Source organism: Papaver somniferum, unplaced genomic scaffold (assembly GCF_003573695.1).
Source record: "Papaver somniferum cultivar HN1 unplaced genomic scaffold, ASM357369v1 unplaced-scaffold_21, whole genome shotgun sequence".
NCBI classification, from domain to species: Eukaryota; Viridiplantae; Streptophyta; class Magnoliopsida; order Ranunculales; family Papaveraceae; genus Papaver; species Papaver somniferum.
The window spans coordinates 14,830,646-14,902,734 of record NW_020631041.1 but is presented as its reverse complement, the minus strand read 5'-3'; the positions used below and the strand labels follow the sequence as shown (position 1 = coordinate 14,902,734).

Below are 72,089 nucleotides of genomic sequence, written 5' to 3'. Positions count from 1 at the left end.
CACTTTTCAGATAGAGGCATTTTTTTTTACCCGTACTAATTAAAACCATCTATTCAGTCATTTTGTTATCCGACCCGTGTCAATTTCACCGTTCATAATGTATGGGAAAATCAATGAATCTGAAAACTGAAACCTAGAGCCTACCGGGAGTACCCTCGTAACTGGTTCGCCTTGTTCGTTGCCACGGGGAAGATAACAAAGAGAGTGCAAGGAGATTTTTGCACTTATCACATGGAATCCAATGCATCTTTCTGAGAATGAAAGCGAGTTCTTTGTTTAGAAATGTTGTTTTTAGTATGATTGCGAATGACCAAGAAAACGGATGCGCGCGCTAACGCGCAACGACTTTATAGGTAGGAGTCGTTGCTTGTTAACTCCTGATTCAGATCACTCTAACACGCTTGGATTAAACGCTAAAGAAACTGGTAAACGAGGACCATTCTGAGATGGATATCATTTGTATTAGGTTATTAGTAGGCGGCTTCACTTCAGTATTAGTAGTATGACGTGTTCTCGTAGACCGGATGTAAAAGAGATGCGAGGTAAAAAAGTACATCTTAGCCCCGACGATAAAAGCATCTTTATTGATAATGTTTTGATAGTGCCAAGGTAGAACTCAGATTTTAACGGATAGAGCTAGCAAACACTCGCTTTGAAGCTTGCATAGAGATAGAAGACGAAAACTTGGCTCTCAGTACTCCCATTACCTAGCTGCTGCTAGCTTCGCTAATCTAGAGGCCAGGGGGTTCGGTTGGCTAATCCTTTTCAGGGGCCAGAGGTGGTTGGTCCAAGACATTCCCCCAGCTATGTAAAATTCGTTGATCCTGATCGACGAGTTCGAAAGCATTGCGTATTTGGCAAGAAGTATACGTAGAATCAATAAGAACTTGACCCAATAGCTGCAGAGCTTAGAGTACTTCAAAGGTTAAATCCCAGCAATTAAAGGTCAATGGAAAGGTCTGATTTACATTATCCATATTTGTGAAAGCCGCTCCGATGGTTACAAAACGACCAACACTCGGCAGGCAGTCGACGACATAGAAAACTAAATTGAAGGCAATTTCTTTCCTAGCTATGCTGAGGTGACTCTTGGTTTCCCTAAGACAAGGGTTAATGCTCCAACAGCCTCGTCTGCTTTAAACTTTCTAGTTTCAATGTAAGGAGCCGGAGGACCTTGCCTCGATGCTTTCGAAATAGGGATTCGATGAATGGCATGAAAAAGACCAACAGCAAGCGAAGGAGGCAAAAGGGAGAGCCAGACCCAGCGTGAGAGTAGGCTCGGTCAGCACATGCCATTTATTTGATCATAAGTTCGTCTTACCTGAAAGGATCATGAATATGGGCACATAAGCTTCGGAGTCGCCTTTCGAGCAGCTAGTCGCGAAAGCTTTCCTATCACTGGGAGTGAGGTCGGTCTCTAACCCACTTCATCTCTCTATCCACTCCTTGATTATCTTCCCGAAAGCATTTTATCTACACGAAATAGGAAAGGAAGTGACAATTGTAGCAGTCCAAGAATGGCTCTAGCCCCGAGGTCACTCTCAAGAGTACTGGATGGAGGCAGATCTTCTTACTTTACGAGTTTGTGTCGCGTGCCCCATTAGTTCTTCCTATGGGCAAGCAGAAGTAAAGAAGAAACTACATAGTATGAGCACCGTCGCTAACGCGCATCCGTTTTCTTGGTTGGTAAGGCTTTCACGAAACTGGTTTAAGAACTAAAGGGGCACAATAACTTGATGCGGGACACTCAAAGGACAATCCTTCATCCTGGTTCACTAGACTTTTGATCATGCTTTCAGGAAGTGAGAAAAGCAAGGGCTTTTTAACTATGATGTCTTCACAAAGCAAGTCTCAAATCACTGCATGGATAATAGGGGTCTAGTACCGTACTCTATGAAGAAGTCTGCAACTAATATAAAAAAGGACTACATCGACATCGGATCTGACACGAGACACTTCAGGAAGAGACAGACTCAAGAAAGATAGATAGGCTTAAGACCATTCTCTTTTCCCATCGTCTGATCTGTCGAAAAGACGTGCTCAACTACGGTAACTGGTGAATAGAGTGACTCATATTCATAGATTGGAGACCGGGAGAGAGACTTCATAAACAAAAATAAAAAGAAGGCGATATATCCAAGTCCCTCGTGCACCGAGATCCGTTTTCTTGGGCTGGTTCAAATGGCAAAGAGGATCTTAGTCAATTGACACCGACGGATCCATTTGCTCTAGCCAGCAAGGAAATGGGAAGTGTAAACTTGACGACCTCCCGCAACATCTTTCTTTGATCAAAATCAAAGAAGTACGCTTTTAACGAAAGTTAAATTAAACTATATGGGATCGCCCACCTAAGACTCCTTCTGAACCTTTAGGATTGGAGCATCGTTGGTACTTCTTTCATTTCCGATTTTGCTTGCGGGATGTCCTCGCATTAGTGTGAGTTCGTTGCCTACGTAAGGGCGATCCTTCTTGATGAATAATTCCACGATAACGAGAAATAGAAATCAATCGTTCGATGTCTGCTCGTTCTTCTCTCTTCAATTCCCAACAAACAACATGATCTTGGCCTATCATTTCTTCAATTTTCCCTATCTGAGACTTAGTTAACTCCTTTATCTTGATATTCCCACTGATACCTAGTCGAGAACGAATCTGAATGGCTTTTTGAGATCCTATTCCATCCATTTTGGTTGAAGCAATCCTTACTTGTTCTTCGGGAACCGATCTAGCTCCTGGTAACATTCTTGATTCATATTCAAAGATTCCCCTACATCTGTAGGTGTTGCGAAGAACCAAAGGACCTTTTGTTGGTTGTTGACCAACAAAAAGCATGGGAAAAGTCTTCAGAAGAAGGAAAAAACGTTAGTGACTCTCTAAAAGAGTTATCTTTCCTAGTTCTATCTGGAAACATAGTTGATCAAATCCAAGAACTGAAAAAGTTCTTGGCATAACCAACTATTGGATTCATGTAACATCAGGTCATAATAAGAATCCGTGAGAAAGCTTTGCATTTTAATCACCTCGTCACCAATTACTGCCCGAACAAGGTCCGGCATGCTCCATTCTGGAGGTAATTTTCTATCGGCTCTTACCACCCACTCCGCATATGAATCACAGAGTTGATCAAATATCTGATCACAACCAGGTGGAGCGCTTTGCACGTCCGACTTAGTTGAAGAGGTACTTGAAGAAAAAGATATATCAGAATCTTTGCTTATAAAATCCAAATCAGTAGGAGCTGGATTCCCAAAGATTATGAGCTGATTATTCATTGAATACCACTTTTTTACCGCTCTGCTGCCCTCTAAAAAAGAAAGACTTGTCGGAAATCGCCGGTTGGGTTTGTCCAACCAAGAAAGACATGGGAAAAGTCTTCAGAAGAAGGAAGAAATGGCAACTGAACTGAGTCTTTGATTTTGTAACTCCTCTCTCGTTGAATGCTATTAATGAATTCCACGAGACTTATTCTACGATATTAGTTGTGTGTGATATTATTATAATTGGAGTCATTAGGTCCCGCTCTCGACCAACCAATCATTTTGCTCTCTGAACCATGTCTTGACCCTGCGTCGGATGTCATCACTGGCTTCGGCTTCGCTTAGAGATTTAGGATGGTGATGGCCCACTCCCCTCTAACAATAAGAGTCGAACTTATTGGCTTCGATGAGAGATAGAAAGAATCTACGCCACGCCCGGGAGATCAATTGCTTGCCCACGATAGGCTTGACCTAGAATGCATGCCTGGATTCCGTTAATCTTTCGCAGTTGAAGAATATGCCGATAAGGACTAGCCAGGGAAGCTATGTTAGATTGATCGCTCCGGAAGCCTTGGGTTGGGTATGGGAAGACCCGGTAAGATGCAACTTTACTATTTGATGAGCACCAAGAAGACTAGAGCGCTAAGCGCGTTGTATACAGTAGGCCGCTCCCCCAACAAGCAACGGATCCTACCTATAAAGCCGTTGCGCGTTAGCACGCGCATCCGTTTTCTTGGACCACAGAAGTTGCTTGCTTACTTTTACTTATCACCGCAGGTCTAGCATAATCAGAAGACCAAAGAATCCAAAGATTACTCTTCATCTGACCTCTAGCCCTAGCATTATTAAGAAACTCTGTACTCATCCCCTCTCTCTACACATAAAATAGACACTAATAGGGAATCACTCCCGAAGGGTAATAAACTTGGGTTTCCGCCTTCAGAAGCGTATAGAAAATCTTGATGCTTAAGAGTCATCCGCCGACTTTATTCTGATGCATTAGGTTCGAGACTTACTGGAGGACTCAGCTAGGCTAGTTTGTTTGACTGATGCATGAATTGTGGGAACCTATTCTAGAGTCTGGAAAGTACCTTGACCCCTTTATTAGCTGAATGTGACTGATTGATTAGTCTTTTTCTCGTCAGAAACCGGGATGTTCTTGATTGAAACAGGAAACCATCTGTGAAATCCTACTGCCCCTTTCTGAAACCTGGGATCATGTGACCTAACTGTGAAGATTTTAATGACTGAAGCGGGCGAGGGTGCTCAGCCTGACAGGGAGTTTAGGGAAGGTCAATAAGCAATAAGTGACTAGTGAATATTACTAGGTTTCTTAAGTAAATTGCTCCATACACATGATAGAGGAGGAATAGATTACAGTTGTTGGTCCGTGGCCGATATCAAGAAAGGTTCTTCAATGTTTTAAACAAATCGAGACCAAAATGGGAAAAAGAGAGACGAAGAGAAAGGAATAACCAATCGATGAAGGAACATGAAACCATTCTGTTTCAATAGAGGTACGGGAAACGGTTAGGGGTAATGAAGTAGGTGAAGTCGTTAAATTTTGCGAGCTGTTCCAACCACTGCTAGATGTAATTCCAAGAGTCGAACGAGAATGAATACCACACAGAAGAGTCAAGACCGGGCTCCCTAATAGAATGTTTAGCCGATCCATTCCGGATCGATCGAATTGGTACAGAAGTTGCAACATAGGAAAACCACAGAAAACATGACTTATTTGAATAACCCGGCGACCTACCAATTGTAGAAGTAGGATTTTTGGAAAACAATAAGCACTTAAGTAATACAATTCCAGTGTACCATCCTCTTTCTCATTTCGAGGAAAAGGTTCGGTAGGAGAAGGAAACAACAGAGGGATCTGAATCGAACCTAAATGGGAATGACATGAAAAGTCTTTTTCAAAACCTATCATTAAGGGCGTGATGACGATATACGAGAGGAATAGAGAAAAACTCGTGATTGGCGTAGAGGGGAAGATCTGTTTATGGAATAGTTCAAGAAAGAGTCGTCTCAATTTCTTACTTATTCCTTCTAAATCATTCACTTCTCGACTGAACGTCGCGTAACATCGACTCCTTTTACGCAATTATGAACTAACCTTTCTCGATTCCAATGCAACTTCTCCTTTTTGAGGAGAATTCTCAAACTACGCGAGCCTCCCGACGAAGCCAACAGAAATCCTATCCGAATACAAAATATAAAAGGCAGTTTCATTAGGGTCGTATACCAGCTGCCTGTTCTGGAACTTCATGTTCCAATCGAAGCATATAGATCCGTAAATAGATTTGTATGTATAGCCACTTCAGTCGTGCTCGTCGTTTCTCGAATAGAAAAGAAGTATCTTTTTTCTGGGAACATGGTCAACCAGAAATTCTTCTGTTCGCTATTTTTCATCCACCGATGCAGAAATTGCTCCAGTTTTCCATTCTCATATGAGGCTATTGGCAAGCTTGTCAGGGCGGCAGGAAGTGATGAATCATGCTCAAAGATGAGCCGATCCTTCGTTAGGGACGGTTTATAGATCATCAAATTCCCACAAATTCCACTAAAAGTGGGTCCATGTAAATGATCGAGACCTTGCAAAGAACAACGCTCCTTGCCCATATTGAGTTCGGAACCCAAAGGCAATCGTTGAGTGAACTGTATATTCTTTGTGTTAGACAGAAGAACACCCAACATAAAGATGCACACTCCTCCATGTGAAAGATGAATCTTCATTCTCCGCGCTCGCTCACGCTTCGACCTATCGCGTGGTAAAGAGAAGAGAGTACGAAAGAATAGTAAACAGAGCACACCGCAGAAAGATTCTAAATATGACAAGTCACCCTTGGATTCGAGAAGAAGGAAATGAAGAAGAGGAACGAAAGGAAATGAAGTGTTTCTAGATCTATTTTTGGATGAGCTTCTCCCAATGATGTATGGTAATAGAATAGGACGGCTTGCTCTGACCAAGACTCCACTTTTGGCTCCGTCGATGGAGCGTATGAATTTCCTGGAATGTAGAGAGACCAAAAGAGGGAATACAGAGATAGAAATAGGAATTATAGTATCATTGAAAGAAGGGGCACCTGTGGAAACATCTCTACTGACAAACCATTTCAATAAGACGGGTGCTGCCGTGCCACAAAGGACGACCATGGAAGTAATGAAAAAGAAAAAGTTCTGCAGTTGGACCATCTGCTCTATATGAGAACAAAGCTTCTCTAGAGAAGACGCTCAAAGTAAACGCGAATAGTTCACTGAACTTTTTTACCCATCTTGCGGTGATAGGGAATGCATGTAGTCTCGAGCCAAATAACAGAAAAAAGGGATCAAGAAAGCGAAGGATAACATATTGATGCCACTAGACCTGAAGATCTCAGGATGATTATCTACCGCCTCGTTCTCGCGCCACAACCATCTCTTTTTGATTGGTTCTATGGAACGATGCCTGCTGCTTCATATGGGAGAAAAGAATAATAGATATGCCGGTCATTAGAAGGAAGAAGCGCCAGAGAAAGAGTCCTCGTGTATCATCTGTCGCAAAACTATGAACGGAAGCTAGCAACCCGGACCGTATTGAAGAGGTTCCTAAGACACAGGATAGAAGAGTGACAATATTCAGAAGCAAGGCCCAAGAATTCAGAAGTGGTAGAATGACTGAATGAATACAAGCTGTGGCTAATACCCGAGGCATAAAAGAAGCATTTTCTACGGGATCCCGAAACCACCAGCCACCCCAACCTAATTCATGATGAGCCCACCAACTTCCTAGCAAGATGCCTACGGTTAAAAAGCACCGACATGTCAAGATCCAAATTCGAATAGGTTCATGTTCCTGGTCAGAAACCACTGTGCTCGCGCCGGCGGTCCAACAAAGAGACGAAGTAGTGGTGCTTACATATTTGAATTTCAGGAGTCGGGATCCGACGCATCCAGCAGAGCGAAGAAAGGTTCCATTCTTTTCGGCGGCATCATTCCGCATTGGCGGCGAGTGACGTGCCACAATCCCATTCAACATTTTAGATCTACATAGTCCAAAGCCCATAGCACTGGCGATGTCTCTGGTATATATGCAAGGAGGATGTATAGCTAATATAGGATCTTGTAATACAAGGTTTGATTATGCAAGCGGTTCGGTACGAACGAAGAAATTGAGAACAAAAGGATCGGAACTCGCTAATAGGAAAGGAGAGAAAAACAAAGCAATACCAACAACAGCTACGTCATTCCGCTGTTCATCGATAGACGAAACTCTCTCTTTGTCATCCCGTGCCAGATGCAAGAAAGAACTTATCCTTTTTTCCTTGGCCAGTTGTGAGTTCCTCACGAAGTTCGAGACAAAGGAAAAGAAAAGAGTTTCCCTAGGGCCTCCTCGCTTTGAGACATTATGGCTCTTGGGGCGACCCCGGTAACAAAGAAGGAATCCATACAAACTTGAGATCCAACACCATGATAAAATACTACCTTCATGATTAGACCATGTCCCTGAGATTTGATAAATGAAAGGTGCATTACCGGTTAATACGTTGTAATTGGATAGGTTATTAGGAATATGACAGAATGAAAGACCAAGGAAAGGAAGAAGAATACACAAAAATGCAGGTGATGCTCCAAACGCTGGTGTTTGTTTCTTGTTGTAAGTGAATGCAATGAAAAGACCCGGAAATAACGAATAATGAGAGAATTCGTTTATTGACATTGCGTGCTCATTTCCTTCTGCTTTGTTAATCATCCCGCAGGAGTCCCGGAGGTCTGAAAGAACTCATATGTCCTACATGTGAGGTATAAAGTAACTCACTTGCTTAGAGTGAGGGACTCGAGCGTATGCGAGAGGCTCTTTAGAGACTCGACTGAAAGGAGAGGGACTGACTACTGACTCGACCGAACATGAACTTTCTATGTCAATTCGAGAAAGTGTCTATCTATGTCATTTCAAGATTTGATTTTGGTTCTAGAGACTCGGATACCCATGAAGGGGAAAACTGGCTTTCTTCTTTCTTATGATATTTCTCGGTATCACTCACGGCATATCATTCCATGTCTCACTGACTCTATCTACTTACTGGCCTCTGCTTTTTCTGACGAATTCCATTGACCTGCCATGGCTAGTATAGAACCCTCATATTGGAGAGAGACGAATTTGGTAGTTAATTTTAGTTTGACTTCTCTTACGAGAAAAATTCCATAGAATTGAGATAAGAAATGATAAGAGTAGGCCTCATTATCCATCTCACAGGGTCCATTCTTCGGGACAAGATCCAGATGTGTTAATAATTTCCGCAAATATAACAAATGTGCACAAAGTTGCACTCTAGCTATGGACTACAAATTTTCATTTAATTAGATTCGATTTTCCTGGCTAGTTTGGGGCCTATCACTAGAGCACAAAAATGGGTTATTATGATGTAAAATCAAAAACTCCTTATCCAACTACTTTGTTAATGCCTAATACACCCTTTGATAAATTAGTGTTAAGCATTGATTTAACTATTATTTTAATTTAATTAATTTTTTTAATAATATAAATATATTTGGGAGAATGGTTAGGATGATAATAGAGATTTGCGCCTCGCAGATATTCTTGTTTTAAATTGGGAGTATGGTCAGGATGTTTGTATGAATGTCACAGGATTCTCACCCTTCACATGTGAGGGCGTCAGTGCTTTTGTTCCAGGCCAAGCTATTTTGAATGATGTGTTGCGCAAACGTACTAAATATTTAGACAAACGTGTCTCGCATGGTTATGGTTTGGATGTTTTGGCTTTCTCTACTTTGGGAAAGCTTAGTGAGGATACTTTATGTTTTTTTAAGAGATTGAAAAAATGTCTAGTTAGTAATGATGCTAGTAGTGGTGTTGGTAGATTTCTTTTTTACAGATTAGATGTTGTTATTCAAAAAGGTGTTGGTGCTTAGCTTGTTACTAGGCTACCAACAAAAGTTTTGTACGAGTATTTAATAGATGAATAAAGATCTATTATTCCAATATAATTTATATAAAGATAATAAAAAGTTTTAACAAAATAAAAATAAAAAAAATAAAAAAAATAATATAAATATAATTTATCTATATATAAAAATTTGAAAAAAATAAAAATAATTTATATAAAGATAAATAAAAAAACAAAAACAAAGTCGATTAACATGGGGTTAATTGGTAGCCTAGTAACAATCTGGGCACCAACCCCTTTCTGAATAGTAATACCTAATCTATGAAAAATAGACCCTCCTACTTTACAATTAGCGTTTTGACTAGCAAGGCAGTTCTTCATCCTCCTCAAAAGAACACAAGTATCTTCACTCAACTCGCCAAGAGTTGAAAAAGCTAGAACACCAAACTCATACCCATGTGCCAAGCATTTATCCAAGTACTTATTACGTTTGCAAGTGATTGCAGCAGAAATAGCTTGACCTGGTGTGAAAGAAGTTGTTCAGGCACTAGTAAACGGAGAAACACATGTAACATCGAAAAAAACATCCGTACCGCTATCCCAGTTGTAAACAAGCAAGTCCGCGGGCCTGATGGCATGAGCTATATTAGATAAAAAAAAAACTCATAGGAACTTCTTTGCGAGCCGCCACCCCATCTTTGTAACATATATTAGACAATACGTCACGCGCCATATCATGTCGAAATTTGAGGCCAACTTGGCTGGTACAGTGGATAGCTTGATCACCATATATATCCATGGCATGGTTACAACAAGGACACATGTTATCTTTCTCAAACATAGGTATACCCAAAATGTAGTTAAGAACAACTCGAAACTGACGAGGCCCAATTGCTTGATTCAAACCTTGTATAGGTATGGCCTTGAGAAAATCCATGGTGTGATCAGCTTTATTGCATTTCCAAAGTGCAGCATCCCTTGCAGATAATGGGTAATTGGTGGACAAATTCTTCTTAATCACATCAAAATAACGAGCCGCCACTGACTTCATGAGATGGGGGACAACAGTACTGATGTTAAAATCAGAATAATTAAGGCCACAAAACTGAGTGTATACCTATAAAGCGTGTTGGTAACTCTGGCCATAATCGAATGTGAATGTACCCTGTAGCATGATGTTCTGCAAATGTTGTGTTTGAGCACACGACGCTGGATATCAATACTTGGAAGTATCTGACATAGTATACACTCCCAATCCGCCATCTTTAATGGGAAGTGTAGCCATTCGTTGTTGATTTCGTCCAAACCCAGCACCATCACCAACCACTAAGTGTCTCAAGTATTGACACATCCGATCATCAAATAATGTTGTAGATGACTGCAAAGCTAGAGGATAAGTTGTACGTAATGTAAAATATAGCTTGGACACCCCAGTGCAATTTCGTAAGAGAATCAATTCACTTTACGGGTCCTGTAGCTTTTTAAAAGAGTTCATTAGCTGCACAGATTTCTCAACTCTACCTGTAACCATGTTATTGCAATATTGCAAGTCAAGACTCATTGCCCCTCCAAGCAATTTGATACTTATAATGGGTCTACTAATATGGGATGGAAAAATACCTTTGACATCCCTCCTAGGATCTACGGTAGGCCAGAAAATCTCAGTTTTACTGACATTTAAATGCAGACCCCTAGCAAGCCCTTCAGCTTGAATTATCTTGAGAGCCTTAGCTACCTCCATTGTGTCGCCTGCAATAGTGCCATCATCAAGGTACCATGTGTGAAGGTCAAGAGTACACTCAACAACAATTTTATTTACAAGTGGATGTAATATAAAATAAAAGAGTAATTGCCCCAATGGATCGCCTTGTTGCACACCCTGTACTGATGATAGAACTGCATCATTGTAGTAGAGCCTAGCTGGCTTTGAATAGCAGAATTCTATCCACCTTGATATGCTGAGACATTGGATCTAATCTCATTGATTAAGACAATCATGTTCACCAAATTGAAAGCATTAGCGAAATCTATAAGCATCATAGTCATGTTATCATGGCTACTTTCATCTCTTCAAGCTTGTTTGCTGAGTGTAAAATACCCTCACCCCCACACGATATTCCATCACCAAACTGGTGATTGCCAAGATATGTGGTCATGTCCTTGCACACAGATGTGGCAGCCAACTTGGAACATAGTCTTTTCCAAATTGTACCCACTGCAATGGGTCTCAATCCCCCGCTCGGCTTGAGCAAAGGTGTTAATGGTGCACTAGCTACATACTCACCAAGGATGCAGGACACCTACCCTCTAACCATAAATTAACAACACCTGCAATAGAATGTAGGAGGTCATCTGCAACAGCTGCTACAACATCACTAAGAGCATCCAGCAAATGTTGGGCTCTAAGACCATCTCTCCCACATGCAGTTTCTCTTGGGAAGCTCTTCAATAAATATAAATTATGTTTTTTAACCTTTTTTTTTAATTTTTAATTTCTTTTTCAAAAAAATGTTTTTTTAATTTTTAAAATTCATTTGGTTTTTTCAAAAAAAATAAATTACACAGAATCTTGGGTTTCTTTTTTAACTACAATCGGCCGATGTTCATTTCTATATTAACCGATTTCTATAATCGGTGGATGTTAATGACCACATCAACCAATTGTTCTTGACGTTCTTCGTGGTTGAAAAACATCAACCCAAAATCGGTCAATGTGGGCATTTATATAAACCGATTCTCGTAAGGTAAACATCCTTTTTTTGTAGGTTTTTTAAGATACAATTGGTATATATGATTATAAAAATATATTGATTCTAATATGAATATGATTTTTGAAGATATACAATCGGTTGATATAAAAGGTTCACATCCGTCGGTTCCAACAATCGGTCATCGTGCAAGTGTCGTACCGACAGATTGTTCTTGAACCGAGTTTTGTGGGGAAAAAAGTTATAAAAAAATTGTTTAAATTTTATTTTCATTAGTCAAAAGAAAGAAGAAAATAAAAAAAAAGCAAAAAAAAAAAACAAAAAACAAAATAGTTAAAACAAAATAATAAAAAATTATCTTTTATATGAAAACAAATAATAAAGAAAGAAATTTTGATATAGTTCTAACTAGTTCTCTAGGTTGGGTGGGGAAATTGATAAGACCCCAAACTAGCCTGGTAGATTTTTTATTTGTCTTTCATAATATTAATTAGATAAGATAATAAGCTGTGGAAGTTAAATCCACATAATAACTTTATTTAGGTGTCCAATATATTTAGACATCAAATTACAAACACACACACTGGGGACATGCATTTAGCTAAGTTACAAGTGCTTTCCCATGGGGACATGCATAATGGTCATCCTTTTGTAAAGCTAGTCATTACTCGTGATAATCTTGATCATATCTCTTTCAAAGGGTTGTCTCGAACAACTTGGCATCCAATTCTCTGAAAAATGCTTCAAAAAACTTCGCGAAGGAAGTTGGCGGAGGAACTTGTTCATTCTCTTTCTCATACTTGATTGACCAGTTCACCTTGCTTTTACTACCTCCTCCCCTCTGGATTGGAGTAACATCAAGTGTGATATCAAAACTTGGGTAATCGACTGAAAGGTGTCCTTCAAAGACTGTGTAAGTTATTGACATATTTTTATGATCCACTGCAGTTATCCTGTCCTTCGTCCTGACAGTAGACGTGTCTTTGGCCATGAATAAAGATTGATTAAGAATTAGCGAATATTCATGAACAATAAAAACTCTACTACTATAAGCAAAAAGGTTTTTCATGGTCTTCTTACTAAAAGTACCTCCATATCTAAAAATAAATAGATATTAATAATATGAAATTAAATTCGTTAAATCTTACTACCTCCTATTATTTTGAAACGGTAGGAGTATATTTTAGAACACACCAAGAAATAACACATATAGTCTCTACTAGTTATCATATCTGTATCTGAGTTATTTGAGTATTTGCATGTATATTATAACTTAGACAACACAATATATACCAGTATACCCATGCATGTTCTGCTTCCATGGGAGGAACACTTATCCGAAAAGGCTCTATAGCCTCCAAATATATGGACATCGTATAGAGTCTATAGACACCATATTGGGTCAATGATTGTAATACCCAAACGAATTAATTAAGGATTTTCACTACGTACCTATTACGTAGTCCCAAACAAAAATACTACCCAGACGAATTTCACCATCTTCCGGGAGAACTTGACACTTGTGGACTAATTGAGGAACGTATTTTGGAAGACTAGGTGCATCACGAGTCATCATGGTGTATAACTTATCAGCATGACTTTCGAGTATGAGTTCACCTTGAAGCTTATGAATTTGAGCCATTACTATCTGTTGCTTCTTGCGAAGGAAAAACCTAAAAATTATGATGATTTACTTAATATTTGTAGGTCGGTGAAGAGAAAGAAGATGTTACGGTAGTTTATATAGCCCAAGAGAATTTGCTCTTGTTTCTTTGGTTTGCTTAAAAATGGAACCTCGGGATACAAGTGCTCAACGAATTTTCCCCTTTTATAAATGGATGGACAGTAATGGTTCTTGCACTACCTGAGATTAGATGGTAAATTCGGATTCCCTTCTCCTTTTTCTTTTAAATATATTTTGATCTAGGGTAACACGAGTGTCACAAAGGTATGGGCTTTGGACTGTTGTTGTTAGTGTAGTATGTGATCGTTTTTAAGCATATGGAGATGGACTGATTCATATAAACTATGCATCAATTATTAAGTGCTTGCAGAAACAGCATGCATCCATTTTCAAAGTGTACATAGAACCATGTCAAGAAAACCATTTCTTCTTTTAATGCATACCATGCCAAGAAAACCATTGCATGCACGCATTATTCGATGAATGCATTGCAACATGCAAGTATGCAACCATGTTTCTTTAGGAAGGTTTTCATATTTTTTAAGAACGATTTTTTGGCATCATGGTTTTTTTTGGGGACCATGGTCCTATTAAGCCCCCTACCCTATAATGTTAAGGGATGTTCTAAAATCAGATGAGATTACTAATTTGACCCTTATTCTAATTAAATTAACTCTAACCTAATAAGTACATCTGACTTAATCTAAAACAAAAACCTAAATGTAATCCTAATCTAACCTAGACGCACAACAAAAACAAAAAAAAAACAGTTTTGAGGAACTGTTCTCCTCTTCTTCTTTCCTCTTCCCCCATTTCAACATCGTCTTCATCGATTAATCGTCGATTCATAAAATTTTCATCGTCGATTAATCAATCGACTATAAGAATGGTTCTTCGAAAGAAAACCAATAGACTCCCAAGAACAGGTCCCCCATTAGGACATCTAACAAATCAGCCAAGTGATTTTGAGATTCATAAAGAAGTGGAAGAGTCAAGTGAATCCATAATCCAATATAATAGACGCAATAAGAAGCCTGATTCTGCCATGGGACTGATTCGCAGGTACTTTCCAACAAACCCATACTTTTAATTTGATTTTAATTCGTCTAATTGAATAGAAATCATTAAAATGGGTTCGAATGGAAGTTACAGTGCGCTGTTCGGTTAGGACGAATTTCTAGAAAACCCTAGTTTGTTAACCGAACTTCCTGAAAGGAAGAACACGAAGAACAGTTCGGTTTTATAGGATTCAAAACCGGGTCACCAAACTGCCAGTTCGGTTAGTTCGCAAAAAAGCCTAAAACTTTTTTCTAACCGAACTTCACCAGTTTTGCAACATATTTTTTTCCACTTGTAACCGAACTGTGCAATTTTGCCTGCTATTTTGAGTTTTTATGTAACCGAACTGAGCTATCTTGTTCGGTTGGTTCGCATAATATTCAAAAACTATTTAGTAACCGAACTTTACCAAAAAAAAAAAAAAATCAATATAACCGTACTATGCTATTTTGCCCTATATGTTGAGTTTCAATTTAACCGAACTTGTCCAACTACGTTGTGTTGCATACATGTGGAGTTCGGTTTATTCGCAAAAAACCTTGACAAACCGTACTCTTCACTATTAGTTACCAATGTTGAGTTCGGTTTATTCGCAAAAAACCTTGAAAAACCGAACTCTTCAGTATTTGCACACATGTGGAGTTCGGTTTGATCACAAAAAACCTTGACAAACCGAACTCTTTACTATAAGTGACCAATGTTGAGTTCGGTTTATTCGCAAAAAACCTTGACAAACCGAACTCTTCAGTATTTGCACACATGTGGAGTTCGGTGTCTTCTCAAAAAACCTATTCAAGCCGAACCTTACACTGAGAACCCTTATGTTGCATCTGATTTAGTCAATCATTTATCGGTTAAGCTAATATATTTTGTTTTCTTGATTAGAGGAAAACAACCTTTACTGGAAGATCTGAGAACTCCCACGCCTCGAGGCAAAGTACATTGTGGTGCCGATAAGCGTGGAACCAAAAATGCTAAGTATGGAGGTGGGTCATTATCGGGTGTTGTCATCCAAGATGGTGTCAATAGAGATAATGTTGACAATGTAAGCCAACAAGTTAATGAAGAGATTGTGGAAGAGATGGGCAATCAAGAACATAATCAAGGTGGAGAAGATGAACCAGCTCAAGGAGGAGGAAATGAGGGTGGCGATGATGAGGGTGAAAACGATGAGGAAGATGGAGACAAGGATGGAGATAAGGATGATGATGGATCAGAGGAGGACTCGAATGAAGAGGAAGAAGAAGAGGAACAAGCAGACATAGTGGTAAAGAGACCTAGAAATACGCCTAAAAGGCCTTGTGTTAGATATTCATACAATCCTCATAAGGATTTGTGTTTGCCGCCAAAGAATCCAACATATGGTACTCCAAGAGATGGCGGGGAGGTATTGATGGGCTACAAAAACTCATGGGCTTCCAAGATCTTTGCAACAAAGGTATGGTTCAATCTTAACCATCAAGATTTACATTTCTCAGTCATTTTACTATATTTTGACATATATTGTTCTTTTATATATATATATATTAGTATATAAGATATGATGTTGTTTTTTTAGGATCATAAAAATGTTCGCGTTTTGAAACGTCAAAAGAACAAGGTATGGAATATGGAAAATGAGTGTGATGAGGTCCGCTTGACGGTATTTGATTGTGTCCTATGGAACGGGATACAACATGCGTACCAAAACTTTGATGTTGTCACTGTTACTGCATTTGCCGAGAGGGCTTATCCAGAAACGGATACCTTTCATTTACCTTTTGGTGAGATGGAAATAACTTCGGATGATTGTTTTAGAATCACAGCCCTACCAATTACAGGAACAAGTGTTCGAGATGGATACGATCCCTATATGAGTTATGAATTTCTTGAAAAACTAGTCGAAAGGTGTCTAGGATGGAGCGATAAAAAGGCACAATGTGAGTTTAGGAGAGCTAACAAAGAGCCTAAGGAAGGTGATGAGTATAATGAGTTTGAGGAAGACCGCACGTACAAGAAGAAGTTGAAAAAGATCAAGCTCAAAACCTTGTTTGATGAGTTTTCAGTGGCGAAAGATTTGGTTGCTCAAGGAAAGTTGGTGATGACAGAGGAGAAGACTAAGCACCATGTGACTGCTTATTTGTTATATCAACTTGGAACCATCTTCTTCCCTGACACTTCAGGCCACGTGGAAAATGTTCATTACCTCCAGCTATTGGACCACTTGGATGAGGTGAACAACTAATCTTGGGGCATTGCGGTTCTTTCATTCGTTCAAGTGGAACTCAGAAAAGCTTCGAGGCTTAGGAGTCTATATTTTGGAGGCTTATACACCCTTGTTCAGGTACCCCGTTAAATTATCGTTTGTGTGTTTGAATATATAAGTGAATGAATATTTATTGTTACTAATCATATCGCGAATGTATTATTTTTTGCCTCTTCTCATAGGTTTGGGTGTACGACCACTTCCCTAAACTGGAATTGTCTCATGCTTGCACTCCTTGGCCTTATGGGAAGCCTACAGATGGTAAATATGAATTTTTGAACTCACAGGAAAAGAATAATGAAAAAAAAGGTTTTGGAGTTGAGGGAGACATTGGATAAGTTAACAGTGGAAGATGTGGTTTTCCATCCTTACAGCATTGCATCAGATGAAGACGAGGAGGATGATGTTATTAATTTCTCACCTGTTGCGGGTTATAATGGACCGTAGTTTCATCCCGTGGGTTGTACAATGTATAATCCTCGAAGAGTACTTAGACAACTTTCTTGTGTCCAAAGTGTCCCACAAGTAGAAAACTTCAACTTCAAGGTAAAATAGGTCGGAACTAAGAACAGCGAGAAGAATTCCATACCCAAATACGATCCTGCTCTATCAGTGGACCACTGGAAGAACTTTTGGGATTATCTTGTTCCAGTCGAAGAGTTACAAAATTAGTTTGATGAGCCAAATGCCGCTGACGATGGATATATGGAATGGTATGAACATTTTTCTCATCCTCATGTAATAAACAGTGTCCAACAAGCCCGTGCTGATAAAGCAAAAGCGACGACAATGGAGAAAGAGGCTCAGAAGATTATGAAGCATACCCCTATGTGTGGTGATGAGTCCTTGATCTTGTGGAATTCGGCGGTAAGATATTTACTCTTATTTTTGTTTTTCAAAATGTTATAAAGTATTGAAACTAGCACCATTTGAGAAATAGTAAACCACGAAATTGAATGCGTCGGCGATTAAGTGCCCGCATATCGGCATGGCTATCCAATGATCACTTGTGATTGGATGGGCCCCGTGGAGACGCAATTGAAACCTAACAAATTGAATATTGAGACTAGCATCACCATCGGACAACATTATCTTGTAAAATTCCGGTTTCTCCTTTAGCTTCATCAACATTCTTTGACGGACATAAGTGATTTGATTATCATCATATAGCTTGGCACCTTGAGTGAAAGGCCCTATTTGTTGTACGAATACATGGAAACCGCAATTACCATCCGAAGGGACGTCATGGGTGGATATGAGGTAATCTCTAATGTAAGGAGGTAGCTCTTCCAAGTACCTTTTATCATCAAGAGGTGGTGTATCAATTGGAGCCTTTAGATTCACGTCTCGTTGACTTGGTTGGCTCGGTTACGATGGAGTAGGTTGAGAGTGTAACTTCGGTCCTTTTTTCTTCATATCCCGTTCACTTGACTCGCCTTTTTCAATAATTTTCCTTCCCCTTTTCTTAGAATCTTCTTGGTACTTCGCCGCGGTATACTCATGCCCTGAAGGATCTCTAGTAAAAGGAGTAATTTCACTTTTCCTTTTAGCCAACACCTTTGCATATTCTCTAACTTGTTTTTTTGTTTCTTTGGTTTTTGGCCTACCTTCGCCCTTTCCTTTATCTGGTTCTTTCACATTCTCCGAAGTATGCGGAAAAACGATTGGCCGCATGTCATCCCAAAAGATTTGCCTTTCGAGTTTGTTCATGTTCCGGTACATTTCGATAACCGCTCTTCCCATTTCGTTGTCACCAAACTCTTCACCGACATCGCCCTTTGGAGGAGGGAAAAAACTTAATTGTTGCCAATGTGGATCAATATCGCTTAAAGGTATTATGCCATGTTCATACTTAGCTATCATGTGGCGACAATGGAGTCCCATAGACTTTATCATGTTGCAAACACACACCTCGTACGTCTTGGTTCCCCATATGTCAATCAAATTCACCTCAACCATTAACCTCTTGATGCAAGCATGTGAAACATTATAGTGGAGTCCCTTAAACAACCGAAGGTCCGCCATTTTCTTGATGTTACCACCTTTGTCTACAATCTTTGTGTACTTCATGATGCGGCTTTTTTGGAACTTCTCTTTAATTCTCTCAATATCGCGTTTGAAGTAACTCCCCATTGCGTTAAACACAACCAAAAAATTATCGACACATCCAAAGAGATTTTTCTTCAACCGGTGGTGAGCCGATTCTACCAAACTTGTCGCTTGATTCCCAAAGTGTTTATAGTTGTTGGTAAAAGCATAAACGAAGCGCTCTTTGTGCGGTTCCAACCATTGCTCAACCACATACGTTATTATATCCTCCGGATATTCGGGGCTAGAACAATTTTCTCTAAATTCGGAAAGATTTAAATAATACTCTTCTTCGGTGAGAGACCAAGTCAATGTCTCCCATTCCCCGAAGAAGGCAACCCATTTAGCGTGATTTATGGCGTATTGTTTATCGAATTCCTCTTTTGCATCCGCTTGTTCATCTTCTGATAGCTTACTAATCTTTTCCAATCCTTTCCTCTTAGGTGGACAAATTAAGTTGAGGCTTGCACCTATTCATCACATTGTACCATATATGAAATGTACAAAGCATATTATGTGCTAATGGGAAGACTTTCTCTATTGCGTTCATCAATGCTACGTCAATTTCCATCACGATAACGCCGGGGATCTCATCATCTCGGTAGATCGCCTTCACTTGTTGTAGCGCCCAAGTGTAACTTGGTTCTTGCTCGTCCTTTAGAAAACAAAAAGCAACGGTAAACGGTGACTTCGTCGACGTAAGACCAACAATGTTCAACAATGGCATCTCGTATTTGTTTGTCTTGTAAGTGAAATCCATTATAAGAACTTCATGGAATGATTGAGCCAATTGAACACTCTTCAGATAGGAAATGAAGAGATGAGTTATTTCTTCTTCCGGACCTACCTTCTTTTGAACCGCGTAGCCTTTCTCTTGAGCCAAAAAAAAATAATTGTTGCATTACTTTTCTATCCTTCCATTCATTCCTTTTAATCGTCTCAATTGCATTGTAAATGGTGTACAAAGATGATACGTTACCCGGGTTATCTTTCTTTAATAAGCGAAGCATTGTGGAAGGTGGAATACACAATTTCCTATACTCGGCTATTTTTTCCATTTATCGAGGAGTGATCCTTACGGCCATTGCATGCCATTCAAGATCATCCGGGCGAGGGTGGTTATGATGACCTACCACCTTATCCATAGATAGAAACCATTTCGTCGTTAATTTGGTCTTGCTAAATACTAGCTTGAACGGACATTTGATTTTCTTTGAGCACGTTGTGTTCTTCCTCGTCGTCATTCCTTTATACTCATAACCTTTCCTCTTGTGACTAACATCGGTATCTCCACTTCTCTCACAAACCATTTCAAAACGAGTGTTGCTTTATTTTGCATTCAAAACCAATACGCAATTGACTCTCTTGGCATGTTCTCTAGACCAATTCTTCGCATCAATAGGTAAGTCAAATACCAACTCATTCGCATAGTGATGAGATGTATCTTCGAACAACATACCAATCGGAGAAGGTTGATCATGCATTGGTATAGGTTGGGATTCCATCTACAAGAAATGTAACAACATCAATGCAATCACAAATAAGTGCGGTCACATAATAATTTTATCGGGAAAACCGAACTCATTGTTCGGTTGGTTAAGCAAGTTGCAAAGCAACCGAACAAATAAAAGGAACAGAGGTTCGGTAACATGTGAATTTTATCGCAACAATCTAACTAATAAAAGGAACATAGTTCGGTTACTTTGTATTTTATGTAGATAACCGAACCAGACACTGGAACTTCAGATTTTTTTTGTTTGTTAAGTTCGATTGGTTATGCTGTTAGGTTCAAGTTTGCGAAACAACCGAACTTATTAAACATTGTTCGGTTATATATTTGGTACATGCAGTTTGCGAACCAACCGAACTGTATACACTTAGTTAAACTTTATTTTTACGTAAAGTTCGGTTAGTTGCGAACCAACCGAACATAACACTGCATCTCAGAACTTCCATTAATATGGAGTTCGGTAACCTACGTGTTTGGATAAAGTAACCGAACTACATCTTCAAATGAGTTCAGTTACTTATTCATCTCACAAGGAAACCGAACTACACCTTCAGAATAGTTCGGTTACATGTTCTTCATATAATGTAACCGAACTGTGCAAAATCCAGTTCAAAAATTTACATTTTTGGGGAAGTTTTTACCAATTCAACATACATTATCTAAGTTTGGAGCATACATGTTCACCCAAATACTCTTCCTCCGGTTGTGGTTGATAAAATCCATCATTTTCATCTTGAGTTTCATTTTGGGGAAGAATACAATCACCATCTAATAAATAAGCCAAATCCGGATCATTTTGAAGATTAACAAATATTCTAGGAGAGGATGGAGATGAAGAATCAGATGAGTTTTCATCACTTGAATACTCAAAGGGGGTGAATTGGAATTTTTTTTTATTTTCCATGTTTTTCTCCTTCATCTTTTCTAACTCTACTCTCACAATAATTCTACTCAACTAATAATAAACTCATCTTTTAATTTAATCTTACTAATTGTTTTTAACTAAATCATTTCACTAATCATAACCTAAAATTAATTAATAGGATAGATTAGGTATTAAATAAATAACTAGACATGGGGTGACCTAGAATTACTTCTAATGTCTTTACCCAAAATAAAACCATGGTCCCCAAAAAAAACCATGATCCCAAAAAATCGTTCTTTTTTAAAGAAACCTACTTTGAGGCATACTCATTTTTTTTTGAGGCATACTCATCCATTATATTATCTAGGGTGGGTTTATAAGGGGTGTCTAAAGGTATTGTAATTACCTATATATCCCTAAATAATTTCAATTTGTCATTGTTCCCTTATCCTCAAAAATCTAAAATTAAAAATCAAAATAAACTTTAAACTTAAACATGTAGGACTCAAATTCAATAAAGAAATTAATCAAACAAAGGAAACACGAATCGAAGTGAGCGATGTTGGAATGCGAAATCCAAATCTCAATTGCTCTTGGATGTATTTTAGAATGTATGCGTAACAAACCCATCTTGTTTTTGATTGATTTTATTTTGTTTGATCGGTAGAATATGATTTCAAAGATGAAATTAGGGTATTCAGAAGATCAGTTCGCCTGATCTTGCAGTATCAATTTTGAGCCGAACTTAGTGTATGATTTAGAGAAACACTATGTTCGGCTAATGCGACTTTACAATATTTTCAGCCGAACCTCAATTTTTCAAGCCGAACCTAGTGGATGATTCAGTTTCTGAGTGAAGTTCGGCTGATAACTTTTGAGCCGAACTGTTCATCTGGTCAGCAGATCTGGGTTTTAAAAATTCAATTTTTTGGCAGATTCAACTTATAAAAGGAAATTAAACCTCGATAGAAGTTTACCTCTGATTTGAATCACACATTTTGGTCACTTCTAATCACTAAAATCTCAAAAGTCAAAACCCAAGCTTTTTTTCTTCACTTCTTCTTCTTCCTCTCAAAAATCCCAACTCTCTCACATAAATTTGATTTTTCTACTAATTCACCACTAATAATTTAATGTTTAATCAATCCTTAAAATTCATAATTAATCAATTCTAATCATAATCATTTACACTAATTATATAAGGGTAGTTATACCATTATCAAAAATGGTGGATGAGGGTGATGTTGTTTTTTATTTAGTATGCCTCAAAAAAATCTAGTATGCCTCAAAATAGGTTTCTTTTTAAAATGATAGGCCTAGAATTAATTTCTCCTAGACCAAGTTGAGTTCATTATGGTAAGGCCCAATCTTGAACAGAATTTTTGAATTTTTCACAGTTGATTCAATCGGACAAGTATATATATTTAGATATTTTGCGTCATATTTATTATGAACTACATAAATTAGTGTTTAACTTGACCCACAGCGATGAAACTACATTACACCTCCAATTCATGTTGCTTGTTGCTTGTCTTCAATGAAACTTTGAGTGTCTGTGTCACACTTTATTTGCAAGTTGGTTGCCAATTCATGTGAACTAGTCATTCAATCCAACCAGATATTCATCTTTTCTGTTGGCACTTTTTTGTTCTTGTTCTTACTTGTTGCAGCTATACATGACAATGACCACCATTTATAATATCTCGTATTCAATTGGTTCATATATTGCGCGAGATTTTTCCTCCGGCGGTGGGGAAAGGTTAATTTGGACAGTGTCATTTAATGAGTTCAACCAAAATCATCACTTCACCATTATCAGGCAGGTTAGTTATGGCGCAAGAATAACCTTTGCCGTAGCAGCAAAAGATATCACCCAAAATGTGGCTTTTCCTATATTTTTACCGTTGTTTTTCGTATTTGAATGTTTCATGTACAAGAGTTTTGACCTCAGATCATCGTCGATATCACCATCCATCAAATTTTACCAAATTTTACGCATGGAGAAGCACTAGCGACGTGTAATTCCGTTTCTTCAATAATTAAGGTAATGTATGTGTATGCAACAACCTAGTAAAAGTGTTCTTGCATGCCTTTTCATGAAATGAAAAGCAAAACTACAAAAGCGTGAAGTTGTTTTGGGTTGTAGTTGTAGTTGTAGATGTAGGGACAATGCCATGACATGACATGACAAGCAGAACATGAAGACTTCAATTCCCAACATTCCATTCTACTTGCAATATTGCAACTTAACTCTTTAACATAAATGAATTTCAACCATATGGTAGGATATGATACTGGAGGATAAGATCATGATCTTTTCATTTTGCATTCTACCCTTTCAATCTCAATCCGTTTCTCTCCATCTCTCTATCCAACCATTGTCTCATTGTTAATTATAGTATTAATTGGATTAAAGAAACTTCATCAGAGGTTCTTGGAAGGGGATGTGCATTAATTTGGTTGTTTTTGGTATATGATTTGTGTTCATGAAGTAGTTAAAATGATGAAGAACTTAATTAGGAGTGCCAAATATTAAAAGAAACATGCATTTCAATTGAAAGAAATTAAAAGACTTAACAACTTGACAACTTGAGTTACACAAGTAGTTCGCAATAAAATTAACCATTACACAAATTGAATAATTGTTGGTTATCGAAGAACAAACCAACATTGCAACGAACGAAAAGATAAAACGAACAATCTCCTAGATACATCATAGATTAATTGGTACCACCAAGAACACCCTTGAGTGCCTTAATTGTTTTCGGATCAAGGAAAGTAGTTTTGGCGACCAATTCGGTAGGCAAGTCATTAGCAAACAATGCGAAATCGGTAATCTGAAGACCTGGCTCTGGGTCACTGAAACTCACAAGAGCTATCGAGTTAATACCTCTAGCATTAATTTGGAAGTGCAACAAACCCTTGGGGAAAATCATTGTATCTCCCTTCTTAAGTGTTTTCAGGTAAACTTTGCTTGCAGATGAAACAAAACCACCAACGATTGAACCTTGTACGACTACCAAAACCTCATTTGCAGCAGGGTGAGTGTGCATTGGAATAACACCATTAGGAGCTAAGTCCAACCTAGCCATGGATATGCCTAACCCGTTTAAACCGGGGAATTGTTCAACAAATGCCGGTGTGACTGCAGCATTAATGATACTAGTCGTGTTTCCGGCAACTCCAAGGCCGGAAAACACGAAATCATCGACAGTTACTTTAGCAGCAGGCTTGCAAGGGTATCCGGCAGGAGTTGGAGCCGATTTTATGTCACCGACGCAGAAATCTGCAGCCGAACAGTAGGAGAAGAGAAGAGAGACTAGGAAAAAGGAATAAAATGTATTCATTATGATGAGTATGAAATGGAATTGGAGTGCTGAATTAGTTGGGTGAATATTTGTGAGGGACTGTTAGGTCTATATATAGAAAGTCCATGCCTGATGAAATGGACCAAATGGTTAGCTCAAGGCAATAATTTGCTGGTTATTAAAAGTAGGTTTTTAGTTTTGTTATTATGGCAGTGGATGACAAAACTCTCCTTTTAAACTTTACTATAACATTTTTATAGGAGTGTACTAGATTAATAGGTCCAAAAGTGAGTGTAAATTTAAGATATTTTCTTGTTTTCGTTTTGTGTTTTAGCATTAAGACGAGGGAAGGAAATTTCAAGACCGCTAATGGGGTACCATTTTGTTTGTACCAACCAAAGACAATTATTTTTTTGTCTTATATGTATATCGATACACCACAAGTAAAATGGTACCCCTATTAGTAATCTTGGAAAATTTATCAATCTTAATAGTAAGTTGTATGATTCACTCACTCCAAACTGCTCAGAGGGCAGGTGTCCACTGTAATACAACGATAAAATTATTGGGTGATTGTAATTATGCTTAAAACTCTAATTAAGAGATAAACACAATTTTAAGAGTAGTTTACATGTCCATAATCTTACACATGAACTCAGAGAAGCCTGCTTTGAGTAGATCAATGGAAATGGCCATGGATATATCCTTTTTTCATGCAAAAAAAAAACAAAGTACAAGAAGAAATTTTTTAATGCAATGCCATTTCCATTCTAGATTTTACTTTTTCTTTTTCTTGGTAAACCTTTAGGAGCTTCATTAAAGGGAATTTTTCACACAATATTTAGTTGCTTCAAAAAAAACAAATAAATAAATAAAATAAAATAGAATAGTTTGTGAAGATTGGGGCAGTTGGGGGAAATTTTGAGAATCTCGTGATGACCCTACTCATTTTAGTAGAGGTCCGTCTAGCTCTCTACCTTAACAATTTTTGTAACCATTTTTCTTCATGATAAAGCCTTGATGCATTCTTGTCCTTTGAATATACATCCTAGTTCCTTCGCACAAATGAATGTTAACCGCATACGACGAATACCGGATAAGATTTTCTCTATTTCTTTTGCATTCTAGCCATTTGTTCGTTCATCTCAACTCCAAATCTCTTTATCAAAACCAAAAGATAATTAAGCATAAATCTTTGTGCTTAGATGCTAGTTGTATGTATCAAGGCTGTAGGCTTGCTAATAGTGTCAAGTATCCGTACTTTCACTAGTACTACTGCTTGCAATTTGGTCACCATTTTATAATGGCGCAAGGTTCTGCTCTTGTGAAAGAATTAATGGTTTGCTTAAAGGACCAAAACTCTAGCTACCTCGTAAAGTTAATAAGGTACCCTGGGTGCGGTGCGGAAAAAAATTACGAAATATACGATACATTGGTTAAATAAGAAGATGAATGAGCAATGCTGAATACAGATAACAACCACATTATCAAAATGGAACAAACCACTTGATAACTTAAGTTACATCAGAAGCAAATTACAATACAATCAACACATAAATCAAACCACCGTTTTGGTAGAGTACAAGGATGAATCTTAGCTCGTACTACTAAATAGATATTACCCTCAATGCAGCATATTAGGTAAGAAGCAAACCTAAAGGATACAAAAAAGAAAGAACAAACAATCCACTAAAACCAGTCACCGAACCTTGACTCGAGATCCTTCATTAATTAATTGGTACCACCAAGAACACCCTTGAGTGTCTTAATTGTTTTTGCATCAAGGAAAGTAGTTTTTGCGACCAAATCGGTGGGCAAGTCATTAGCAAACAATGCAAAATCAGTAATCTGAAGACCTGGCTCGGGGTCGCTGAAACTCACAAGAGCTACGGCGGAACTTTTAGCAGCGTTCAGTTGGAAATGCAATAAACCCTGTGGGAAAATCATTGACTGTCCCTTTGTAAGTGTTTTTAGGTACACCTTGTTTGCCCCAGATGAAACAAAACCAGCACAGATTGTGCCTGATAAAACTACCAAAACTTCATTTGCGCCAGGGTGGGTGTGCATTGGAATGACACCACCAGAGGCAATGTCTAATCTAGCCAAGGATATCCCTAATCCGTTTAAGCCAGGGAATTGCTCGACGAATCCTGGAGTGACTGCAGCACTGATGATGTTACTTGTGTTACCAGCAACACCAAGGCCGGAAAACACGAAATCATCAACAGTTACTTTAGCAGCAGGCTTGCAAGGGTATCCGGATGGAGTTAAAGCTGATTTGATGTCACCGACGCAGAAATCTGCAGCCGAGCAGTAGGAGAAAAGGAGAGCAGATACGAAAAGGAAATAAAACATCTTCATCATGCTAAGATTATGAGAATGACTAGAATATTAGACTTAGGTGAGTGTTTGTTAAGGTTTTCTAAGGATGCATATATATAGAAAAACCGTGCATGAGGATTGGTAAATCAGAGCCAATAATTTGTCTAGCCAGTAAGCCAGGATAGATAGATAGCCCCGTGCAGGATGAAGTTCACGTGAATGGTTATCTCTGAGAGTCCGTTAGATATTTCAGAAGAGACAATATGGGTGTCTTGTTTGTTTGTGTTGCAATATCTAAAGTTTATCAACAAGAAAATGAGTTTTAATTAAGGTTTTGGACTTCATAATCTCCTGATTGATGGGAAAAGGCTTCTTTTAAAAGATTTATGTACAAGTCTACCAAATTGAGTCATATGTTGATATGAAACTGCGAATTATATTGACAGTAAAAAAAAACACCAGAATGGCCGATGTCACTGTAGTACAATTGTAAGGTTATTTGGTGATGAAACACCAAAGATCTGAGTTCGAAGCTCGTTGGCACCAAATTCTTTACCGATTTAAGAAAAAAAAACGCAAAACAGTTGCAGCTCTTTAAGAACAATTTGTTACAAAGTATGTGCACCATTCTACTAACAACTTCATTTTTTTGTCTCTAAGACGTCCTGCTCGTATTTAGACAGCTAACGTTGTAATATAGATAGTACCGTCTAAGATGCTATAGTTTGTCACTCTGTCTCTGAAGCTAACTAGGTTAGAAACTGGATCCAATTAGGGCTAAAAAATCTTGTTGAAAGCCATTATCATAAGATTTGGGCAATAAAAAGATATCAAGATATCAGCATACAGTGGTCCATAGGAGCACATGGGGATGAAGGAAAGACAAAGATGGTGAAAGATCTAAAAAGAGAGAGGGCATAAGAAGACATCTGACAGCTAAAAGGTGTCTCTGCAAGTCTTAGCTAACTAACTACTAGAGATGGTAGTAACCGTGTAAAATTGTGTGGTGCTGTAGAGATACCCTTTCTTCCAGGTTTCATAGATTACATATGACCCATTAACATGAACCAAAATTGCATTGCTGTTGGATTAAAATACCTAAAGCATGAAAAGGTATTCGGTGTCTTTTGGAGGGTCTCAAAGTATGATTCCCTACAGTTAAGGCCTAATATCTAGCTTACCTGACTCGGTCCTAGTCAGGCTCAGTGATTTGAGATCTGATTCTCTTACATCTGACTCGGGGCTATTTGAGTCAGGTATAAGGTATCATTTTATACCTGACCCGTTGGGCACATATCTGACTCGATACTAATTGCTAATAGTTTTCGAGTCAGATTTATAGCATATCTGACTCAATACTATTCTATGCTACTCACAAATATGTAACAAAATTGCATTGTTGGTGGATTTAATACCGAAAGCACGAAAAGGTATTCAATGTCCTTTCGAGGGTCTCAAAGTTAGGGCCTAATATCTAGCTTACACGTTGGTTGTTTAGGTCTGACTCGTGATTGGAGTCTAGCTCATAGGACTCGGTCCGAGTCAGGCGTCTGCTAGATTGTTTTTTCATTTTTCCGATATCTGATGACTCAATTTGAGTCCCAAGCGAGGCGTCCGCTCGATTGTTTTTCCATTTATAGCCGACTTGAGGTCTAATTCGGCTCTTAAATATGACTAGGGGCTATTTGAGTTGGCTCGAGGCTATTTAACTCGAGTCATTTTGTACATGACTCGTTGGCCAGTCGAGTACCATTTTGTGCCCCACTCGTTTGCCACATATATGAGTTGATTTCTTTTTTATGATACCTAGACTAATGATCCCCAGACTACATCCAAACTACTTAAACTGGAGTGGATTTTGACAATTACAGGATTCGAACCCATACCTCTGCGTGGGAGGGAGCATGCCAACCACCAGACCACTTGGTGGCTAGTTGAGTTGATTCAAAAATAACCTATAACACTACAGATTCCTAATAATTTTTGAGGCAGGCGTAATGAGTTAAATTTAGATGTACTGAATTAGATCCAGATAGGTTGGCCACATACCTGACTCGATTCAAAAAAAATCTGTAACACAACTAATTGCTAATAATTTTCGAGTCAGACGTAATGAGTTAAAATTGGACATGTTTTGCCCCTCCTTTTATCCTCAAGGCCACTGGAAAGTTTTCTAAACAGACTATCTGACCCATAAACTACTAGGGTACTCCTGAGACCAAGATTATCAGTAAAATATTTTTAAAAAAAAAACTAATTGCGCAGGTAAAACGGAGAAGATTTGCACAGGTAAAACGAAGAAGATAATCCTAGAGCAAGTTGACAATGGTGGTGTGTGCAGTTTCTGTTGTCTTGAGAGTAAGGTGGGATAGCTCAGGATAAGGTGGGAGTGGGCTAGCAGCCAATTACATTGCCGTAGTTTTTGTCTCACAAGACTCAAAACCAAGAACCTTATCTCAATTGTAATATCCCTTGAATATACTCCAAGGTACCCATTACGAAAAGTGGAATATAAACCAGATGTGAATTCAATTTGCCCCACATCTTTAAGTAGTACGCATTCCACTTGAGCTCGTTTCACATTACTCAAAGATTCATTTGCTACAACCCACAAACCTCAGGTCAGGGTCATGGTTAGTCATGGATAATTCGGCTATTTAATTTGAACATGATTATTCCGACTTGATTACTGTGAAAACGAACATTCGGTAGAAACCAAGGTAAACGATCATAATCAGAAACTCAGACTCCATGAACAGAGTCAGAGGAGTCTAGAATGTCTAACTCGATGAAAACTTTGGTTCACTGTAAAATCACAGACTTTGTGAGATCCACAGGAATTAGGATAGATCTTCTAAACAAAAATGCTAAGGTTATGCTTTCATCCTAGACTTCATCCTACAGACAAGTAGACCAAGCTTGAAACAGGTCAACAAGGGGTCAGTAGGACTCACCAGAATTCTAAGGTAATGTTACAGACCGTTACTACTGTTTAACTATTGTATTTCTACCTAATGAGACAAAAAGGCATGAGAAATTTCTTACCAGTACTTCGTTTCAGATTTCCAAGAGACCACTAGTTGTCTGCAGCACAAAAAAAAATGCATTTTTATAGCGACAATGTCTAGAGAGCAAAAAGAAACAATACAACTAACAAAAATTCATTCTGAAATCAACATTGACATTTAAAATAAAACTCCCATGTTTATAACAAACAACATAATAAGTAAGATTGACAGAAACGGTAACTAGGGTTTTATTGTCATCACATCGAAGGAGGGGAGCTGATTTACTACACCAATTCACTCCTCAATATTCCTGGATTTAACGAGCACAACTGATACGAACAACAGAAAATATAAGTCATGTATGTACATTGCAATTGCATCAAACAACAATGGGATTGGTAAAGTTGAATTCAACGCGGAGAAAAGAGAAGGTTGACAGGAACACGCCTTCGTAGAGACCGGGAAAGGAAGATTCGGTGGCGTATGCTGCCATTATTTCAAGGAGGGGCAGGGAGACTACTAAAAATACGCTTCAGACTTGGACATACCAATCGGATCTGCATCATGCGCTCTGGGTGAATCTATACATGGATGCAAAAATTAAGATTTGATTAAAGATTGGGTTTAAATGTACTTTATAATACGATTAAAGCAAAAATGGTTAAGATAAGCCCACAAAGATTATAGTCTCACTTTTACCTTCGGACAGAAGCGAACATCCAAAGTTTCCAGCATGTTGCAATGTGAAACTGCAGATTCAACTGCTTCTTCAGAAATGCTGCAAGACTATATAACCAGAAGAGAGAGATATTAGAAATATACGACCAAACAGAAAACCAACAGCACAAAACTGTACATTACCCGCAACATCAATGGACACATCAAATACAAAATAGATGTTTTGCTGCTACTTAAGCATCCAGAGGAATTCAAATCTATCATGTCATGAAACTGAGGGAGGAGAGATTTTTTTTTTTTTTTTTTTTTTGAAGCATAAGAAAGAGATGCATACCTGAAGGAATAGGCTTGTCAATCTGGGACATTTGAGCTTCAGGATTTCTAGGGAACAACAATTGCTGAGGAAGGAAAAAAGCAAAGTGGAATACAGCTCAGAAGAAATCCAGGAGATAATGATGGAAGACTAAAACAGATACTAGCTAAAACTGATATAAACAAACAAACAAATAAGGCTAGTACCTTAAGTTGAGAAAGCTCAGGTTGAAACAAGCAACATCAACTTCCTTGAGATTTGCAGATAGAGAAAGATTTAGTGATGACAAATGAAAACACCGTGCAATTTCAGGAATAACAACTTTTTTGATGTTGGAGCAACCAACGCAGTTGAGGTTCTGTAACAAACGGTCAGGCTCTTCAGAGGGTTGCTCATTCTCCATAGATGATGGAAAATTGGTGCTTGATAATTCAGAAACAGGGCCACCACATGAAGAGCCCCAATTAAGGTCATGCATATTGTTGCAACCGTTCAAGCTAACATGAGTGAGATGTGTACAGCAAGAAAGAAGCTCCTCTATGGCAGACTGGCAGATACTACCATACGAGAGGTCCAACTCTCTGAGGGACGGAAGAGCACCGCCTTTATACAGAGCCTCTAAAGAGTAGTCTTCTAAATACTTGCAAGCCTGCAACTTCAGTACCTATAGACGAAGAAAAAAACAGGATAATTGTGACAACTGCTTTAATATATGACCTGGATAATCTATTTTTAAATTAATAAACAGCTACTAAAGACACGGGAGAGGAGATGGGAAAAGCTACCTTCAATTGTAAACAGGAAAGGAAAACAGGTTGCAAGTTCAACAAGAACGTATAGGACAAATCAAGGAACGTCAAATGTGATAGCAAACGCAAAGAAGAGAGGCCATCAGGACCAATAGTTTGGCAGGACATCAAAATCATTGTCTGGATAAGAGGGCATGCAGCTGTTGTGGCAGACAAGCAATCATCTTTAAGTTGGCTGCGTTATCGAATTATAGATATTAGATTGAGCACAGCACCTTAATTAGAGAACAAAAGGAAACAAAGAGAAACGAAAGAGCATTACCCACAAAAAGAAGCATCTAAAGTTATCAGACGGGGACAACGAATGGATGCTTCAGATAAGACACCACATCCCTTCAATTCTAACAACACCATCAAAGGTGCTGCAATGTCAAGTGCCTCTAATTTAGGGCATATACCTAAATTAAGAGACCGAAGACCAACCTATAACAGCAAACAAAAAAAATTGGTCCGTCAATAGATTCTAAATGGACAGCGAGAATTGTAACATATTGTTGAAAGAGATATCAGGAAATCAATTTCACTTACAGGGCAAAATGTTGCTTGTTCAAGATGATCACAGCCATCTAAATGAACTTGTTCAAGGTAACGGCATTTGAGTTCAAGAGAGGTCATGCCTCGGCAACCAACAAGAGAAAGAGAAACTAGAGAAGTACTGCTGAATTTTACTGCAGTTAGACTCTGTAAAAATGTAAAATCTATGTTCAGTAAATACCAAAAAGTCAACCAGTAAGCATGTTAGGAACATTATCTAATAGTTTACACAAACCTCACAGTTGTCAAGGATCAGTGACTTGAGCACCGGGCAACCACCCTCATCACTAAAACCTTCACAAATAGAATTCGTCAGAGCTTCACAATCAGTAAGGTCCACCTCTTGCAAACAATTGCATTTCAACACCAGAGTTTTCAGGCTTTCCTGCTTTTGCAACACCAACTTCTGCATAAACCAGATAACAACAACTTCTGAGTCCAACCTTTCTATGAGTTCGTAAGAGAACATAAGATGTATATGATAGCTTTCACTTAGACAAACCTGAAGTGAGTTTGACGTAATGTTTATGCGATGAAGAGCGGCGCAATTAGAAATGGTAATAGATGAAAGCAGAGGTGTTCGTAAACTCAAATCAGCAAATCTGTAGGGGGAGAATGGATGATCAGGAAGGGAACAGAAAAGAAACTCTATGACGATGGAGGAGATGGAAATAAGAATCTTACTTTCGGCAATGCACTAGTCTGATAGTATGCAAGTGAGGTAGGTATAATGACACTGCTGTCAATAACCCACAATTATCAAGTTCCAACACCTCCAGCAGAGAACTAAAAGCTATGGCAGTCATTGAAGCCGAAGTTATCCCCTCACAATTGACAAGCTTCAGCACGGTCAACATTGGCATTCTTACAGACTTCACACACAAGAAAACAAACGTAAAAATAAATTAGACATTTCACTCACCGAGAGAGAGAAAATCTAAATGGACATAATAACAGCACAAGAAAGGGATACTAACCTCGAGAGAGATGTTTGGGCAGTAGGATGCATTGAGAACATGAAGATTGGCACAAGCTTGCGCAATTTCACGAAGAGTTTCGTCACTAACACATGAACAATTTGACATATCCAAGGATGTCAGCAGAGGACATGATGTAACTGCTGCACGTATTCCAGCATCAGAGAGCTTGTGGCAAGAGCCTATATCTAGTTCTTGTAACTGAGGGCAATTAAGCATCCCATGTGCCATGTTAGTACGTTTCAGTGACAAGGTTTCAAGTTGGGGACACCTGCAAGGCATAGATTTTCAACGCCAAAGTTAGATCCTACTGCTTCACATAATGAATTACATTTACACAAATTCAAAACGTGAAATTAATACTTCACCTGACAGAAATACGAAGCACACGACACTTTATAATCTGGAGATGACGCAATTTCTCATTGTTCACAGGTATCTCTTGGACACCATTGCCAAGAGCAGCGTCATTAATACTCAAGGTTCTCAAAGAAATACAGTTATCCAAGGATTGGAAAAAAGCATCGCCCAGCTGTCCTTTACCCAGTATCAACGTCTCTAGTTTTCTAAAAATCAAGCAGAGACTAATTCAGTATGAAGATCTAAATAATAAGCGAGTCTAAATAACCAAGAAAAGAAACACAACTTTCACCTGAGAGAAGCCATCGCTGTCAAGGCAAGAGAGTTAATTGAAGGAGTACCATAGAGATTCACTTCAATGGCTTTTGGATAACGGCGACACATATCCGCAACTGCCAATCAAAAATAACCTAGTAAGCTTAAGTATTTTGCCACTTACATGTTTGTCCCTAATAATTCTTGAGAGATAATCACGAAAAGTACAGTATGCAAGGGTTTCTATAGTCTTACGAGATTTCTATGTTTTGTACTTAATTATTACTGAAAACACATTAAAAAATAAAGATTTGGAGACTACAAAACATTTCTACTTCAGTATTAAGCACAGAAATTGCATGTTGTTTTCTACTCCCAGATGCACTAATGTAATTTGCCTAAATGAAAGTAAACTAAAGACTCACACTGGGGTTCAGTTATATTCCTGTCTTCAAAATTCAAACGCTTCCAAAAGTCCTCATGTCCACTAGCTGAACGCCATTGTCGACACACTCCAGCAGCTCGACAGAGATTAGTATGATCCAAGAAAGAGAATACCTGCAAATCAAACAATACAACACCAAAATGAGCTTAAAATGCAACAAAGCCAATATATGAACATTAAAAAAAAATGCACATCCCCAAGCATCATACCATGTGCAACAAGTCATCTGTAAGGTCCATCCTAACAAGAAATTCCTCCACTGTCGGTTCATCACCATCATTCTCCCCATTTTCAGAATCAACAAGGTTCCGAGCACCAACATTCTCCGATATCACATTCATATAAAAATAATTGCTTTGAGATGGATACGCAAGAGACCCATGAGCTCCAGCAGCCGACGTTGAAGCATCCCCAACGGCATACCGACACTCCCTACAAAAACAAACACAAGAATTCAATAATAAACCCCCAAACACCAAAACTTCAACATATAAAAGAACTAAAAACATGCAATTCAAGACACATTGTAAACAACTTACAGAGTGCTAGAATTCACTTTAGCCCTCTTGAAATGCGAATAGCGTTCGATATCAACTCGTTCTCTCTCGGCAGAATTATCCACATCAATTGAACCTCTATTACCACCACCACCACCACTAGAAGAAGACGCTGATGACGACGCCGCAAAGCGATCATAACTCCTCGGACCACCAGAAATCCTATATCCCATTGATTCTAAAGCCCCTGCAGAAACCAAATCTCGTTCCCTTCTAGCTCTATCCTCCAAATCCCATATCCATTGTCTCTCAACAGAACGTTCTCTCGCTAATTGCTGTTCATAATCAGACTCCTCCTCCTCCTCTTCCTCCTCACTCTCTGAATCAGAATTATTATCTGAATCTCTCTCAGAATTACTCATCTTTTCTCCTACACTCTTCGAATTAAAACCAAAACAACAACAAAATCTCATACAACAAGTACAAACCCAAATTTTAACACCACCAGATCAAGATCCCCTTAAAAACCCTAGTTTTTTCAACACATTTCCCGACAAGGAATTCAAGGAATCAAAACCCTAACTTTTGAACATGAAATTTGGGGATTTTTGTGTGGAAATGATTGGGAAGATGAGACTTACATGGATCTGATGAGAAATTAGGGCTTTATTTTCTTCTTCTTGGAGAGAAATCTCGCACCGGCGGAGTGATTTTTTGGAAAGATGATAATAACAGTGATAAAGAGACGAAAAATGAAATGAAAATTTCGGTTTTATATTTATTATTAAGGGGGGTGAAAAAAATAAAACAAACCACTGCAAATATTTTACACTGTTTTATGTAGTAAAATGTTTACATTTACTTTCGAGACTTTAATGTGATATTTTGCAATTCTATTTTATTTTTTGGTTGTTTTTCAAATGTCTGTGTTATTTTGGAAAGAAATTCTAGATATTGGTGATGATTTGTTACTATTAATGCACTAGCATGGGTGATACCATTTGAACAATTATTAGCGGAAGGTGATACAGTTTGAACAATAAAATTGTCAGCATCTGTTAATATTTGTTTGTCCTATATATAATGGTATTATCCTCCGATAATAATGGTATCTCCTTGATAAAACATGTGGATATGTTTGTATAAATAAGGAAATTTTACTCTCTTCGTTTCAAAATAATATGCTGGTTTCATGTGTAATTTTTAAATAAAACCAAGCTATTTTTCTTTAAACGGAAGTAATATTATATATGATGTGGATAATTATATTTTAAGGAGTTGATCAGAACACAATTTTCTTTTTATTTTTGATAAACTTGATAGAAGAAGGGAACAACTAGAGCTTAGCAATTCTGGGGTAAGATTTTCACATAACATGATATCTTAAACAGAAAACAATCTTCAACGATGGAGCTTAACAACAATTTACAGTTTTCTGGCATGGGAATACATGTGTGGTGTCATTTCAGTATTTTTTTATCTAACCGTGTTATTAACCACATTTGAGTAATATGATTAGAATTTAATCAATTCGCATAATTTAGCAATTTGTGTTACCACTAGATTAAAAATACTAAAACAGCGTGCGAGCAAACAATTTCCTTATAAGTCGTTAAAGCCTATTATTGTTTATCACATAGTTATGTATACACTAACAGCAATTTTAAAAAGGAGGTATTATCATTTTTTCATTTTAGCCTAAAAATAGATCAAATTGAGAAAATAAAAGTATTTTTTTTTTAGGAACGAAGGGAATATGATAAATTCAAAGTAGTATTTGCTTAATCGAATATCTTAAACATTATTGTCAATATATATAGTAAAATAGTCAAAAAGAAAATTACTTTCCAAATGATCAAGGAAAATGTTTGCACAAATGTTACTACCGTCAGGCACAATTTTCATGTGTTCAGATCACTTGCAAACATTTACATTGTAACGGCAAGGCACATTTGTCAGAATGCAAATATTTGCATTGTAACGGCCACGCAACATTTGTCAGAATGCAAGCATTTGCATTGTAACGGCAAGACAACATTTGTCAGAATATTGGTACAATTTTAGTTTCTCCCTGGTTTCATCGAAAGTGTACCTGAAAATAAGGTGCTGAAATTACTGAAATATCCTTAGTATGGTATGTTTTGGATATTCTATCTGGTATATACTTATGTCGATGTACCTTTATCTTATAGCATTGAAATATCTTGAAAGAACATATGTCTATTTTCTGATCAGGCTATATTGAGATCAACGGCAGTGATCTTTCTAACTAGTTTTACACTAGACTTGGTTTCTAGGTTGAGCATTTGGTAATTAGGATTAGTCATAAATGAGAAAATCTTAAGCATTTAATTTGATGATAAACACGGCAGCATGGACATGATCCAAAAGCTAAAACCAAATTAGATATATCAAATGGCATTCTAATATCATAAAAATTACTAAATTGACAGCCTAATCTGAAATCGTACCGAACCTGTAAAATTGAGGGGAAAAAATTGAATGTTTGGTTCTAGGAAAAAAAATGACAATAATTAATTACGGGGAACTGAATTATGCCTCATGCACCAAACTCAATAAGATTGTACAATTATAATTTACTAAGAATAGCGCCCATTTTAGAACTCTGAGTTACACAATGTTTGCAACTATAATGTTTGCAAGTGATCTGAACACATGAAAATTGTGAACTCGGATATTAAGAACTGGATTTAACAACTTAAATCAAACATGTAATAGAGCTGATATGAAATGAGACGTACCGATTATCACCTCAGAATAGATAACAGAAGAAGAATAAAAAGAAACCTACCTTATCTCGCCAGTTTTTCACTTACGAAACGAATCTCAAATCCAAAAATTGTGCAACTAAGTGAACTTTGTAGTATTTTGAAAAGCTTGTTACTTACCTGTAAAATCGTAACTCGAAGGTTAACAATATAATTAGAGATCTCGATTATGATCCGAATAAAACCGATTAAACGAAGAAATTATTATTGAATGAACTTAACAAGATTTGGAATAATGTTTTATCATAATAATATTTGAATCAAAAGAAATATTTACATAACTCACCAGGTGATTTCATATTTGCTAATATTGCATGTCAGGATTTAAGATGCGACACTCACTGCTTATTTGAATAATAATAGAAGAAGAAGAAGATATCTCGAATAGATTTCTTTGTTCAAATATAACTTCTAGAAATTTTAAAGTAATGGATATTTTGTTTCTTCGATACGATTAATGTGCATTCCTGAAATGGCAATAAGATGTGTACTCGTGGCGGTGATAATAAATATGATTTCCGTGATGCCCCTTAATTCTCTTTGGTTATTCGTGGGTTATTTTCTTGGCGGTTTTATGTATATTTTACTCGTATATTTATTGTGTGAACCCAAGCTTAATACAACATAAACAACTGTTTTTATAAAATAAAACAAAATCCAACAATTGAGGTCCCTTTAACTTGGTCATCTCCATCTTAGTATTACTGCAGTGTTTATACACTAACAAATAACCTACAGGTTCCTAGATGTATGTGCCTAAAAATGGATAGAAGTGAGTTTTTAGGAATTTGAGCTGAGATCTGTGCGAGTTGCGAAAGGTGGAGCATAAACAGTCTTCATCTAGACCAAGTTGTTGATGGTGGATTTTTGACGAAGGCTAAAATCGTAAAATCATAATTTTGCATGTCTCTGACCAGCTTCATACACGCATGTGAAGTTCATATCCCAGAATTTAAGCATGAAAGCTCATGCCACGATAATCTCTGACTGAGTGTACTGCCTCTCAGATTATGCATAAATAAACGATCATTAAGGTCTCTCAACTGAGATTTCAACATATTTCATTAACTGAGGGATTTCAGTATTCACTTATGTATAGAATCGATAATGATTGGACGGCTCCTAGATGGATTAATAACTAGTATATAGCAATAACGTCTTCAGGATGTCGCAATATTTCCTGACTATACATAATAAATATTCAGAATGAGTATGACGCTTCCACTAACTCATACCTCGACTCTCGAATAAATCTAATACTCCTAGAAAGATTGTCTGCTAGTATAGAGCCATCAATTAATGAATTCTAGTTGCAAAATTCATCAATTGAATTCATAGAAAATATCCTACTTTCATCATAATATTTAATTACTTCAATTCATGGCTTTTCCCAGTAAAATTCCATGGGTTAGTAATAAATATTCAACGTACAGGCATATGGGCCACCACCGAGTAATCCCTGAGAAAATAATATGAGTGTACTTAACAATAATGCACGAACAAGCACCCAAATGCATAAAACGATCATTCAAAAATATGGACGACGAGGAAACCTATGCAAAATAGGAAAAGAAAATAATAAAGAAAAATAAACAAGAGGCTCGCACAGGACCGGGCCCACCGGCCGGTCTTACGCCTTTCCCTTTTATTCTTCACCTTATTTTATTATTTTCCTCGTCTCTTGAAAACTCTCTTGTTTGAGCAAACTTTCTCGTTTGAGCAAAACTCCTACTTTCTCCATATTTCTTCACACAAGGATGAAAAATAATAATATAAAGTAGGAAAGAGCGTCATGAGATCGGTCCCGCGCCTCCCTGATTCCTTATGTTATTTTTATTTCTTATCTCATCTCATGAAATTCCCTCGTTTGAGCAAAAACCTAATTTTTCCGTGCTTCTCCAATATTGCTCAAACTTCCAAAAAGTCAAATGGTCACATGACCTTCCGAGCTTCTCATGGGAAATATTAAAATATCACAATTTTAATATTCTCAAAATATTGGTAACATGAGCAAAGTCTTACTTGCTCATTCAAGCAAAATTGAGAGTTTTGGACAAGATCAAACTCTTCTGAAAATCCAAAATATTGCTCGAACGCACACCAAAATATATAGAAACTCTAAGAGTTGAGCCACGCGCGAGCAACATGGTGACATGGGCATGCCATCTTGGTCGGCCAGGGTCGCCCTTTAGCTTGCAAAATCCGGTCCCCACACATTTGATGATATTGACCTAATTAATGTTATATGATTCATGTTGGGTTTAAACTCTTTCCAAACAACTTGTAATTTGATCGATCGACCATCAGCTGGTCCAACGACCACCAAGGGCCGGTTCCATACCCCTTGGTCGGTCCTCTTCTTTCCACAATTAGGTTCTATCACCTAATGCTTAGACGAGCACTGTTATATTTTAATTACTAAACGAGTATTTAATCATCCTTTCACCAATTGGTCTACAAAGGACTTTGGTACATGCTCATTCGAGCATCTGGGGTGGTACATGGTCGTCTCACCATCTCATGTAGTCGGTCCCTATCTCACTCATGGTTGATTTTCAGTAAATCATTCATTGATCAACAGTCAATCAAAATTAGGGTTTCAAACCAAATGCTCCGCAAAGCATAATTCTGAATAGGTTCAAACACTAATAATTTTATGTTGATCCACAAATCAACATTCTAATTAATTATACAATATTCGGTCCAGGTACCAGTATTTTTAATTAGTATTCTATTTGGTCCCGCTACCAATAATTCATTAATCGAGCAATATTTGTTTAAACTAGGAATATTTTCTTTGCTCATCTTTCAACATTAAATTGATTAAGTTAGCACAATACACGATCAACTGGGTTCAGAACTCACATCTAGCAATATTGATTCAACTAATAATATTTAATTGCTCGATCGAGCAATATTCCTCATGTTGATTCAACTATCAACTTTCGAGAATTCCACTGATCTAGCTATTAATATTTCTGAAAAAGCGGGGGTCTAACAAAAACACCCAATATTTCGCTTAGCAATCTGTATGGACAAACTCCGAAATACTTTTGCTAGAGAATCAACTAGGCAGTCAGACTCAATCAATATTAAAGTATCTCAAGGAGTCAATATCTCTCACTTGTTTGATTTACTCAAGCTAAAACAATAGCGAGTCTTTAATCAAACACAAGGAATAACTCGGACGGTACCAAAGAACAATATCCAAGGATCAATCAATATCAATCAACAACCAAAGGTTGGATTTCCAATTGATGATCTTAACGCACAACCTGTATTATTTCAATTATATAAAAAATATAACGCGGAAAAGAAATAACACAGACACCAGAAGTTTTGTTAACGAGGAAACCAAATGCAGAAAAACCCTGGAACCTAGTCCAGATTGAATGCACACTGTATTAAGCCGCTACAGACACTAGCCTACTACAAGCTAACTTCGGACTGGACTATAGTTGAACCCCAATCAGTCTCCCACCGATTCAAGGTACAGTTGTACTCCTACTCCTATGTTCCCAGTAGGATATTGCGCACTTGATTCCCTTAGCTGATCTCACCCACAACCAAGAGTTGTTGCAACCCAAAATCGCAGACTTGATAATAAACAAATCTGTCTCACACAGAAAAGTCTATCAAAGGATAAATCTGTCTCCCACGGAAAAACCCTAGGTTTTGTTCCGTCTTAAGATATAAAATCAATGTGAACAGGAACCAATTGATAATCCGGTCTTATATTCCCGAAGAACAGCCTAAATTAATCAATCACCTCTCAACAATCCTTCTTGACTACACAAGCGGTTTGTCGAGGAATCACAAACAGTGAGACGAAGATGTTTGTGACTTCTTTATCTTGCCTATCGGAGAACTCTCACGATCTCAAGCCAATCAATAGATTGTACTCGTACGATAGAAGATGCAAGATCAGATCACACAACTACGATAAAAGTAGTATCGGTCTGGCTTCACAATCCCAATGAAGTCTTTAAGTCGTTAACCTGGTTTTAGAGAAGAAAACCAACGGTTAAAGGAGAATCGACTCTAGCGAGCGCACTAGTATCACACAGACGTGTGGGGATTAGTTTTGCACAATGCTAAATGTCTCCTATATATAGTCTTCAAATCAGGTTTTTGCCTTAGTTACAAAGCAATCAATATTCACTGTTAGATGAAAACCTGATTTAGATTCAAGCTAATATTTCTCAACCGTTAGATCGAAAACTTAGCTTGTCACACACACTTGGGTAGACGTTTAATGGGTTTGTAAAAATCGTGGCCAAACGTGTACGTGTATGTTGGTTCAACCTAGTAACACAAAAGTTTAACCATATGAGCAATTCATATTAACCTAGTTCTTCTTCACCATAACTAGTTCAATTGACTCAAATGAACTAGTTTAGAGAGTTGTTCAATTTCTATGAGATCTTATGTAACTACACAAGACACAATTGAAACAAAGATGATTCGATTCGATGAATCGGCTCATGAACTTTATAGCCACGGTTTACATAAAGCATTCATTAGTATTTTAAGTTTCATGTTCAGAGCACATCTTTAGATCATAACCACTTAAGCTCACAAACAAGTTCGCGGACTTAAGGCAACCGACAGAGTTTTCCAAACTCAGCAGAAAATCTCGGCAAAGAGACTTCCGCCAGTTCGCAGACTAAATACGCAAACGAGTTTTTGGAAAATCCCAGCAGAAATTCTCGGCAAGAGAACTTCCGTCAATTCGCGGACTGAGTTCGCAAACTGAGTTCGCGGACTTGGAAAAGCCAATTCCTCCGGTTTCTCTCAATCAACAAAGTTCGAAAACTTCGGATTAAGGAATACATGGTAATGTAATCTAAACTCTCATTCCAATCATTGAGACATTCTCAGAGGACGTTATATAGCCGTTATTCACAAACCGTTTCACGTCAGAGCAATTTTCAAAGTAATTGAGACTTTTCATGACTTTCGTCACTAGGTGAAGATAAACTTGATCAAAGCGAAACGCTTTACCAACACACGATTTCGAGAAAAAGATAAGTAGTGAATACTCAGCTCGAAATGTCAAATGTGTATGATCCAGTCTATATAGCATACGACTTTTTGTCTCATAAGAAGTAGAAGATAGAATAGATAGACTTTTGAGTGATAGATAAGTTCAAGTCTCCACATACCTTTTTGTTGAAGAAGTTCCACGGTTCCTTGAGTAGATCTTCGTCGTTGTATGATGAATCGCCATGAAGTCCTTGAGCTCAACTACACTTTTCTATCCTAGTCCGAGACTTAGCTATAATAGACTAGAAATCAAGACTCATAGTAACGATCACTAACATTGACAAACATGCTTGATATAGCAACGCATGCGAGGTCGACCGAGCTATGCTCTAAAAATTTCACTGGTTCATCAACCAATATTTGGTTCGTCAGTCGACCATTATAATCTTTCTTCTTCGACAACTCATGACGCAGACGAGTGCTCAACAACATTTCCTATTAATAAGTCCATGATCGAGCAATCTCATTGGACGCTCGCCGATTCAAGTTATTACCAAAACATCATCGTTACCTGAACTGTTAAAGTAATATATCACAATTCATTAAGACTCAACATCTTTCTATTATTCTATCTCAACAGACACCTTATGTTCAATCCATGAGTCTTAGAGCATACCACATTCGTTCATTATGCTCTACTCATCAAGGATAAGATTCATGTCTAGTCAAGTCAACAATTGAACAATTAAATACATGTCTGTGTTGCAGACTCCATAGACATCAATCATGTCACATGGGGAGATATTCACTAGGTTTTGGTTTGGCGGCCTATGGCACATGTGCACACCCACGATGAGAAATGTGAGTAAGTCTTGCAAGCGCTTGAAGGAGTTAGCAAAGTAGTGGATAGACAATCAACCAACTCTTTTCACGACGTGGAACTGGTTTAACCACGATTTCCCACTTTCCCACTCTTTAGCTCCAGCAACCGTCACACTTACTGGGATCAATGTGTCTACTATTCTTGCAATATAAATAAGTCTCTGAATACACGATTGAGCAAGAGAATTCTCATCTACACAAGAATTATGATCTGAACAAGAGCTCTCAACAAAGCAGAATTCAATCAATCAATCAGAACTTACTCGAACTCAACAGTTCACTTGCAAAAATCTCTAAACTCATCCACAACGATCATCATTGATCTCACACACTTCTCATCTTCCCTCCTACAGATCGACCCGCATCCCTTTTTATGAGCGAATTTACTCTGGAACAACCATTTTTTTGGCTTAGGCCGGAGTCTTACAGATTGATCTCTCGAACTCAAAGCACTATCGTGCAGCGCATTTCTTTGCAATAGGTTTAAGCAATTTGCTCGGTCGAGGAGTCTCCGCCCGCACGCTCGAGTCTCCACTTTCCTAAAGAACCAGTAAATTGTTTTCACCAATCAACATAAGCTTATGGTCGTCCAAAGACTGCTTCAACTGCAGGGAAGAGTATAGTTCATATGATGATTCTCTTATCCTCTTCAACCGACTATTCTCTTTAGCGATAAGAAATACAACTAGGTGTTTTTCACCTATATTGCAGAATGCCAGACCAAAGTACTAAAATAATCTATACTACTCCTATGTATGTGTGACTTAGTAAGCAATCATGTATGATGAGTTGTTGGGGTAAAATATTCTCTAAGTAATGTATTAACCAAATGGACGTGTTGTGACTAGTCTGTGTCATGTGGAGAGCACGAGATAAGATGAGGTTGAGACACAAGACCCCGTCATGGGTCATGTGCGACAGATGATAAGATTAGGGTGAACATCAATTTGGTGTGGCCGACTATGAAAGAGAATACGACAAATTTCTCTTTTGTGGGTCCCTTTAGATAAACACATGAGCTTTGGAGAATGTTCATAATTTAGTTGCTTGAACTTAGATTTTTCGTGTTCTAAACGAGATTAGGGTGCATGTGATTTGACGACTAGTATGGATGTTATTAAGAGTCATGCTCAGATCTTATGGGTTCAACTAGGAAGTGCCCATATAAGTTACCATATACAGCAGAGTATGATGACTCGTGCTGGAGTTGCACTGATTGAGACCTAGGCTCGGGCGACTCGTATCTCATAAAATCAGCTGAGACGTGTCCATAAGAGTTACTTTGTATGTTAGAATATTGGTTGTGCTCTATTAGTGCAGAGATAAACTGGTTGTGCTCTAGAGTAGAGCTAAACTAACTGATCCCTAAGACAGAGTTGAACTAATACAACACCAGAGCAGAGACGATTCACTTGCGATCTAGGGCTGGACTAGCCGCGACATATGACAGAGCTAGTCGCATCCTAGGAATGGACTAGTCGCGGTCTAGGGGATAACTGGTCGCGGCTTAGGGATGGACTAGCCACTGTGTATGAAGGAGCCAAGCAAGTCGCGCCCTAGAGCCGAACTATTTAAATTGATTCGAGTTCGTCTGACGCGACCCATTTATAACTTTTTTCCCTTATAATTTACCTAAATATCGATGTAACACCACTGATCAACAGTAATTAGCCGAATAAAATATAAATTTAGCATACTCAAGATTTTAACACCAGATCAGAGGTGTGAGAGAGTTCGTTAAGGCTCTAAAAATACGATCAAAATCAATGAGAATCAAGAAGCTTTATTTTGGATTCAATTATTATACGAAGATGCATAAAATGACCATGTTCTCTTCTGACTACCCGCTTACATTTTCTTTGCAAATTTGGCCCCATATTATCCTATTTAGCAGACCATTCTTAAAATAATTGTGAAATTATTAAGTGGCTATTGGTTAGTTCAGGGAGAATCACAAATAACAAGTGCAACATACATTGCATGTTAATATTGGTTATTAACATTGTCAAGTAAAAACCTGTCCGGTGGTGTGGAAAAATTCAACGCTATATTCTTACCTGTTGATCATTACAATGGCATGCCTACTAACTTTGGTTCATTGGATCTGTAGGCCCCTCTTGATTTTGTGTTTTAGTGGAGGTTTTAGTAAATTTAGTGTTCTATGAGGGCAAATGTGGATAATGAAATTGGAAATTTTATTACTTAATTAAGAGCTCAAATCGGTAAAGTGATAAATATAAAATTGACCCTTTGTTCGGTTTGACTTTATAGGTAAAGCTTCTCCCTCCGTCGCTGAAATTATGCCGTTAGCCTGTAACACATCCAGATAGTGGGTAGTAGATGTGTGTGTGCAGGACCTTAATCATAGGATCCATATGTAAATGTACAATAATACTGTATTTGTTGCATCAGTCCACTAAAGCCGGTAGCCAATCCAGATAGTGGATGTGCGGGTGCTGGACCTTAATTATAGGATCCTTATTAATGAAAATGTCTAACTGTGATCGTCTGATAACCGTTTGTTAGCTCCGGTTATTGCATGTTTCTTTAGGGGGTGGGGGTGGTGGGTTTAGGGTTCCTGAAATTGGGTTGTTAATTCTTAACTGGGATCTGCATGAGAAATGAAAGGGAAACCCAAAATGGAAATGCCAAATGAAGCAGACAACTGAACCTTCTGATCTCATAGAAGGGAAATCTACATATATATATATATATGTAACCTTCCGATTACTTTCACCACCTTCACCACATTTAAATGATCCAGAGGCTTCCTCAAGTGATTTGATCAAGAACTTCACACACTTTGCTTGTAATTTTCTTTTGTAATCGCCATTGATCTTACGTATATTTTATGCTTGGACAAACCCGTCCCGGCAGGGTAAGATCAACAACGATTACATAAGGAAATTACAAGAATAATATCGCAATTCCACCATAACCAGATCTTACTGATCACTTGTAAGGAAATTACAAGAATAATATCGCAATTCCACCGTAACCAAATCTTACTGATCACTTGAACTGCTAATTGCCTCTTTTTAGTTTCTAACACAATATATATATATATATGATGGATGAAGTTGATGCAGCAGCCTATAACTGTTGTTCAACGTACGGTATATATGTCACGTTTAATGTGCAAGAAACAGCAGTGAACATATAATATGACAGAAAATAAATAATCTACAATTTTATTTTATTTTGACATAGAGGATTACAAATCTCAGATATATATTTTTGTTTTGATAAGAACATTGACGACAGGAAAGAGGATTAAGACTGATAACAAGGTGACACACAAATACAAAGAGTTAAGAGAATAACAAAGGGGAGACAAAATTTAATTGTTTTTTCCACGTTCTAGCGGAAAATAGTTGTTAGATATCTTTACCTTTTTAACTTTACTTCACTGTGATCCTATTTTGCCCTTCCTTAGCTTCTAACATAATATATGTGATGAGTAAGTTAATGCAGCAGCTTAGACCGGAGTATCCACTACCTTTAACTGTTGTTCAACGTTCGACTGTTGTTCAACGTTCGGTTCATAGTTTAATAATACTGGCGACTCCCCGTGGAATTTGGTAACACCACACATTACCCTTGAAATTGTTGGATACAAGTCTACGCAAAATATGGCTATGTCTTCGTCTTCTGAACTCACCCATGCTTCTATACCCGTAGCACATTTTTTGTCTACCAGAATCAAAACAAAACGAATTAAAACAAAAAGTTAGACATGATGAGTACCGAGTAGGAACTCTAGGATCACAGAGAATGAAAGATCATCAAATACCCTGGATTAGTAAGTTAGCAGTAAGGTAATTTTGTTACATACAGGAGAAGATCTTGATCCTCCTCTACGGCCGCCATGTATTCCTCTTCTAAACTAACCCATGCTTCTATTTAACAAATTCTCATTTTAATACCTTTACCGATTAAATGAAAACAGCTAGCTAGGCAACTCATCAAGTGATTTTAAGAATTCAACGTATCGTACGTCACCCATTCCTGTAATTTCCTTGTGTAATCGCCAGTGATCTTATTACTTATCCCTAATTTCAGCTGGCGTATGATCAACCCATATAATGTTTCCACAAACCCAGCCCGAGATGAGCAAGATCAGCAGCAATTACATAAGGAAATTACAAGAATCATTATGCAATTAATATTCCACCATAATCAAAACTTATATACTGACTTTAAACTTCTCTAATTGCTCTTCTTTAGCTCTCTAGCTAAATGTATGATGGTTGAAGTTGATGCGCAGCTCAGATTATAGTGTCTTAACTGTTGTTCAACCATTGTTAGCTACATATAACTCGATCCGGAGACACAGGGTCAGTGGGTGATACCGTGATAGCTCATTAGTAATTTAATTAATCTGTTCACTTCCAAAAACAAGTTCCGAAAAGATAAATTCGATTAAAATAAAGTATGATCAAGTTCCAAAACTATAATTAGCAGGGAATCCAACTACGTTAAAACACCAGATTAAGAGAACCAAAAAATGGACTTGAGCCATATGTTGATGTTGTTTATCTAGCTAGATGTACAAAAAATGTACGCACCCATCATAAGTGAAAGTCATGTAAAGGATGTTACATGTCCCCGGGATATAAATATTATGATGTGTCGATCATTTGGCTCCTAAATATTTTTTAATGCAACGGGATTTTTTAGTTAATGTGCAAGAGTTGTTCTTTAGAAATGGGTCCTTTTATTTATAACATCATAGACTGTTAGATATACATACATTTTGGCAGTGCGGCTATAAAATGTAGTGGATAGGTTAGCGGTGCTAGGTCTTCCGTAAACAACCGTAGGTCATGGTATCATGTACAAATGTAGGTACAAAAAATGTACTACAAAGAATAATATAATCACAGGCCGAGATTTAAACACTGATTTTTGGAAAATTCGAATTTTTGTGGATTCCATTACCAATTTCCATAAGAACATTTGCAAATGTAACCAGAGCTAGACAAGCAAAACAAGAAGTTCTGTTTTTTTTCCAAACTTGCATATAGTATATGACAGTTACCTCAAACAAAAGAACCCCAAAAAAACAAAAAAAAAAAGAAAAAGCTGGACAAAGAGGAAAAAAACATAATCAGAACGAAATGTTGGACACAAATCTAGGCCATAGTTTTGGCATAATGGAGAAGATCTTGATCCTCCTCGAATATGGCCATGTCTTCCTCTTCTAAACTCACCCATGCTTCAATACCTGTACCGCATTTTGTATCCATCAGGAAAAGAGAGTTCTTGTATTCTGAAAATGAATTCAGAGCTACCCATGATGGTTTGCCCCATCCAAAATCAATCTCATAAAATGGAAGCCTACATAAACTACTTATCCAACAAATCTGAACCCTCTCCCCATTTTCATCACCTTCACCATTTGACAGATGAGAGGCTTCATCAAGGGATTTGAAGAACTCAAGATCACCTTCTTGTAGTTTACGTATGTATTCATCGTTAATCTCATTTACCCCCGATCTCAGCTGGCTTATCAGACCATCTAGTGTTTCGACGAACCCCAGAGAATTCTTGCCGTGGTCAATTATCATCGACTCAGCTGTTGCATCCATGATAATGTTGCCGAATGATACATGAGGCAATGGTGGATTTAGCCTTGTCCGCAAATTTACAACAAAGTTCGCTATAGATCTTATGATGATGGGTTTTGTTGATGCTGCTGCTGAGAAGGTGTGTTCACGTACGGGTTACTTTCACTCTACTTGTCTCCATGAACGATTTCCATACCAAAGCTGATACTGCTTCACTACGACTTGGATATTTTGACAAAACGTTACAACTTCTTGACTCAGCAATCCGAGCACGGAGGGCAGTGATCTTAGAAGCACTAAATAGAAACCGTTTCGTAACGACGTTTTCTCCTTCGAGGCGATCATCAGACTCAAGCGTTGATACTTGGACTCCTGAAGGTAGAGCCGGGAAGATAGCGGCTGCATCAAAAGTTGGATACACGATCTCTGAGTTGAGTGCTACACGAGCAGTGGCTGCCCAGCTGTTTAAGAATGTTGTCGATGTACATCCATCAATTATCTTGTGTGATGAACATATACTAAGTGCAATTCCACCACAATCAAACATAGTGACTTGAACTGCTAATTGCGCTTCTTTAGCTAAATCATCTAACACAATGTACGACGGGTGAAGTCGATGAATTACGTCGAGACTCATAAATTCAGACATTACAGCATTAACTTTTGCTTCGATATAGTCTATGCCTTCGTCATTACACTCAACTAAGATGTTACCTCTTATTCTACCCGCAATTGGGTAGAATCGTGTCAGGGTTTCGGATAAAGATTTCTTGAGTATATTTGCTTTACTACATTGATCATTATTATTCGATTCATGACCATTATTATTAGCTGGGTAGAACATAACTATGGGAACGTAGAGTGGTGGAAGAAGTTGATCAAGAAGTGAAAGCTTGAAATTTCTAAGATGTGGAGGTGTTGGCGTTGAAGGTTTAACGAACTCATTTGATATAACTTGGACCTTCATTTTCGAAATTTGTTGATGATGTATTTCTTTCAAATGAACAAAAAGATGGCGGTTTGATCTTCTATATATAGTATAATCGGATCATACATTCTTTGGATAAAATCCTACGATTAAGAGTCCACAAACCAACTATTCCTTAACAGCCTTTCTTAACTTCACGTTTTTTGATTATATATATATATATATATATATATACACAAGAGTAAGTACAGGCAAGCACCAAGAACCACTTTAGTACGCAATGATAACACTAGCATAGGCCATTTGAGGGGCAATAGCCCTGAATGACGAAGCCAGAAGTCATTAGGTGCTGATAATACTAATGATGACTTGAGTTCCAAACTCATCATTGCATCACCAAATCCGCCACCCTAATTAGTACTTTTTGCTGCCTTTTCTTATCCATTCCCAATTGTACATGCCCTCATCCTTGTTTCCCCTCAGCTACATTATGATAACACAAAAAAAAGAAAGCCAACTAACATTCAGGGGAAACTAGGTTATTTGTTAATTTTAAAGAAGTCGAAACGAGGCTTTGGAATGGAGACATCACACTAAAGATTCTATCCACACCGCAATTTGTCCCGCCATTTATCTTGAGAGGGGGATGTGATGGACGAAACAAAAGCCGTCAAGAATAGGGACTAGGGAAAAAATTAATGGGTCCCCAAATTTGTGGGTTGCAGGATTAGTTTCAGGGTTTCTTTTTGATCAACATATCATTTTCGATTAAAGAACCGTGAAAAACAACCAGGCTAAATTGGGGTCTATGCCATTTAATTGGGGCCTATAACTACATGACAAAATAGGGTCATTAACAAGTAATTTCTAGAAACCCCTTATCCACCATTTATGTTAATGCCTAATATGCCCTTATTAAATTAGTGATGATTAGTTAAGTTGATATTTGTTAAATTAATTAGTGTTTGAGTTTGATTATAGTGTTAGGATTAGAGTAGAAATTCATTTTTTTTTTTAAGGTTTGGAGGGAAAGAAGAAGTAGAGGGAAAAAAGAAAAAAATTAGGGTTTGTGATTTTCTTAGCAAAAATGAAACTTTATAGTGATGATGAAGACTCTAGTAGTGATGAAGAAGTGGGTCCATCAGATTATCATGATTTCGATCCTACCGAATTGGATAATTTGTTGAAAGAAGAAGAGGATGTCAACCAAAGAATGCTTGAGGATATTATTCAAGCACAAGAACAATATATCGTCAGGAAGAAGAAGGTGATGATGCTTCTAATAAACAGGTATGAATTGTAATGATCTACAAACATGTATTTGCACGTCTCGATCGCCAAAAAGGAAAAAAAATTCAAAATCTTTTTCCAGAATCGGTTTATTCGATATCACCACATAAACCGATTCAGGGTAAAATCCCCAAATTGGGTATCATAATCGGTTGTTGTTCATCACCATATAATACAATTGTAGTAAATTTTTGAAGCGATGGATACGTGACCAAACTCGGTTTATGTTGGTGATGTGCATATGCCGATTCCTTCACTTGAATAATCACGTAGAATACCCGAAGTTGACAATCGGTTTATTTACGTGTATATGTAATCCGATTCTGGATAAAAAAAGTTACATGATAAATGTGAAAAAAAATCGGATTACATGATACGAGACATACAAAGTCCTTAATCGGACTTTATAGTTGCACATATAAACCGATTACTGATAATCGGTTTTCTCGACTGTAACATAGAAACCGATTTTGGATCCTCAACTTGTTGATATTTGTTGTAGATTGTTGTGGCGTTTGAAGAAGATCAGCCCAAACCCATATCTATGCTGGGTCATGATACCTCTGCCCACTATTTCACCGATTTGGAATGGACAGAAAGAAACGATGCAAAGCAATGGTTTATAGACAAGGAAATAGAGATCGAATGCGCGTTAGTTTTAGGCCGTCATTCAAGTGAAGATCGTTTGGAACTTGTTTGTGAGAGAGGTAGAAAGCAAGAAAGTTAATGGGCAAAGGACAGACTGTACGTGAAGACGACGACAAGGGAATACATTATTAAATTAAAGAAGTATGGTTTCCCGTTTAAGATTATAGTTAATAGAGCCAAGGGACCCAATGGTAAGGTATACAAGCTCTCTAAAGTGATGAATGATTGTCATAATCATGATGATACGGAGTCTCTTGTTGGACATGCGGCCGTTTGTGGGTTGAAACCACATCAATTGAAAACGGTGAGGTCGATGAAAGCGTGTAAATCAAGTGACATCCTTAGGAAGATTAAGGACGATGATAAGAATAACTTGTCCACTTTGAGGCAAATTTACACGGCAAGAGCGGCATTTAAGAAGAGGGAATGAGATGGTAGAGCGGTTACGGAACAACCTCAGTGGTTAGCCGATCAACATGGATACATAATGAGGAAGCAGGTATTGGAAGGCAAAGTGACTCGTATTTTTTTGGCGCATCCGAAGATGATCAAGTTATCCCAATGCTTCTATCAAATTTTGTTAATAGATTGTACGTACAAGACCAACAAGTACAACATGCCGTTGTTAAACATTGCTTACCATACTTCCGACAAGAAAACTTTCACGGTAGCATGGGGGTTTATGGATCAGGAGAATGATGTGAGTTTTACTTGGATGCTAGAGACGTTGAAGGAGATATACCGTGGTGATCAAACTCTGAGGATCATAGTAACGGATAAGGACCAAGCACTAATGAATTCCATAGGAGTGGTTTTTCCGGACGCTAAGCCTTTTCTTTGCACATGGCACATACAATGCAATATTAGAAGTAATTATATGGGTCATATCCAAAAGCCAAAGCCACAAAAAGGTACCACTCGTGAAAAGGCCGAAGATGAGCGTCTTCAAAAACTAACTCCGGAACAACGAGAGGAGGACAAGAAGAATAGGAAAACGAAGTATGAAGCGAATGGGTTACTATGGAAGGCTTTTAAACATTATTGGGATTTAATGATACACTCAATTTCCGTGGCCGAGTTCGAATCATATTTAGAGAGTTTTATTCGACTATGGAAGAAAGATTACGAGAAATGTGTTGTTTATTGCTTGAAGGAATTGTTGGGTCCGTACAAGGAAAAATTTGTGTATGCTTACACCTACCAACACAAGCATTACAAGAATGAGGCGACAAGTATCGCGGAAGGATCTCATGTACGTTTGAAAAGCTTCCTCCGAGGAAGCCAAAACACTGTGGTTACGGTATAAGAAGCCATCCATGAATACACCAAGGCGGATATCATCAAGATAACCGCGCAAATGGAAGAGAGTAGGATGAAAATCATCACAAGCTACAAGAATTACCATTGGTTGATTAGATGTTTAATCTATAGGGTGTCTCACTGGGCAATCATTTCTATGATGAAAGATTACAAATATTATGTGGAAAAGGAAATCGGGAGAGGAAGAATTGTATGTTCATGTATGACGATGACGGCCTTCGGATTTCTGTGTCGTCACATGATTGCGAGGTACTAACAAGGAATTCCTTTTGAAATCATTGATCCGTTTTGGAAGCAACTAACTTTCAAACCACCCCTAACCGAAGAACCACTCGAATCCTTCGTGGACACAGATATTGGAAAAGAAATCATCGAGAAATTCACAAAAAAGGATGGTTTGGGATGAAAATTTTTGATGTACGACTTAAAACTAGCCGCTAACCCCATATGGTACCGGTCGGAGAACCAACGGTGCCACCTCTGACGGGTATACCACCTACCAACATGGATAGGAAGGAAGAAAGGAACGAGTTTAAGGTTTCAATGAGAACCGAAAAAAACCCGTTATTGAGTCATAAAAGAATCTTTTCTCATAATGAGCGTGAAGACGCTAAATATGAAAAGGCGCAGGTTCCAAAGAAAAGGGGTTGACCAAAGAAGGGGGAAAGCGGGACAAGTGGCGCACAAGCCAAGACAAATGTTTCAAACGTTCCTTCAAAAATTGAGAATGAAGAGGCACCAGCCAAGAGGAAAAGGGGTCGACCAAAGAAGGGAGAAAGCGGGACAAGTAGCGCACATATGGTCCTTTCAAATGATCCAATCGATCCATCTCAAGAAAGTCAAGCGCCAAACAATGTAATTGTTCCTTCTCAAGAGAGTCAAGCGAGTACAACACGAGTATCAAGGATACGTGCATGGAAGGGACAAGCAAGACAAATGAGTTCTATGGTGATTATAAGGGCCGCTCTTGGTGATGGAAGCACGCCTAGGGATGAACGAGGTAGACCCCATTGAACGTGTTACACCATATTCGAGGAGTATTACTCGAAACTTCCTGAAATCGTTAAGCCATATGTGTTATCTACCGATGGCATGGATGCGGATGGTAATTGTGGTTATCACGTTGCGTCGGAACAAATAGGCCATATAAGTTTGGCGGACGATGGGAACCTAACCCAATATCAATACTTTAGAAAGATGATGGCGTTGCGCTTACAAGAAGACAAGAAATTTTACATATCGATGATGAAGGAAGGAAAAACAAGACAAGACAAAGAAGTGATTTTTGAAAAAATGGTTGCTAGAGTACAAGGGATAAAGGGGAATGAACCAATTACCCGACAATATTGGATGCGTATGCCTCTATGTGGTCATCTCTTGGCGGAAACGTGGAGTTGCGTTGTTCATCTATTTGGCAAGGGATCATGCTATACATACGCACCAAAATACACCATTTGGGATGAATCGCTTAGGGATCGGATAATTATTTTATTCAACAATAACAACATACATTATATCGGTCTTAGAGTACGTGATGATTTTCCATTACCACCGGTAGATAGGTATCATGAGGTCTCGGAGGTCACCAAGGAGTGGCTAAAAAAATACGATCCCAACATGAGGCGATGGGAGGAATTGATCGGGACGGATCAATTCGATGGTTTCCATTTGTTGGAATGAGTATTTTCCTTATGTTAAAAACTTGATCTATCAGATGCTTATATTTTGTCGCTTTCTTATATTGTATTTTGCAAACTTGAACCAAGCTTAATGAATGAACGTGGTTTTCTTTTTTGGGTACCTTGGACTCATGAAATTTATAACATAATCAAACTTATAATACGTTTATAAATTCCGATTTTGGAGGTAGTTTGCTGCAGCTTTTTCAGAATCGGTTTATATGGACGACAATGTAATCCGATTATTCGATGAAAAAGTTACAGAGATTTTTAACTCAATAATCGGATTACAAATGGTCCAAGATGTTCCGAACCTGAAACCAAAATCGGTTGATGTGTGTATTAGTGTAAACCTATTATAGTTGATGTTCATCACATCAACCCATAATCGGGTTATATAGGTTCACATTAAAAACCGATGTATGCCACAATCGGATTAATATGGTGCACCTATAAACCGATTCTTGGTGGATTTTCAGAAAATTTAATGACTGAATTTTAAAGATTTAAAGGTAAATCATTGTAAAGTACCACTTAGAAGGAATGGTTTAAAGAGATTTTAACTCAATTACTTGAATTTTTTTTTTTTTCAAAACTCATAAAGAAATTAAATTTCAATTGTTGTTTGTGATTGATTAAGATTTAGTTTTGATTTTCAAGGAAATTGAAAAAGAAATTGAGTTTTGATTAATGATTTTTGTTTTTGTTAATTAATTTATGATTTTGTATTTGTATTTGTGTTAGAATAATTAAGGTTTCTTTAAGGGTTAACTTAGTATTTTTATAATCTTTTACACACCCCTTATCATTCTCTATTGGGTGGATGAATAAATCTATATGCCCCAATTTAATCAGAAAAAACAACTGATCCACCGAATAAAATTCACAAAGACCAAAAAGAACGAATTGTGTAGAAAACTGAACTCTCCACATACCGGTACGTAGTGTTGATTTGCTTTTAGGACCTATTGAAATGACCATTTTCATTGTAGGATTCAGTTGCTGCATTTGGGTTCTAATCAAATAGTTGACTTTGTCCTGACCTTGTTGGCCTTCACATAACATAGTTGTAAGTTTAATATATTTAACACTACTTTTTCTATTATAATGTGCATTGTGCTTGTACATAAAATATGGTTTTTCTTTTTCCCAACCTCATTTTTCTTATTTCTCATTCTCTTCATAATTTCTAAAAATAATTCTATTTGTCATTATACATTCATGTATTCACCAAACACAATTATTAGATTTGAGTTTTACCTTTTTCTTCTATTTGATTTTGCTTGTAGACCAGTAATCAGATGAAAAAAAAGGATTCGAACGGGTGTCTGTTGGGAAAAAAGAAGAACGCACAATTGGGGGATATCAAAACTAATTGAGGATATGAATTACTTTTCCCAACCAATTGTGTTTGCTAAGGGGTGTTTTTGGAGGACAAAAATACTAAAATACCCTTCCTTCAAAATAAAAATCTAAAAATTAAAATCAAAAAACAAAATCATATCTCCCAATTCCATCTTCACCTCTTATTAATCTCTTTTAAGATTAGGGTTTTGAGACCTAAATATTCCCCACTCCCTTTCAAATTCTAAAATTTCCCCGTTCCCTTTCAAATTGTCTTCTCCTTCTCTGCCGGCTCCTCAATTTGAAATCGATTATTTCTTATTTACATTCGGAAGTGATGAATACCATGCCGGAAGTGATGAAGACCATGCCGGAAGTGATGAAAAAATTCCAGAAGTGATGAAGACCATACCGGTATAGATGAAGACCATGCCGGTAGTGATGAAGACCATGTCAGAAATATTTTTTTTTTTACATCGTCGGAAGTGATGAAGACCATGCCGGAAAATGGTGCCGACATGCTTGGTAACTAACATTTAGTTACGGCATGCTCGATAGAAATCTATCAATGCCGGTACTTAAGTGAATTTTTTTTTCAAGTTTTTGGATACTTTATATCATGTGCCAGCAAAGAAATTCAAGCAACATACCGTGCCGGTAGCTGTACCGGCATGCTCGAGATTAACTGACTGTGCCGGCAGTGGACTGAAAACCAGAAAAAAAATCAAAACGGACTGAAATTCAATTTTCTCGTAGAGGCAAACATTTATGAAAATTTCCAACATATGATGACATGGTATTCATACTTCTTCTATGCCGGCACCTAGCTTTTTCAGTGAAAAAATGGAGAATTCAAAGAAAAAAACTTCTTTTTATAGTTGAGCTAAAGATTCAGCAGCAATTCTCTTTTCACTATCATCCACCATTTTCACCAAAAAAAACTTTCCTCTCAAATTCCCCCCCCCCCCTTCAACTCTCAGCTCACCCAAAACTAATTGATACACTAATTATTTATCAAATAATTTTATGATTTTCCTAAGTATAATTAAACACTAAACCTGATTAGTGAGGGGTAGATTAGAAATTAAAAAAATAATTAGATAAGGGGTGACCCTGATTTGATATTTAGATCCAATTTTTATCCTTTTTCTCTATCCCACAATTAGTTTTGATATCCCCAATCACGCGTTCAAAAAGAAGGTGGCTCTGTTGGGGAGGAAGATGGAGGAAAAGATGGTGGCTACGCTGGTGGTGGAAAGAAAAAAGAGTTGCATTTTGATCTAAGAGTTTTTACCATGGGGTGGATAAAAACTATGTAGGGTATAAAAAACAAAGTCAAAATACAAAAAGATAGGATTTAGATTTTTTTAAACTTTATCTAGATGGTATCTATGATAATTAGGGATGGGAATTAAGGCGGACGGGAAATAGGAAAAATGGGTATAAGAAACAGGAAAAACCTAAAATATTAATTGTATTTCTTAACATATAACTTCACTATCCATATTTTTTTTTTTTGCAATAAATTGGTTTAATTACCCTTAAAGTTAGAGTTTTTTGATTTACCTCTCTTTTCTATGTGAGTTGGTCATCCTTTCATGACTTGCTAAAATTTTCTCAAATCTACTCTTAGTTTTCATCAAAATCTTTCTTACTATACTGAGGTTTTGATCCACTACATTCTGACCTCTTAGGAATCATATTTTATTGGTTTTAATCTTTTATTTTTAAAGAAAATTTAATTTATTTTGAGTATGGCTAACTATTTATTCTCCTTTCTTTCCGGTGTGTTTACAAATTATTTATTTCCTAGTGGCGTTTGCCATATTATCAGAAGCAGTAAAGGCGTATGTAGAGGTTGCTCAAATGCTCGTAGAAGCTGAAGTGTTTCAGATGCTTATCATTGTAGTTGTGAAGTTTGTTTTCCATGGTTTTCTTCAATATTAACGATCCAACTTTGTCTAGAAGTCAGAATAACCGTAACTCTTGCACTTTCAAATTTTGAAATTTTTGTTACCTTTTTGGTTACATATCACTGCTGTCACTTACTTGGTGAAGCGTTAATCTAGTTATTTCCAATCTTAAAGGAAATTTCCATAACCACAAATCCCTATCTTTAATGAATTATTCTCACAAATGTCTTCAAACCATATACTTGTATAACTTCAAGAACAATACCACGGCCGCAATCCCTTATTTCTATCCCAAAAGAATAGGGAAGATGGCTACAGAATGTTTCAGATTTGGTTCAAAAGTTCAAGAATGCCACGTTGGAGTTAGGTTAATCCTTTGAGTCAGTGGTTCATCATCAAGAATATGAAGTAGATGATCAGGAAGACACACAATGGGAATTTTTCCTTGCGGGAAAAATATTCATAGAAACGAAATATGGGTCTTAAAATAGTCGAGAAAAACATGGGTTTCACTTGGACTTTTCAAGCCGAAGATGAGGTTCAAATTGTTGAGATTAATGCTAACATTATGGTTTTTAAGTTTAAGGAATGGGATAGTCCAAAGAATTTTTTTGAAACAAGACCTCGGAATATTAATGGGTGTCTTGTTATTCCGCATCACTATAGTGTTGATCATATGTGATATATCAAGAAATTGATTGGAAAAATCAATGTTTCTGGATCCAGCTGAAGAAACTTCATCCAGAACATAAAAACGTGGAGTCAGCTAGGAAGATGGGTTCACTAATGGGCGAAGTGATCACTATTGATCCCCGAATGCTATTCTTAATGCAGGTGATCCGGTTAAAGTATGTGTCATTATCGACATTAACAATCCAATGAGAAGAGGAGCTATGCATGTCATTGAAGATAGATGTTCAAGATGGATAAGGTACTTCTATGAGAAACAACCAAATAAACTATACCCTAAATGTTTCATTATTAATCATATCAAAGGTGTCTGCAAAACTCTTGCTGAATACCTTGAAGCTGCTCATAAGAAAACATACTATTTTGGTGTAAGAAATTTCATAGGAAAAAACAAAATAGCTCAACATAAGATTGTAGGTCAAGTTTCAATAAGAGGTCAGAGAACTAATACCAAAAATCCAGTTTTTGTTCCTCCACAAGATGGCATTGTAATTAATGCTGAATTTTCTTTTGCTGCTGATGCAGATGATTACTATGATATTGCTAGGCTAGGTGAGAGATAGGGAAACAACCCAACTCTCACTTCTAATGTAATCCTAACTGCTCAGAACCTAGAAAGTATTCCTCTGAATGATAAGCATCAGAATCCACAAGCAACCTCAAAAGCCAATCAGCAGGAAAAACAAATCAATGACACCATTGGGAAGAAATAAGTAATTTCTAGACTCTACTCTACGCGTTGTTTAAATTTTTTAAAAGTTTACTATTTCTTCAACATGAATCTTGCAACGTACAAGGAATCAACAATAGTTTTACAAAACAACAACTGCAAAATCTAGTCAAAACTCAAATCCTTGACTTTGTTTTCCTTTGTGAAACTAAAATGGATAATCCTAGGTATCAATTGCTCATTTCGTTCATTATCGTAACTATACCTACATTGATAGAATTGGTTATGAAGGTGGTCTTATTCTTATGTGGAAGGACGAAATAACTTCTGATATTGTTTGCATTGTTGATAATATTATCCATGCTCTCTAATCAAACATGACCCTAGTAAACTAGAGGTTTTAGTCTCTAATATGTATGGTTCCACTTACAATAACCCTAAAAGAAGCAATGAAGTTTCTTACATGAACTAAGTGAAGAGGTTTTACAACCTTGGCTAGTTAATTATAGAAGATATTAATTTTCACTTATCTAGAAAAAACAATAGCTAGATGGGTTCAAAACATGGTTACATAATCTGGTCTTATGGATTTAGGTTATGAAGGGAAAGATTTTGCTTGGACTAGCAATAATTATGGTACATGCCCTAAAAAGGCCATACTAGATATGACCCTAGGAAATAATAATTGACATTTACATTTTGCTCAGGCCAAAGTTCTCAATCTCAATGATGTGCTTTTGACCACTGTGTGTTTTGTTAATTTATGATCCTCTTCCTAGAAATTCTTTCGAGACGTTTTCAAGTTTTTTTGGCACTTGGATGCAACATGACTCTTTTTGTCAACAAATGAAAATTGCTTGGAATGTTAATGTTAATGGTAGGCCTTCTCATAAATTCAAACATAAATTGCAAAGTACTAGAATGACTCTCTCTCAATGGAACATACTTGAATTTGGGGATATTTAAAAAATATCACTAATCTTCAAAATCAGTTAGATACTCTCCAGAAAGAGGCTATTTCTGTCAGCCAGTTTATCAGAGTAAAAACTATCATTAAAGACTCAGAAAAGTGGTATAATATCCAGACAAGTTTCTATAAATAAAAGTCTAGAGATGAACATGTACATGATATGGATAATAATACTAGGTATTTCAATTCTCTGGTGAACAAGAGACTTCATATGAATAAAATTACTATTCTTAGTGATGCTATATAGGTACTGGTATAGAGATATATATGATGTTTCAAATTAGCTTACAACTCATTTTAGTTCTATTGCTTGTACTAGTAATCCCGTGTTCTCTAAAGGTGATTTTGATATCATTCCTCTTGTCATATCTGATATCCATAATATTGCTCTAGTTTCTATACCATTTACTTATGGAATTGTCAATGTTGTTAAATCAATGCCAGCTTGAAGTTCACCTGATCCTGATGGATTCCCAGTTGGGTTTTATCAATCACAATGGCACATTCTAGGTAAATATGTTATTGATGTTGTTCAGAAATTGTTTGAGACTGGGCATATGCCAAAAAACTTGAATAAAACTTACGTATGTCTAATCCCAAAGGTTAAAAAGATCTTAAAAAAGCAACTGATTTTAGGCCTATAAGATTGTGTAATGTTTCTTACAAAATAGTTTCAAAAATTCTAGCAAATAGAATTAGTTCTTTCCTTAAGAAACTTATATCCCTATATCATGCTGCTTTTGTTCCTGGTACATCCATACATGATAATATCATAATTTCCCATGAAACTATCCACATTATGAAGCAGAAGGAAGACTTTGGTGGTAATATGACCTTAAAATTAGACTTATCTAAAGATTTTGAAAAGCTTGAGTGGAGTTTTCTTGTAACGACCCTCAAGCTCGTCAACGCTATTAGACCAGTCAAGAGACGAATTAACCGCTAATTAATCGATTAGTTAACGTAGATTTTAATTAATAGAAATTAATCTAACAACGATCTAGATAAGAAACTAGTACCACTAAATAGATCTCGAAAAGTTATGCGAAATGGTCTACTCGAACATGTCATTCGGATAGCGGACGTGTAAGATATTTTGGATTAGTATGAAGGGTAAAACTGTTATTTCCTTAATATGGCTGCCCCTATCAATTTTATGGGTGCATCAATAAATATATTTAGCCTTATCACTAACACATTTCAAAGAGAAATTCTTTTCTCTTCTTGTTTCTTTCTTCGTTCTTCTTCTGCTCTTCCTCTCTTTCTTCTTCTGGTTGATTTTGGGAAATGAAGTATTGTTCTGAGATCCAGATAAGAAGAGTATGATCATGAATTAAGTGATGGCGTAGGTGTTGTTGTTGTTTTAATTTAGGAGGAAGTTGAATCACAAAGCGAGTAAGTTAGGGTTTTCTGAAGTTGGTTGTTTTTTGAGTTTGTTTAGAACGAGGATGATTTTGAGTTGTAACAACTGAAGATTAAGAGGGTTGCTGATGAATTGAGGAGATGAAGCAATTCTTGTGTTGAATCTAAAAGAAAAATTAATGAGGGTTAGTATAGTTGATAAATCCCAAATTTATTCAGAGACTCATTGCATTTATGTAGGGCCATCAATTTATTGAAATAGAAAATTATTTATGCTTGTCTACGGCTGAGATTTATAAATTAAACTAATGACAGATTAGAAATATATGTTTGCGTTTAAACTAGAAATATATGTTTGCTTATTAGAAATATAAGAACCTGTGGATATATAGCATAAATAATAACATTAAATTTCTAGTAATCTTATACCCAAATTATCTTTAGTCCAATAAATGATTCAGTAAATAAAAAATACACAAGTAGTAGTAATAATAATATTTGGATGCTTAGCACAATATTAGACTTAAAAGAAAATAAATTCGTATATTAGTAGGATACTTTACATTAATAGCAAAATCTAAAGACTATTAGGATATATTAAAATTTTATGCAGACTCAAATATAAATCATATTAAAATTACCAACGCCAATATTTAACAAGATACATTATACAAAATTCAATATGATTAAATAAAATGAATTATATAAATATCTTTACGTGAGCGTAGAGTCATATTTAGGAGATTAAGACTTAGTATACCAACTGGACTATCAACTAACCAATTATAAAGATAGTAATGAGAATAATAACACAGTTGATACAGTCGAACCTCGATAAATGAATGTTCGATAAATAAATAACCTCGCCAAATGAATAATTTTCTCCGGTCCCGACTTGGTCCAAGGTGATAAATGAATAACCTCGCTTAATGCATTAATGAATAAAAAAAATTGGATCCTTAAAGGCCCTATAGAAATATAAACGAATAACCACTGAATTATATATAAAAATATATATATAAAAATATATATATAAAAATAAACCAAAATACATAATCAGAAAATTTTACATAAAAATATATGTAGGAATGAACTCAAAAAATTCATTTATGGTTGATTGTATTTTTCTTCCACCCAAACCAAAATGCACCGTATCCTTAAGTTTATGCAATGCTTGCACAATTTCTAGAATATTTTTCTCGGGTAGTAGCAAGTAATTTTTTAAAGTGACCATCGCTTGAAAAGCATCTTTAGATGACACATTTGGTACGATGCTACCATCATCTGGTTCAGGATCATTCTCATTATTCATTACTGACTCAATAATTTCTTCGTCTGTTGGAGACTTCATAACTGCATCATTCTCGTCAGGATAGTTCAAAAGATGTTCGACGTCCATCACATTTCTATAACGTAAATTAGAAATGACACCACTTAATTCAAAAGAAAATGAATGTTAATTGAATTATTGATAGGATTTTGACCAATATTTCCTAGGTATACTTGTACATTTTCTCCTATAAAATTTAACTTCTTAACTAAGAAAATATTGTCTAAATGAATAAATATTCGTTTATCGATAAATGAATAAAATATTCATTTATCGATAAATAAATAACCCCGCTAAATGAATATTTTTTCTTGATCCTGAGAGCATTTGTTTATCGAGGTTCGACTGTAATAGTATTTGAGTAATTAGGTTAATAAAAAATTATTAGTAGATAATATGTGGAAAACTTGTATATTGTATAACACTAAAGTTAAAATATTGGGTATTATTAAATAGACGTGAAAACAATTCTGGATAAGTTTTATGGATAAATATAAAACAAACATGAACTACATCAAATTAAGAATTTACTAAATGTCAGACTATAGATATTAGCGCGGAGAACTTCGACATAATTATTTGTTAGAACATAAATTATTGTAGTTAAACCTAGATCTACAAATTATAAATTTTAGTTGTAGAAAACCATATAGGTTTTTGTTTCATTTCTTATTGCTTCGAACTCATTCAAAATGAGTTGATTTTCACGCGTTTGTAAGTATGAGCAGTACTTGCACATAGTCGAGAGATAACATTTTTCTATAAGGTGGGGAGTTTTGAAGATTAGAATGATGGTTTGATTTTCGAGGAAAAAAATGTATAAGGTGGGGAGAATGTAACAACCCTCAAGCTCGTCAACGCTATTAGACCGGTCAAGAGACGAATTAACCGCTAATTACTCGATTAATTAACATAGATTTTAACTAATAGAAATTAATCTAAAAACGATCTAGATACAAAACTACTACCACTACATGGATCTCGAAAAGTTATGCGAAATGGTCTACTCGAACGTGTCATTCGGATACCGGACGTATAAGATATTACTGGATTAGTATGAAGGGTAAAACTGTCATTTCCTTAATAAACCGCTTGGCTGCCCCTATTAATTTTCTGGGTGCTTCAATAAATATCTTTGGCCTAGTCACTAACACGTTTCAAAGAGAAATTCATTTCTCTTCTTGTTTCTTTCTTCTTTTTCTTTCTGGTTGATTTTGGGAAATTAAGTATTGTTCTGAGATCGAGATAAAAAGTGTTTGATCATGAATCAAGTGATGGTGAAGGTGTTGTTTATGTTTGAATTTAGGAGGTAGTTGAATCATAAAGCCAATAAGTTAGGGTTTTCTTAAGTTGGTTGTTTTTGAGTTTGTGTAGAACGAGGATGATTTTGAGTTGTAACAATTGAAGATTAAGAGGGTTGTTGATGAATTGAGGAGATGAAGCAATCTGGTATTGAATCGAAAAGAAAAGGTAAATCAGATATTTAAATTAGGGTTTCTAATTTATTGATATTCTTTATGAAATTGTTTTTATTTGATAAATTATAGGTGGGTTCGATCTTAATTGTGATGTAGATGATTGTATAAGGCTTAATTTTAGTTTCTTTAGAAAGAAAGTGGATCTTAGGTTATGATTGGGGGATGTTGATTAAATGAAGAAAATAATTTGAACAATGGTGATTTGAATAAGAATGGATGTTGTTTCAATCTAGAGTTAGTGATTGAATTTGGGTCATTCATTTAGACTCTTCAAGAAAGAAATTAGAATTAGGGATTTCAATGGAGTTTTGAAATCGGGAGAAGAAGGATAATTGGTAGTTGAAGTTTTGGATATTTATGTTGTTTGTTTGATTGAGTTGAACCGAGGTGCAGCTGTAAATAAATGTAATTGGTGGAGGAATTGTAATTATAATTAGGCTAGTATTGTTCCAGGAAGTGGGTGTATGGATTGTAGGAACTGCATGTGAAGCTGTAACTTCAAATTGAGATGTTAGTGAAGCTGAACTTAGTTAGATAAATAAAGGTCACTTTTTATGATTTTGTGGAAATACAGGGAAAGTAGTATTGATGTAAATTGCAGGGAAAAGATGTTGGAAGTGGAGGTTGTATGCTTTATGTAACTGGAATTCAAGAAGTGAATGAATATGGAGCTTTAGTTGTATCCTGGGATTGTGATGAGTTTAAGAAGAAGATGAAGATTGATTTGCGGGTCTTGGCTTGAGGCTGTGAAAGGAAATATGTTTTAATTCAGTTGAATTGGTGATGCTGGTTGTGTTGAAGATAGAGGATAAACTATGGATTCTTGTGCAGAGATGGAACTGAAGTTGCAGGTGCATTTGGTTTATGCTTTGTGCATGCAGTACAAATGATATGGGGTTGTAGCGGTGGCTAAGGGAATTGGTAATAAGTGCTAGATGTTATAGCAAGTGTTAGTCAAGGTTAGTTGGTGTTGATGCCAGTGGTCATGTGATGCTGAGAAGAAATAGAAATGCTGAACTGCGTTTTGGGTGTGTTGCAGTTGAAGCTAAGATGGCAGTGTTGTTAGAGTTCAAGATATATGTATAATATTACAAGTATGCAGTGGATGTGGCAATGAGTTTCTTCCATTAGCTTTATAATGGAAAGTAATATAAATAATGTTATAGTTGGAGATTACAGTTACAATGATTATAAACATTATCCGTTTGCTTTTGTGTTTTGATTATGCATTATGATGTTTGGCTTATGATCTGATTAAATCAGTTTTACCTAGGATGTTAATCCAGTCAGTTGTCTGACTCAGTTATTTGACTGAGTCGACTAATAAATCTGACTGAGTTGAATCGGTTTAACTCAGTTGACTTGAACTGGACTAATGGACCATTGATTGTTGACCAGACCTTGGATGTTGACCGTTAATTGACCTCTTTGACTGTTAGTCACCGTTAGTTGACTGGTCCTTAGATTAATGAGACGGTTTGCTGGAAATGGGCTTAGAACCATTAGATAGTTCACTTAGCCTATAACTAGAGCTAGTATGATTATTATATGAGCCCTTTTGGCTAAATTCTTTGAGTGCTTGTGTGCTTAAGAATTGATCTCTATTAACACCGATCGATCCAAATTAAAGGATGAACCGGTGGATTCTGGACTTCAAGGTAGGCGTGGCTTGTCATCAAAACAGGTGGGAACTCTTGTAACCTTCTTGTAATCTTTAAGTTTCTTTTCAACAACGATCATGATGTGCCCTTACTTCTTGTGAGCATATTTAGGTGTAATTGAATGGGTATGAGTTGTGATATGCGTTACCTAGTATCCCCATAGGGAGTATCTATGGTTCCCCCATGGATCCTTGCTAAGTCTTATTCAACACGGGAAGTGTAAATATTATATAGCACGAGAAGTGCAATATAGATATTTCAGCACAAGGGTGTAAATATTATTACTTTTATTTTATATGGTAAATTTATTTTTTATTCAGCACGGGAAGTGTAAATATTATGTACGAGGTATTTGAGGAAAACGGACGTGTGCATATCATACTGGTTTGATCGCTGAGATTGTATCATGGACTACAAAATATGCATTTCCTTCCTTAAATTGTTTATCTTTTAGTAGTATGTTAGTGAATACTTGAAAGTTATATGTTTCCATTGGGCACCCCTTTGGGATGATGTGCTCACTCGTTCCCACTTTTGTTTCAGTAATCAGAAGAAAAGGTGCGCTCGAAGATAACTGTTTCGTAGATTAAAGCTTTTATCATAGTAGAGATGTTGCATACATTTTGTCTATGTATATTTTTGTTAATCTGTAGAAAAACACATTGTTATATTCATATCACTCGAGAGATCTTCATTTATATAATATCAGAGTGTATGGCTTTTTTTTTTTGGATTAACTTATGTATTTGAGATTCTTAAGATCATTAATCTAGATTTGATGCTTCAATTAGGTTGTAATCTTTTTAGCTAAGCAGGTGATTAGGTTGGGGCGTCACAGTTCTGTTGAAAATTCGATCTCAATTTGGTTTCAATGAAACTTTCTATAAATTAATATATCAGTGTATCTCTACTACTAGCATCAGTTTTTTGCTTAATGGATCACCGACCTTGTCAAGAATATGTGCCTTCAAGTCAACTTCGTTAGGTTAGACTAGAAAATCTAGAAATGTTGAGACATACAAGTATTACTCTTAAGACGTATCTACATCAACGAAGACATCATCCTTCTACTTTAGGTTAGTAATACAAGACTTGACTTGTTTTTACATCGTTAATTTCAAGTCGTTTAGATTGAAAACATAACATGTGAATTTATATACACGAGGTTCAAGTTTGAGATTTATTTTTCTTTTTCCACAAAAAAGTATCAACATGAGGATTAAAATTGATAACAAGGTGACGATAAGACACACTAATACAAAGAGTTAAGAGAAGAACAAAAGTGCAAGAACTTGTATTGTTATTTGTGTTCTTGGTGACAAAATTTAATTTTATTCATGTTCTGGTGGAAAATGGTTTTTAGATTTTTACCTTTCTAACTTTACTTCACTGTGTCCGATGTCAATGTAGTATGGTGCTAAAGTCATTGGATGATAATAACAATGACCAGAGTTCGAACCTCGTCAGCATCAAATCTTTTACCGATCAAAAAAATAAGAAAAAACTATACTTCAGTGTGATCCCATTTTAACCTTAATATGTGATGAATGAAGTTGATGCAACAGCTGAAACCTAAGTACCCACTAGTCTTTAACTGTTGCTGGATGACCGGTTCTTAGTTTAATATTAATGGCGACTCCACGTGAAATTTGGTAACATCGTAAAATTGTTGGACCCAAGTCTAGGTAATAGTTTTAACATTTTGGAGAAGATCCTTGATCATAAATTCTCAAATATGGCCATGTCTTCCTCTTCTAAACTTACTTATGCTTCTATACCCTGTACCACATTTTGTGACTACCAGAAAAAGAAGATCAAACGAAAAAAAAGAAAGAAACATCCGTAGGATCAGAGGGAATCAAAGTCGATTAAATACCTTTTCTTATATATATAGAGAAGATCTTGTTCCTCCTCTATACCCGCCATGTCTTCCTATCCAACAAATATGAATCTTGTCGTCATTTTAATCTCCTGTCACCATTTAAATGAAAATAACTATCGAAATATCAAGTGAATTTAAGAACTCAACGTACCGTACGTCACTCGTTCCTGTAATTTCCTTGCGTAATCGCCAGTAATCATATAACTTATCCCTAATTTCAGCTGGTGTATCAGACCATGCATCTATCGTTTCCACAAACCCGACCCGAGATGAGTTAGATCAGCAGCAATTACATAAGGAAATTACAAGAATGATATCGCAATTTCCACCACAATCAAAACTTATTATTCACTAGTTCTTCTTCTTTAGCTTGTACCAAAATGTATGATGGTTGAAGTTGAGAGAGCTGAGATAGTGAGATTATATAGCAGTCTTAACTAACCATTGTTAGCTACATAAAAATCGATCTAGAGACACATAGTCAGTGGGTGATAGCTCATTAGTAATTTAATTAATCCGTTCACTTCCAAAATCAAGTTCCAAAAAGATAAATCACATTAAAATAAAGGATCATCAAGTTCCAACATTATAATTAGCAGGGAATCCTACCACAAACAACAAGCGGAAAGTTGGACTTTAGCCCATATACAACAATGCAACATATATTTATTATCACAGATTCACATCGAAAATGCTATAGGCTATAGCCTATATGCTATAAAATCTTATTCTTCCGCCCAACAAGAAAGAATATCATCCTCCCATCAAAAACTGAAATCAAATTACTTAGAACTATGAAAGGAAAGTTTCCAAGTTTTTTGCCTTGAATTTTCTTTTAGTGATTTTCTGTCTCCTCATTTCAGAAGGGAATGTAGGTAGCACACTCGTATTCTACCTACAATTTTAGTATAAATGTGTACAGATAATGTCCAATTTTTTGAGATATAAGTTCTACGTCCACTAGTTTATATATGCATGTTTATTCATTCACATATTTTTCTAGTAGACAAAACCGAGGTAGGAACTCGAAAAATATGTGTCTTCTATCTCTGCATCATAAGTGATCAACCGCAGAGAAGATCACCAATGGTGTAGGTACACAAAATAGGCTCGCCACGTGGTCGCACAGGAAGGTACGAATTAGGTCTGAAAAATCTCACTCAAAGATCTTGCATCGTTCCCCAAGATACCAATCAGTGACTTGTCAAATCAAAAGTCAGAATCACTTCGTCACTGATTAACGACACGAAGTAAGAAAACCTGTACGCAAGGAGGCATCCCAAAACGAAGTAACCCGCATAAAGAATCTAAAACAAGAAGGATCAATTGGAGTCCCCAACAAGATACCGATCACGAAATCAGGTAGGCGAAGTAAGGTTACTTGGCTGGAAAGATAACCTGCGAAGTCAGTAAATTATTGAACAAGAAAAGAGACAGCTGTCCCGACAAGTTCCCAAAGTGCAGCGAAAGAAGGGGAGAAACTTTATGGAAAATGGTATGGGCGAAGTAAAAAGCTTACCCACGAGAACATGGTGACCTTGGGCGAAGTAAAATGAGCTGTACTCCATTAGGATTGGATGGTCTATAAATAGAGACCCTTGGGAAATGTAAAAGGGGTCGAGATTTTGGAGTAAGAATAATCTTGCTTAGAGTGTGAGATTAGGGTTTCCTTGTATCCAAAACTTGTATTTTCACTTCCTTGAGTGGTTGATCAATAAAGAGTTTCTTGTCCAAAATATTTGTTATGTCTTAGATCTTGTTTGTTTCTTATTTGGGTGTGCTACTGGATTTCCAGTAGTTACATTTTGGCATCCAGAAACAGGGAAATTAGATTGGGGATTCATCCTCATCTAAGAGTTTGAGAAAAGTTGAAATTATTTTTAAAATCATAGAAGTCAGAGATCTTGGCAAATTGTTTTTTACAAGTTAAGGTTTTGTAGATCTCAAACGGTTCATTCATAATTAAGATTGGAGATCTAGGAGAGGGAGTAATCCTTGGGTGTTGCATTGTGAGGTTGGTTGGGATTTAGAAGCAAAGGTGGATTTGGAAATATTGAATCAAGGACTAGTTGATGGCCAGGACACCGGATCGAGCGAGGCACTTGATAGCATCGAGGAGAAGCAAACGTTTGGAGGCGAAAAGAGGAAGAAGAATGGAAAGGGGATAAACTTTGGTTGCAGGAGAAAGGAAAGGCGTGAATCAATGGCGGAATGATCAGACCAGTGAAGATGATTTCGGGGAGGGTTCAGTGCACACCTTTGACATGGATACCATTGCCGGAGAAGAACTGACCCACGTAGAGATGTAAGAAAACATCGGCGAAGAAGATATGACGTTGAAACAGTTAAGGGAGACACTCCGCCTCGAGAGGGAGCGAGACAGGGACTTAGCGGAGCAACACACTAGGCTGGTGAGGCAAAATGCTATGTTGACAATGGAGAATCTCCAACTCAATGAGGAAAGAACAGCTGACTCCACGGACTCGGAAGCAAGAAAAATATATTCGGGATAAGAAGAGCCGCGACAGAGGAGATACACTTACGAGGAATACGGAAGAAAACGAAAAAAGAAGACAATGAAGAGAAAGCAGTGAAGAAAGAGATCTTAGAAGAGCGTTGGAGATAACAAGATGAGAGGATCAAAGACGGAGATACGAAGAAGACATGAGGAACAAAGAAGAAAGGAGGCGAGAGGAGGAGAGGCAACACGAAACAAACCGGAGATATGGGGAAGATATAAGCCGTGGGTAAGGAAGGTATGGCGAGATGAGAAACAATTATCGCGAATAAGAAGGAAGAAACCTGAATCAAGAGGTCATGAACGAATTGCAAGACATGAGGACATTAATAAAAAATTCTCGAAGAGGTGGCAGTGTGCAACTGGCAGAAGCAATAGAAGAGGCTGGAAAATCTCCGTTCACCTACGAGATAATGTATGTAGACATTCCTGAAAAATGTGCACTACCAACATTTGCAAGCATATTCAGCGGGTCATAAAGTGCGGTGCAGCACTTAAAACAGTACACTCTTTCATTAATGCAATGGGGACGAAATGATGCGGTACTCTGTAAGTATTTCCCAACGAGCTTAACCGGAGAAGCGTTAGCTTGGTTTGATGGGCTACCAGAAAGGTCGATTTGGTCATTTAAAGACTTGCAGATAATATTCTTGACTACATATGTAAGTAACAACATGCTGAGGCCGGGATTGAGACCCTATTTAACCTGAGGCGAAGACCGACAGAGAGCCTACGAGGGTTGGTAACAAGATGGAGAACGGTATGTAGTGAACTCGCAGGAAGAGTCAATGAGAAATTTGTTATCCTAGCCTTTGTGAACGCTTTAATCCCGACCGACCTATTGTACACCCAAATATTCATTATCCGGAACTCCTTGACGATGAATGAATTAAGGGAGTATCAAGAGGAATACATAGCGTTGGAGGAAAAGCAGAGGCAAGTCAGCAAAGTAACACCGATCCCAGCGAAGGAAGGAAATTCAAGGCTATTACCAAGAACAGTGCACGTCGTGGAGGATGATCCGAAATATGAAAAAGGGGATCCTTCAACTTCAGTCCCTGCGAAATTTGTAGATGTGTCAAGCGCAGATCAGGAATAGATTGATCAACAAAGATATGAGGAGTCAAGACGAATGAATTATGAGCCACGAAGTCATAACACGGGATATCATCAACGAAACAATCATGAGCCAAGATTTGGAGAGCGAAGACCGAATGCACTAGCTTTTGAAGATGTAAAGCTTCCTATACTTAATACAACTGTGGGAAAAGTATGGGAATAAATAGTGTTGATGGAGGAGATCCCACCCCCACCAAACTTGGGAAACATTCTAAGAATTATAAGAATTATACTTCGTCTAGTAGAA

The 72,089-nt window shown here is 37.1% G+C and overlaps 5 protein-coding genes and 1 pseudogene across 6 annotated transcripts; all 6 read right to left on the bottom strand.

Annotated features, from left to right (window-relative positions):
* Window positions 1-6,589: 6,589 nt before the first annotated feature.
* LOC113339655 (probable cytochrome c biosynthesis protein) lies at window positions 6,590-7,278 on the bottom strand. Its single transcript, XM_026584894.1, has one exon. The coding sequence runs from the start codon at window positions 7,276-7,278 to the stop codon at window positions 6,646-6,648; it is 633 nt and encodes a 210-aa protein (XP_026440679.1). The 3' UTR covers window positions 6,590-6,645.
* A 5,071-nt stretch (window positions 7,279-12,349) lies between these two features.
* Window positions 12,350-13,618, bottom strand: LOC113340216 (MLP-like protein 43). Its single transcript, XM_026585422.1, has 2 exons — window positions 13,309-13,618; window positions 12,350-12,837 (listed from the first exon to the last, which is right to left on the bottom strand). Exons 1-2 carry the CDS (start codon window positions 13,496-13,498, stop codon window positions 12,551-12,553), a joined length of 477 nt encoding a protein of 158 aa, XP_026441207.1. The 5' UTR covers window positions 13,499-13,618; the 3' UTR covers window positions 12,350-12,550.
* A 10,219-nt stretch (window positions 13,619-23,837) lies between these two features.
* Window positions 23,838-24,719, bottom strand: LOC113340215 (auxin-binding protein ABP19a-like). The gene has a single exon (XM_026585421.1). The coding sequence runs from the start codon at window positions 24,652-24,654 to the stop codon at window positions 24,028-24,030; it is 627 nt and encodes a 208-aa protein (XP_026441206.1). The 5' UTR covers window positions 24,655-24,719; the 3' UTR covers window positions 23,838-24,027.
* Window positions 24,720-26,033: 1,314 nt separating this feature from the next.
* LOC113340213 (auxin-binding protein ABP19a-like) lies at window positions 26,034-27,045 on the bottom strand. Its single transcript, XM_026585420.1, has one exon. It carries the CDS (start codon window positions 26,977-26,979, stop codon window positions 26,347-26,349), a length of 633 nt encoding a protein of 210 aa, XP_026441205.1. The 5' UTR covers window positions 26,980-27,045; the 3' UTR covers window positions 26,034-26,346.
* A 3,045-nt stretch (window positions 27,046-30,090) lies between these two features.
* Window positions 30,091-35,567, bottom strand: LOC113340212 (F-box/LRR-repeat protein 15-like). 2 transcript variants are annotated; one of them, XM_026585418.1, is made up of 16 exons: window positions 34,856-35,567; window positions 34,526-34,748; window positions 34,297-34,429; window positions 33,909-34,008; window positions 33,625-33,822; window positions 33,257-33,527; window positions 32,964-33,151; window positions 32,782-32,881; window positions 32,515-32,685; window positions 32,274-32,426; window positions 32,008-32,168; window positions 31,722-31,920; window positions 31,143-31,600; window positions 30,958-31,021; window positions 30,639-30,731; window positions 30,091-30,526 (listed from the first exon to the last, which is right to left on the bottom strand). In XM_026585418.1, exons 1-16 carry the CDS (start codon window positions 35,284-35,286, stop codon window positions 30,443-30,445), a joined length of 3,027 nt encoding a protein of 1,008 aa, XP_026441203.1. In that variant the 5' UTR covers window positions 35,287-35,567; the 3' UTR covers window positions 30,091-30,442. The 2 variants fall into 2 exon arrangements, with proteins under 2 accessions (XP_026441203.1, XP_026441204.1); XM_026585419.1 differs by having other exon boundaries at window positions 30,645-30,731; window positions 34,856-35,566.
* Window positions 35,568-48,598: 13,031 nt separating this feature from the next.
* On the bottom strand, window positions 48,599-50,013 carry LOC113339391 (annotated as a pseudogene).
* Window positions 50,014-72,089: the final 22,076 nt, after the last annotated feature.

Excerpts from the sequence above, each read along its gene's own strand:
- LOC113339655 (XM_026584894.1), bottom strand. The coding sequence starts at position 7,278 with ATGTTGAATGGGATTGTGGCACGTCACTCGCCGCCAATGCGGAATGAT.
- LOC113340216 (XM_026585422.1), bottom strand. The coding sequence starts at position 13,498 with ATGGCTCAAATTCATAAGCTTCAAGGTGAACTCATACTCGAAAGTCAT. Across the intron at positions 12,838-13,308 it reads TGTTTGGGACTACGTAATAG|ACACGTCTACTGTCAGGACG; the intron begins GTACGTAGTGAA and ends TCATGGCCAAAG.
- LOC113340215 (XM_026585421.1), bottom strand. The coding sequence starts at position 24,654 with ATGAATACATTTTATTCCTTTTTCCTAGTCTCTCTTCTCTTCTCCTAC.
- LOC113340213 (XM_026585420.1), bottom strand. The coding sequence starts at position 26,979 with ATGATGAAGATGTTTTATTTCCTTTTCGTATCTGCTCTCCTTTTCTCC.
- LOC113340212 (XM_026585418.1), bottom strand. The coding sequence starts at position 35,286 with ATGAGATTTTGTTGTTGTTTTGGTTTTAATTCGAAGAGTGTAGGAGAA. Across the intron at positions 33,152-33,256 it reads GCCCAAACATCTCTCTCGAG|TCTGTAAGAATGCCAATGTT; the intron begins GTTAGTATCCCT and ends TTGTGTGTGAAG. Across the intron at positions 32,686-32,781 it reads TTACGTCAAACTCACTTCAG|AAGTTGGTGTTGCAAAAGCA; the intron begins GTTTGTCTAAGT and ends TGGTTTATGCAG.